We start from the raw sequence: 60,948 nt of genomic DNA on the forward strand, positions 1-60,948 counted from the left end.
ACATCCCTGGGGCACTCTGGAGAGAAGCAGGGCCCTTCAGGCATTGACAAATCTGGCAAAAGCTGTCAGACTCTCTGGAAGACAGAAGAGCCTCACGTGGGCATTGTCAATGCCCGTCAGGAGCTGTTGGAGACTCTGGAAGGAAGCGGGGCATCTCCACTGATGCAGCAATAGTAGCCCCCAACGAAAAATGATAAGGCAGTGTGTTTTTCTGTAGCGAATGAGGCATGGACTCCCAATAAGGTGCAATGAGAGACCTTTATTACAAATTCAGGCTTGCATTTATACTTGCTAGGATGCTTGCTCAAGGATTTGCTAGTTTGCTGGTTAGTTATTACATAAGTGATGTATTTTGTGTTCCCACCAAAGTTAACTGCCATAAACACATTTTTTGTCCATCACAAGCTGTTCCTCTGTCCTTGATTTATCAGTCCTGTATCAATCTCTCTGTTCTTGATTTATCAGTCCCGTATCGATCTCTCAGTTCTTCATTTATCAGTCCTGTATCAATCTCTCTGTTCTTGATGTATCACATAGCATACAGTCCTTGCTTCTTGTATTTTTCCATGAATGCTTGTTCTCACTCTGTCAACTCTTGTAGTTTCTCACAGGTCCAATGCCAGAATACTTCCACATCTCCCCCTTCTTTGTTTAATAATTGTGTAGCCATAGCAGCATGTAATTGTATAGTCATTACATGATTGAAACTTTTTTTTCAATCATACCTTGTACACAGAATAAGACACATGGTATACAAATCAGAATAAGCAGCAAGACTCAACAAATAAACATTCTAAGCACCAGGTTAAAGAAAGGTCATGTTTTGCAATTCCCTGTGGCACCAATAACTGTTACAGAATCAACTGTTACAGAGTCATAACTTAATTTTCCCTGCACAGTGTTTAACAGAGAACAAGCTCCTGTGTCAAGTAAGAATTCTATTTCCCAGTTCTCCAAGTCAGGATCTATATTAGTATATTTTTGAGCTGTCTCTTTAAGACAATTTAAAAACTCAGTGGGAGATTCCTTATCATACTGTTTAGTCTCAAAAAGTTTTAGCGTATTTATTACTTTAGGCACAGCGTGTCTAATCCTGTATAAAATCCACTGTCAATACCAATTCAGGCTGTCCCTAAATTTAAAGATATTAGGATCCCACCTTGGATCTGCCAAGGTACAATTTTGGTCTAATGTTCCCTGTACATTCCCTGTCAATATGTGTTCTTAAACAAATGTTTACTAGTTTCAGTTTCTTTCCCTGATTATCCTTTTCAAGGGCCAAAAAGAATGGATTTGAAGGGGATAAATATAATCCATATGTAACATTTTGTGTTGTGTAATATGCATTATGTAACATGCAATATATCTTATTATATATTGCATGTAATGCATTACTATACTACACATCACAAAGTATACCCACCTAGATCTGTGCAGCATACTAATATCATTTACAGTAGCCATCATTGATTACAATATTCAATCAGATTCTCCCTGCCTCTCTGCTTGCTGTTCCCTAGGGAGTCAAACAATCTTTTTCTCATGTCAAAAAATACAACCGAGGAGGGGATTTCTTCCAAATCCCTCCTGTCGATTGTCCACTACTTATTTCACAATCACAATAAGAGACAATTGTTTAACCATAAGTATTGGACTATAAAATCACCCAAGACATAAGTGACAACAGCAACAAATCTCTAAAGACATAAACAACAATACAATTACTAAAGCACAAACAACAAAATCACTAAAGGTACCTTTACCAAATTACTGTTTTCTCTTTAAGATTACTGTTTCCTTATCTTCCTTCCTTCCTTCCTTCCTTCCTTCCTTCCTTCCTTCCTTCCTTCACTCCTTTTCTTTTTTTTTTTCTTTTTTTTAAATTTCTTTTTTAAAGTTGTCAAAGTTACCAAAATGCAAAGACCCAAATGCAAAGACCCAATGTGCTGGTGTCACTACACGTCTCTCACATAGGCAGTATGCAAAACAAATCAACCAAAGAAAAGTGCCTTATCTCTATCAGTGGGGTTTTACCCACATCCCAAGCTGGTCCAGGGATCTGTGATCCATTCCAGGAAATCCCTGGTACCAGCATAAGGTTCCAGAAGTCTTGGGATCCACAGGAGGTCAGGCAGATTATCCCACACTCGTCATCAGAAAATGATACTGAAAAGTTGGCAAAAAGACTCTTTAACACTGTTTGAAAGTGATAAAAAGCAGGCACTTTTACTACAGCATGCCAGACACTCGGAGAATTGCTCCTCTAATCGGGCATGCATTCCGCTTTCTCAGCTTGCAAGACAAGGGCATCCTGCTTTGCCTCATGTCCTGTCTCTGTAGAGCTGTTGTTTCTCTGTTAGATTCCTGTTACCTTATGCCTAGTCTTGCTACATTACGCCTAGAGGTTTCTGAAAGATTTTTGTTCCAGTCGCTTCTCCAGGTTATTAGATCAACAGGTCCTGACCATTCCTGAGGCACAGGATCTTCTACCATCCCTAGAGGCTGCTGCTCTTCTGGTGTGCTGGTACTATGTTGCTGCTCGTTACTACTTCGCCCAGTATCATTGCAATTCAAAAAATTCAGAATGTAAGAAGTTTCCTATAAATGCTCCTGGGGTGAGAGCCCAGGCTCCCCCTCTTTTGTTTAGTTAACGCAGCTTCAAGGTCTCTATGAGCTCATTCTGTTGGTGAGGTATTCATGTAACGTGGGAATTGCCCCATTCATTTAAAAAGAAGTGAACTTTACTGGAACAATAGGCTGGACTGTTTTCTGTTTTTATACATCGTGGAACTCCAAAAACAGCAAAATATGTTTTAACCAATGTTTGCAGACGTCATGTGCTCTTTCACCAGTGTCTGCAGTAGCAACAAGAAATCTGGAATGAGTATCTACAGAAACATGTACATATTTGCATTTACCACATTCAGAATAACACATTACATCAGTTTGCACGCAGTCCCGCCTCCCACCTCCCATTTCCCTGGGAAGGGTTAATTTGCTCTAAAGGCTTAAGTGGCTCCCCCTTTACATTAACCCTCAAACAACATTCACTCATCCAGTGCCTGCCTTTTCCACATTTTGGACAATCTCTTGGAGGTACACCCTTTGAAGCCTGGTGTGTATACTTCGTTAAATCTTTCTTTGCGTGACCCAGTGCCCCACAATGAAAACATCTTGGTCTCAGTTTTGTTCCCAACACTTGAAACTGTGCTGCTAAAGTGGCAGCTAGAGAGCTAGTATAATGTTCAGTTGACCCTATGTTTTGACACGCTCCCACCATCTCAGTTATAGTACACTTTTCCCTATTCCTTATAACCTGTAGAACACGCCAACAATCAGCATTAGCATTCTCAAAAGTCAATTGTTTCAGTATCAACTCACTAGCTGCATCATTATCAATTTGTCGCTCCAAAGCAGTTTGCAAGCAGTCTAAAAACTGCACATTAAGGTTCTTGTGATCCTTGCAAGGTTTTTGAAAAAGACATGCTAGCATCTCTCCCAGCCTCCGGTAACTTCTGAACTGCTTTCATTGCTAATTTTGCTCTTACATCATATATGTCCCTGGGATATGCAACTTGATTCTCTGGCAAAGCATGAGCACCTTCCCCAACTAAATGACTGCGATCAATCCCTCTTTGCTGATATACATTATCACTAGTCTTCACAGTACAGTTCTCTGGAAAATCAGCCATACAGTATATTGAGTAGTGGATAAAATAATTTTCAACAAAGAACACCAGTCATGCAGAGTAAGTAGGTAGGAAGAGCTTAACACTCCCCAAAAATTTATAACAAATTATGAAGTAACTCCATTTCCTTTAGCTAACGTCTGCAATTCCTTTACAACATCATATGGTATCTGTTGAAAGCCTGGAGTTTGCCGTTCATGATAGATCACAGGGCATGCCGTAACCACTTTCCAGTTTCCTGCTTTCAAAGCCTCTTCTCTGCATTTATCCCACATGGTGGAATTAGTGTGCACTTTTGGTTGCAAAGTAACATCCGGGGGGAATAAATCAGGTTGTCACTCCAAGTCTGCTGGGCCAGGATCAAGGGCGTTGTCGGGCGACTCCCACAAACCATCTTTTGTCAAAAGCATTCGCTGTAGCCTACAAGCAGGGGTTTCATTATCAGCCAGTGCTTTCTCCGTTACTGCATCCATGGTTAGTGTATTTTGCTCGATACAGTTACAGGATTTCCTTCCTTCCCTGGCAAGGGAGGAGCAGAAGTTTCATAGTTAGTTGTGACCTGCGCATCTACCTCCTTCTGAGCCACTTTTAAAGTAGTCATTATTTTCCCCCAAGTGGATAAATGTTCACCAGCAGCATTATCTCCAGACACTGCCTGTTCAAATAGTTCTCTTCCAGCTGTGTGTACATTTCCAACTGAAATGTACCAGTTGTAGGGAAGTCCGGCAACATGATTAGCAATCCCTTCTAATAAAGTCACTAATTGGACTCCTGGTACGTCCTGATTTTGCTTTCTTAATAAACACTGAACGACATCTAGGCTTTGTCTTTGTTCAAGGAATAACTTCCCTCCCATTGTTCCCAATCACTCACCTGTTCTCGGTGATGAGTGTGCACTTTCCTGGTTCCCGGTTCTGTTTCCCGGCTTTGTTTCCCTGGCTCTGTTTCCCAGTCCTGGTTCGACTGGGCTTCTCTACTGGAACGGCTGCTTCCTTTACAGCTACATTGAAAGACCTTGTCCAGGGAGCCATTTGTAGTGAATGAGGCATGGACTCTTGATAAGGTGCAATGAGAGACCTTTATTACAAATTCAGGCTTGCATTTACACTTGCTAGGATGCTTCCTCGAGCATTACTGATTTGCTCAGTTATGCGTTACATAAGTGATGCATTTTGCGTTCCCACCAAAGTTGCTACCATAAAAGCATTTATTGATCTATCACAAGTTATCCCCCTGTCCTTGATGTATCAATCCTGCATCAATCCCTCTGTCCTTAAGGAATCAATCAGCACACAGTCCTTGCTTCTTGTGTTTTTCCAGCAATGCTTGTTCCCACATTGTCAACTCTCATGGTTTCTCATAGGCCCAATGTCAGAATACTGCCACACTTTGCCACCTGAACTCCCAAGAGAAACAGATTCTCAGCTTTCACACAAGCTCATAATGTCAACAAATACAGGTTTTCTCTTCTAAAGATCAGAGTGGAGTAAAAGAAACAGAACCATACCTGCATATGAACCCCCTCTCCTGCACTTCTCAATAGATGCATTCTTTTGGAGATGCCACCCTAGGTTACACTTTATCTATCAAGGTATGAGATTCCACACAAAACCCTTGGACACACAATGGTGCATGAAAACCAGAACAGACCGTGGTGAGAAGTCTTTTTTATGGAACCATGAAATCCACAAAACACTACCATGGCAAGCTGTCTCACACTAAGCAAGTCACAAGTTTGCGATTTTTTTTTTTGCAAAGCACAAAGACACTGATTTTTATTGTACTTTTAAAACTTTTTTATCTAGTACTATTCCCTGCAACAGTCACAGACATGCTAGAAACACAGATTATTTTAACATAGCCATGAAATTCCATATATTTGCCCCAAAGAAATTAAAAAACAGAATAAGAGTCAGACTCTAACTTACTCTTTACTTTTGATATGAGTCCAAGAGACTGACAGAGCCAGTGAACAAATGCTCTTTCAGTACTAGTGAATGAAGAGGGAAATTCCATTTCTTGAAAGAGAATTGAAAAAAGCAAACATAACACATCATGCAGCATTCTTGACGTGCTATCTCTATGCTACCAGTTTTTCAATCCCCAAACCTAAACCTGTCACGACCTCTGGTGAACAACGGAACTAAAGGCAGTGCTGTTCCTTTGCACCTGTGAGCAACGCAGGGCTCACAAGCAAGCCATCCTATCCTTGCTCCATCCAACTTCTGCAGTTCAGGCTTCGCTCCTCATGGAAACCTCGAGCTCCACTGCAGGGAGAGGTGGCAGGGTCTGCATCATCAGACCAGACATCAGCCTGGACAACACGGTGCTGCCCACCATGCTGAAACATGAGGGGCTGAGCCATTTTGAAGAAAACCAACGTGGGCTGACATTTCCCAGTGGGTGCAAGGAGAGAGTCCCAAGGAGATAAGGCCAAATTCTACCCCATTCTGTGTTTTGACACTTTCCAGCCTCTTCAGCCTCTGCATGGGGAACAGGCAAGACAGAGACAAGTTGCTTCTTTTGATAGAGATTGCACTGGCTCAGCTGGACCAATTAAGACCGGCAGAGCAGATGATTTTGAAGTATACAGCTGTCATCGTGCCAGTGTTTACCACCCAGCTGCTGTCACATGTTGTTCCCGCTGCCGACAGGCACAAGGTGAATTGCCTGTTGGACATGCTGGTGAGCAAAAACATCCTGAGGTGACTGAAAATCATAGAGGTGCCAGAAGATGCCCACCATCCTACTGAGGGGCCACACACCTCTGTGCACGCAGAGGGTGGTAAGTGGCAGCAGTAAGGTGGACAAAGGAGCTCCCAGCTGTGTCCCAGTGGAGGGTGGGCCAGGGCCTGTTTTGGCTGATGGCAACATACCTAGCTCCTGCCTGGAGCACAGCTGAGCACTGTGTCCCCAGGGCTGTGCTAGTGTCAGCAAGGCAAGCCGGGCCCTTTCACTCATGCTGCAAACTCGGAGTGCAGCAGCGCTGGTTCGCTGCCACAGTGCAGCTGTGGCTGATGCAAAGGCCCTTTGCCTTGCAGGTGTGGAGAGTGCCTCTGCGAGCACCGAGATCATGGCCTGGCCTTCTGTGATCTGCTGCAGCGGGAGGTTGCCTATGAGCTGTGGCTGGGGAGACAGCGGGTCGCCTCGCACCACAGGTGTGCTGCCTTTCTGCAGCCATACGCACACAAATGCAAGAGCTGCAGCCATGCAGACTTTGTCCCCTTGCACCGCTTCGGCGTCACCAGCACGCAGGATGGACAGAGCTGTCGGGGCCCTGCTGACCAGGGCGACTTAGGCACCAGGGCGGCCTTGGTGCTATCAGGAGAACAGCTGACGAGGAACAGGACTCACACCAGTGAGGGCATGCTGTGCACCATGCTCTGCAGCCCGGGCCCTCCAGGAGGCCAGCGCTATGTGCTGGGGATCGGGTGGCAGTAGATCTGCAAGGGATGAGCCCAGGAGGGGAGGACGACCACTGCATCTCTTCCTCGGTGTGTCAGGACCTTTGCAAGGATGCTTGCAAGCACCCTGAGAATGGGAAAGCATGACCATGGTCAGCTGCAGTCTGGGAGACTGCCAATGGGTGAGATGGTCTACCGAGCAAGGAGGGACAACCTCTGCACCCTGCTGCACGAGCTACCACACCTGCTGCTGCAGCACAGTGTGGGTGGTACTCACACACTTCACATGTTTCCTAATATTTTGGAAGATTCCATAAGCATTTGTTGACCTTCTAGATGCACTGTGCAGGAGAGCAGGATATATTAATACAAACAACTGCACATCTGGACATTGTAAAATTTTAATTTAAATACAGAAGCATGAGGTTTTTGAGCATGGATTGGTCCAATGTATGTTTCCGATTTCAGTTATTTTTCACCTAGGAAAAATACTCAGACTTTGGCAAGCTATAACAGTCTTTCAGAGGCCTGCTGCCAAATTGTGCTCTAATAGTTCACAAACTTGGGCACTATTGCAGGATTTTTATTTCTTTAGAAAAGAATAAAATTACTAGTACAACTTTTTTCATCTTTCCATGTAGTTTTCATGCTTGCTTGCTATAGCTCTTCTTTCAATTCATTTATTCTGCTATACTACTGTTCTGTTTTATTTGACTTCTCCTTAGTTGTTAACTTATTGTACTATAAGGCTGCCATAAATTAAGTCTGCTCACTGTCAGCACTATGTTTGTGGTCATTCTTAGATTAAACTGAGCGCTTTTTCTGAGCCTCTACTTTGTTTTTTTTTGTGTCTGCTGAGAGTATTCACACAGTTGAGAGTACCCTGTGTGTTCACTCTTGCATCCTGCATAGTGACTTCCATACCTAAACAGTCGGATTTGCCTTTGCAAGACCAACTGGCTCCTTGTATGGCTTCTGTCACCTAATATGGCCTGTCTGAAGATGATACAAGACTTCCAGGCTCATGTTCACACAGGAATGTGGGCTGTGCTGCCTGGTACAGGATTTCTGGGCATCATGTGCACCAGGGACAGAGCTGGTGCAGAGTGGGTGCAGAGCCCAAACAGTGCTTCTGCGGCTCAGTGGTAAAAAGGACAGTCCAGCCAGGGCATGTGCATTCCCCAAGTTTGTTGCCTGGTCCAGGTCACTCTTCTGGAGCAGAGGTCACACCCTGTTGCCTGCCTGATGGCCATTGTCAGATGCCTGGTTCTAGCCCAGTCTTGATGAATTACTTGACTTGCTACTGTTACAATGCAGATAACTATACTATTGATCTGTCTTTTTTCCTGCACTGTTATTTGGAGATAAATGCTTTATCCCTGAAGCTGTTGGTCTGCTGTCTGTTTCCATATTCCAAACCTACAATTTGGCAGGGCAGACTTAAGCCCTTACACTCTGCTGACAGAAGTGGGATATGGTACGGTACCTTGCATGGTGACCAGCCCTCACCCTGTAGTTCATTATTTTGTTTTCATTATTTTGACCTTGCCCTGCCAGCAGACCTCAGATTCTACTTTGATTAGAGAAAGTCAGAAGGACAGAAACACGAAGAGAGTTACCCTGCTTATTATCTTATTGTCCTGTTATCTTATCTCTTATTATTATCTTGTTATCTTATCTGTTGTTGTTGCTGTTGTTGTTGTTGTTATTACTATTACTATTACGATTACTATTACTATTATTATCTTGTTATCTTATCTCTTAGCTCATTGCCTTAGCACTACTGAGCAGCCTTTGAATGCAGCTGAACCCCAAGGTAACTGCCTATCAAAAGACCTGGCCCACACTCAGCAGGACACTGGGGCTGCAATAGAGGAGAAGACTCCAGCCCCTGCTATGTTAAAAGCTCTCAGGCTAATGTGGAGGAACTAGAGTAACGTGTGGTCCCCCACTTCACAGTGTCTGTCTGGGAAGAACTTGACCATCACCTGGAAGCTGTGCAAAAGGGAGTTTCCTTATGTAGAGACCCAAAAACCAGGGATGATACTTGATCTGATTCAGATTTAGTGCTGTGTCAAATTCCTCTCTTCCTGAAGCCTTACTAATCCAATCCGTTGTTAAAACATAGTATGTTGCTAATCAAGGTGTGACAGGTGCCTCTAGATGCTCTTTCATGAGCACAGTCAGAACCAGACTAAGCAAGCACTATCACACATCTGTTACTGTGGAAAATTTAACCTGGATTGAAAATAAGTTGCTGTTGGAGACAAGAAAAGGTAATGTCTCAAACACTGTGGCAAAAGCAGTTCTGTAACATCCAGCCACAACAGATGAGACCATTTGTGATAAGGTGAATTGCGATTTACAAGCTAAGGAGTCACACACAGGAGGTGGAGGATGTGTTAAATGGCACAGAGCTCCATCTCCTGATAAGCCCAGCACAGCACTAAGGGAAAAGACCCCAGACTGCTGAGATCCATTTGGGTTCTAATAAATTGCTCAGAAATTGTTGTTCAGTTGCACCCTGACTTCCTTTCCTGTTTGTATTTTCTGCTTTCTCTCATTTTCCCATGAAGTTGCACATAACTTCCTGGATATGCATTCAGGATTGCTGTTAGCATCCGAACTCAGGAAAGACCTCTCAGGGATGAGTAGTGTTTGGAGAACAGATCTAGGGGATTTTCTTAAAGCTACTGAAGCACTGAAAGTTCAGCTGCAAGGAGGTAATTATGCTGGTTCTTAAATGATTATTTCTAAAGAAAAAAAGCAGCTTGGCTCTGAGCTCTCTAATTGTACACTCAGTGCCACAGTGCACCAGCGCTCCCAGTGACCTCTAAGACCACATTTACAAAACAGAGTCAGCCAGTAGTTACTGCTGCTCATCCTTGGACTTCCATCATTCAGCAACAATTTAAGAGACAGTGTGTAAAACTGAAGGTAAATGCTTTTTCCATGAACGGCGATACTGCAACTTGTCTATGCCATGGTCTGCGTTGCATAGTGTATTTTATATCCATAGTGGATTTAAGTGTTTCCATAATTGAACTAAGTTACTAGAAGAGGTTATTTTGAATGAAGAAACACTGAGTTATGTGATGCATAGTAATCTTGTTTTACTGTGGGACGTCATTTGCAGAAATATTTCCAAATAAAAATACATGTGCTGTCATTCCTTTCTTCATCTGAAATGAGCAACTGTTTCTTGGTAATACCGTAGTAGTACACATTCATGAATTGTAACTTTCAATAAATCAGCATAAATTATTTTTGAGTGAGTCTGGCTGAATGTCTACAATAAAATATTCCATTCTTGAAGCTCAGAGGAAAGTAACCTTGTTTTCTCAGGTGAACTACTTTAGTCATCCATACAAATTTTGCTAGGTTTCACTCAGTGGAAATAATGGTGTATCTATGGCCAGACATTACTTAATTTAAATCCATGCAGAATGTCTGTTCATTTCACTGGGCAGTGACGAATTTTTCTGATAGTTCTTTCCACAGAATACCCTGCTCTGGTTTCATGTTATGTCTCTAAACCACTTTGGATGTTTTGGAAAAATGCTCTTTTGAGCCAACAAGCCCATTCTAATTTCCTGACCCTTTGTTTTCACTCCGCTCTTTGTACAACCCTGGTTTCCAAAGAGGGAGTCACCTTGGTAGCCGTGCATCCCTGGGACCAGCTGTTGCTTAAGCTGCATAAGGAAAACCCACGTCCACAGCAGGGAGGGAAGAGGGGATGGTGCGGTTACTGCCTGGCTCCCCAAAACACGGTTGCATGAGACAGCAACAGACTGGACAAATAGCACCAGGTGGCCTCTTGTACCCCAGAATTCATGTTACTACTGGTACTTAAGTATATAAGAACAGAAAATATAAAAATATCACACCAAGAAAATGTACAGATAACAGGAAATAGGTGAAGTCTCAAGTACTAGTGAAATGATAGTTCACAGCTAGATGAGTTCAGACAGGAAAACAAAACATATTTGTGGCTGGGAACCTGAGGCTAGATACGGACAGCCCATTATGTATATGCTGGGAGCAGGTTAAGCTGAAAAAATACATTAGAGGGCACAACCACCAGCTGAGGAGTGGAGGTATACCTCTTACTTGAGGTATGACTGAGGCAGTAATTGAGATTTTAAACATACTACAAGGAAATAGAATCTCAGGCAAAATATTTCTAGATTTAATATAAGTGATTCAGCTGTGGAACTGAAGTCTGTGTTTCACACTGAGTTTCTTACAGCCTTGTCAATGTTGTGAAGACTACTCACACAAAATGTGGGGAGGGAAAAGCAGTGGGGAGGGTCAGGCACTGAGTGCAAGGGGAGGCCCCATGGCAGAGTCAGCCCATGCTTTTCACCTGCTGGTCGCCTCTTGACTGTAGTGGGGAAGGTGGCAGTACTGGGGCAATCACGGTGTGTTTCCCACTTAAAAAGCAGATGGCTCTTCTCTTGCTGTTAATCCTGAGAAGGGTTATTTGTGGGAAAGCTGTGACTGAGGGAAAACTTGTTTTGTATTGTGCCTCTGAGCATTTTGCTTGCTTGCTTCAGGATCCACCCTTATCAAAGGGCGCAATTGTAAGTTACTTGTATTATTATCATAGCTGATTAGAGGATGCTGTTCCGCTTTATAAGGAAACTGGTGGAGCAACCGGTTGCTGCTCTAGTGCCAACGTCCTCTCAGCTGTGCCTGAGCAGCGTGGTGATTCTGAGTGCAATTAATGTCCCTCAGGTGTCCAAAGATTGATTCAAATTCTGACAGGATACAGGATTTTGCCCATTGGCTTCTTTTATAGAACTCTTGAGTTACTCAGACTTCTACAATGCGATTGCGGAAAGTGTTTCACCAGTTGTTTTTACCACTCACTTCCTCATAATGTGTGCTACTTTCCTTATTATTCAGATATTTCTCTTCCACAAAAATGCATTTGTAATAGTTTTTACTTTAAAGCTTTTTCAAGTGCACACTAAATAACAATCCACATCAGTCTAAAAGGACATAACCACGATGGCATTGAGGTTGGTAAGTAATATGTCCTCATTCCTTCTGTGATCTAAGGAAAACATAAACATGGTGCAACAGTGATGTGATCTGTGATGGATGAAAAGAGTATCACACCTGAATTCTTTCTGTTTTATGAAAGAGAAGATCTGATCCCACATGGCAAAGATGTTACTTTATATTACATGTTGGCTTTTTTTTTTTTTTTTTGAACCGAAACAGCTAACGAAATTCTGTATCCAGCTAGTTCTTTTGTTGAGAAGAAAGGAATACTAGAACGGAGAATCTTTATAGAGAATGCATTAAAATCCCGAGGTTTTGAAACACAGAAATACTCAAATGGCAGAAGACTGTCTATTCTGTACGTTTGTATTTTGCTTCTGCTCTGAAACCTGGGGACTTCATACTGTACATAGACAAGACCTTTTAGACAGTTATTTTTTATGATGTGAAGTATCTGTGAAAAGAAGAAAGGTACTGCAAGTGAATGATGCTTATGAAGAATTTGGTTTTACTCTGAGAAGCTGGAGCTGCACAAAGTTTTAGCAAAAAATACTCAGTGGAACTTGACATATTTGGTGTGTACAGAAATTGTGCTTCTTGTTTCTTATCCTGCAAAAGAGTTGTGGTGCCTTTGCCCTATAGCATTTTCAAGTAAGATGTTTTAAACCCCATTAAGAATTTAGAAAGCAAGTAGTGTTTTCCTCAGTACTTCCCACAGTATTTTCCCTAAGTTGCTTGTTTCTATGCATTCAGGCATTTATCAATGTAAAATTGTGGTTTGGGTTTTTTGGTAATACTTGGGAAATAAACAAATAAAACAGTGGTTCTAAATAATAATAATAAATAATCTATAAGTATCTATGTCATTTTCATGTGGGAACTTGTAAACTTTGATCCTCCACTGCTCTATTCCAATTAGCTAAAATGTAGTAATATCATTAACATTTATCCTTCTCGGACCTAGGTAATGTTCTGGGGCTTAAAAAGTTTCTTCTGTTACCTTTTGAATTTTAGTGGAACATAATCTTCTGCATTCCTAACTAAGCCAATTTATTCCTTAACACCCCTTCAATTCAGATACTTACCAGGCCTTGGTTCATGGTCACATTCTATTAAAAGATAACTGGAGGACATTCCATTCACCCCCAACCAGCAATATTCCTTAAGTGGCCATAAAAACTTGGAAATTAAAGCATGTGTCCACTAGGATTAGTAAAATGTATAATAAATGTAAGGGATTTGGAAGAAACTACAAAATAGAAGTACAGAAAGACTGAAATTTTAGTAGTCTTTAGTTCAGGAAGAAGAGACATGACTAAAGTTTCCAGAATAACAAAAGGTACAACGATGTGCATATTACTGTACACTTTAAAACAGTGCAAACAAAACGGACTTTAAAGACAACCTATGTAAACCTGTTTCTGTCACCGTATGTGCTAAGGTTGTGCAATTTGTTGTGATACGGCGGATGTCAATAGCTTTGCATTTTTAATTAACATCTATACATTTCACTAATATATATTCCACTGCAATAGGTGTGATAAAAGTACAGAAATAGGACCTGCCATGTAACGTGGCATGTTAACTTCTGTGTGATCATATGTGGACTGGTACTGCACTAGACACGCTTACTGCTTAATTTGCCCACCTTCCTTTGAACATAGTTGTTAAAAAGACATCACTGACCTGATACAGCAATTTCTGTGTGCGTACCAATATAACAAGATTTTAAAAGAATTGACATGGTTTGCTTGCGTGACATTTTCTTTCTTCCTTTCTCTCTTACAGCATCACTGCATATTCGGTCTTGTGTTCATACACTGTTTTTGGCATTAATATCTACAGGACTAATGTTAATGCAACAGTATCAGTCTGTCTTGTTAACTTATGCAGAGCCAAAATGAACTAGTTAATTGTAATTACAGATCATCTCCCCAGACAATATTTTTTAATACCCATTAGATAACAGGAGTTGTTTTCTCGAAGTTTCAACAGCTGCAAAACCTGCTGTTTCTGGGGGGATGGAGTCACAGAGCCAAGTCTATTGGTTTGTAGACTTTCAATGAAAACATGTCAGTGCTGCCATCTTTTGGACATTCTTTAACTAGTTGTTATAGAAAACTGACCAATGAAGACATTCTTCATCTGGGATGTCTGGAAAACCTCAGAGAATTAACTTTGCAGAAATGTTCTGCTGTGGACTTCGATGCCATTCTCCCTAACAAGGCATCCATGCTGACAAGCACACAGATTTGTGAGTGCACACAGATCTCCCCATGTTAAATGACGTGTATGCTGAAGAATAGTTTGTGACTTGAAATCTGAACACTCATTGCAGCTACCTTTTTCTGTGCTATTTAAATAATATAGTCATGCATTCCTCAGATGGAATTCATTTTGCTTATGGCAAGACACAACTTTAGATTTATTTGTCCTCATTGCATTTAAAGTCTTTATTTGGGGACCTGATTATTCAAAAACATATTTTCTCTCAGGGAGACTGAAAGGCGAAAGTTAAACAGACCAGTCCAACCTCGAATAAAACAAACCACTCTGCTTTATCTGCGTGAAAAGAAAAATATCCTTCCAGAGAAATGCTGGAATCTCAGGTATACGAATGCCTAAACAGGAGTGGTACGGCTCTCCCAGAAAACTTCCTGCCTTCCTGAATTTTTTGTCCTTGCTATAGAAAGTACACTAATATTTCTGATAATGTGGGTGTTTCCTTCCTTCTTCAGCAAACATCATTCCAGGAGAAAAACTTGGCGGAAAAATCAGGCAGATCAAACATTGTATGTGCCAGATAGAGTTCAGGGAATAGCTATCCTAACAAACTGCTCTGGGGAGTGTACTAGCATCCTACCAAAAAACACTGAGAACTTAACTATTTGGGTGTTTCCTGACAGAAGGGCACAGTACCTCCTTACCCACCACTAAACCCTGACACAATAAGAAGGAATTTGTTTCCCGTTGACAAGCTGGGTCATGGTGAAATATGGCAGAAGGGCTCATAGTCACCTTCCTCACGTATAACTGACTACAAGGGTACAGTGACCTGCTCGGCACAGTAGTTACAGATTATTACAGGTTTCATAGTGTTGCAGCCCAGCACAAGTTTATTTCTTGCCTATCATCCTGAAATACCAGTGCAATGAGTCTGACCTGTTCATAGCTATTGCTACTGCTAGCTGTTATTTTAGGATTTATAGAGTCATCAAAAGTTTTTGTCTGTCTTTGCAAACATACTTCCTGAAATAGAAAAATTATCAAAACTTTGTGTAATGTTCTAACAAAACAACAACAACAAAAAGACATTCTGGCAATGTAACTAGAAAGAAGACAACATTTAAATAAAAAATTTATTAACAATGTAAAACGTTTAATATCTTACAATCTGAGATAATTCTGGCATGCCCTGTAAGAGTTAATACTTAGTGATGCAGACACCATGCTTTGAATTCTACTGGAAACAAAATGAGTTTGTGTTGTGTTTTACATTGTTTATTTTAATACACCTTATTTTAATAAATTATTTATTTTTTCCAAAAGCTTATCGAGATCCTATTGGCTTCAAAGGAAATCTGTTGGTTCTATGCATTGTACAGTATGTAGATATGACTTCTCTGTATTTACAGGTTCTAAGTATTTTCATATATGGTTTGTGTATCACAAATTAAGATATTTTTCTATGAAGTTTTTAAATTGAGATATAGTGGAAGACTAAATATGAATAAAAGCACAAAGAGCAACTGGAGATTTTGTGCAAATTCTGTTACAATATTATTTAAATGGTTTAGAACTTTAATACTTTTCCTGTTAAATAGTTTTCTATGCTTAAAGACTGTTAGAATATGATGCAGTATTTTAATATGATACTAATAAGAGTACTGTACTATGCACAAACTTTTAGCTGCAGTTCAAACAATAAAAAACTTTAAAATTATAGGTTAACCATAATTCATGTGTCTTTGCGTGGCTGAAAGTAAGCATGCAAAACATACTTTTAAAAGTTTTAAAAACATTCTTAGTTATGCTAGATTTATTCCACAGCTGTTTTTTCACCACCATAACCTTAAACTATTAAAACTCTTATTTTGAAAAGTGGGATAGAGCAGAAGAGAAAAAGGAATAAGCTAGTGTAGAAAATGTACTTAATAATCAAGAGTAGCAATGTTCATCTTTTCAGTGGTCAAATAACAGTGGTTTAATTAAAGTTATGATTTTCTTTGTGCCTCTGTACTTAGTCTTCTAACTTGAGACAAGACAACACAGTCCAAAGAATCTTCGCTTTCGTCTTCTTACCAATGGATACGGAGTCAAGTTTAGGAGGCTGCTATCATCTGTGATGAAAAACCCCACATTTTAATACAAGCACGTATACATGCACACACAGAGTCTGTATCATTCTTGTGTCCTAAAGGCACCTACATGATCAAGTAACAGATCCAATTTTTCTAGGCGTAAAGCAAATAATAACCTGGATTTTGTATATGAGAGTCTTACAATCTTAATTATCACAATCTATGTGATAATACAATAGAAATTTTGGCAAGAAGAATACTACTTCTACGAAAAAAAACTAAATAAAATTCCATCTTTAGTACTGGGAGACCTTACTGCATGGATGAATAATGTTATGGTCCCAAATGAAACCTAAATATAAGTATCTTGAGATCTTCATGCAAATCAGTGAGAATTTCCATATAAAAATGCAACACTAGAATATCTTGTCACATCTAGAGAAAAAAGACTTGTCTGGGAATGACAGCACAATATCTTCACTCTGTTTCTGGTTAGCTTTCTACCTTTTATATTAACTGCTTCTAAATTAATACAAAAGGTACATATTAGTGCCTATACTTACGTTAACTCATGCACTGTCAGCAAGCTATCCTGAAAAATCTTTAGAATTCACTTCCAATTTGAGCCATCTTCAGGCACGGTTTCAGGCTAGGAGCTATGCCTCATTATGTTCCCATTCTGGCTACATCAGGGACCTAGTTTTGATTGTAGGCTCGAGACACTACTCTAATACAAATACTTAAATACAGTAACATAGATAAGAGATCATTCAGTGTTGTGACTCTAGATTACAAACCTCATCAATTAAATTTCTTAGCATAATAACTTTCCTGCTGTCACTTAAGAGAATTCCATACAAAAAAACCAGCTCTGTGTGCAGTCAGTAACACTATGTAAAGATTTTGTGGGCTTGCAACCTTAACTCTATTCTGGCTGTCACTGAAATTAACACCAAAATACTCATTTACTGAGAACATGATTAGGTCCTGTAAAGATGAGCTCATTCAATGGCATTCATTCATCTCATAATCATTCTCTTAAACAGTACTTGTAATTCATATACATGGCAAAACTGCAGTTCAGATCATAGTAATTACCTATAGTGGATTTTGTTTATTTATTTACACTCTTAACTAGCTTTAACTAATTAAAGGTCTTGGAACATTTAAAAAAATGTAAGTGCTGTATGACTAATGAGTATGACTGTCCGTTCCTGAGGCATCCATTCTCAGAGGTCACCTGTAAACTATGACCACAGCTGGAATCTGCGAGAGCTGCAAGAACACCATTTATGATTACCTGGCCCTGAGGCACGTCTCAGAGCTTTTGAACTCTAACTGACTTGTTTCCCATCCTGCTGCACCAACGATCAGTGATTTTCTGGCCAGTGTTGAAGGGCAGTGCAGACAGCAGACAGTGGAGAATAATTCTGTATGCCTGTATGTGTTCTGAACTCAGGTTTCTATAGACTTTACATCCCTCAAGTTTGTCTTGTCCTTCCTTATTTCCACCATGCTCCTTTCTTCTAGGCTAGGCATAGAGTTTTAGGCATTTTTCCAGTCTCTATAACGGTACATCTGTGTAATTTATCATAAGCGATTTCCTTTCTCCTTTCACATAGTTTTCCACCAAGCCATCCTGCAGTAAACTCTTACTTACATAATCAATTAATCAGTTCTATATTAAGCTCTTACTATATTATGATGAAGGCTAGACTGCTCAGTTACTTGGGACAACATCTGGGACCCGTTAGACTTCATCAGATAACAATATGCAAAGACTACGTACGCAGCATTTAAGAAATACACATTACCAAGAAGAAATCAAAAAGGGTATCACTGTATGTTGTTCATGTGAAAAGAGTCCTTGTGGACATGGAAAATTTAACATTGCTGGGCCACAAAATGAAGGCAAATTGCTAAATATACACATAGGATGGAGATACTGTCCCCCTGTGCATTGGTACATGGTGCCTTATGACTGGTCCCTGGGAAAAGCAGGCTTGTTAGCAGACTCAGGGCAAGAATCTTTTCTGCAGAGTCAGTGTCATGTCACAGCAGTTACAAGCCTTGCAAGGGTAAAGCACACCCCATTACTAAGCAGGATCCCTATCACAGTCTGTGCAACTTACACCTTCATTACCTTTGAAAAAGAATGCCTCCTGACACAAGGATTAGTTGTGCTGCTGCCTTCATGTCACCTTGAAAAGTCTATTATTTTATCTATAGATGTCGTATCTACAAAATTCCAGAATACCTCATATGAAACTCGAGAGGCCAAAGTTCACATACCAAATTGTGGCTCAACTTAATCAGTAGGGATAGATTTTTCTTTTTATAACTTCTATTAAACAACACTAGATTTTTTTATCTAGTAGAAGGCAAAACCTTTCATTATCTTAATTTTCCTTACAGAAAGAAAATACAAAACCTACCTTGATTTTTCAGTGGTAAAGGCATAGTCTCCCTGAGTTTACTTAAAAGGTTTTTCATTTCTCTCATATCTCTGTGGAAACAAAAGTTGAAAGAGGTACAATGGAACAGCAGTTGAAAAATGAATGGGGAATGGCTCACAGTATACCTTTATATGCTGAAATAATGGAGCAATAAATACAAAAACCTATTGGGCAACCATTTGGTTCACATACATGTAATAGAAGAAGCACATCACAATAAAAGGCAGTAATCAGGGAGCACTTTTAAGCCCGTCTGATATTAACTACTTGAATCTGCTCCGAATTTATCATCTAATCTGGCACTTGTGTATTCCATACTAAGTGAGTTGGTGGGCACAATGTGATCCTAGTGGCAAAGTACACAACATGCCTTAAAATTAGCACAAGCAAGTACTAATGTCAACTTAATACTCTTTATCAGCATTTCGTATCTTGTGCCATGAATGCATTTCATTGTTCAAAAGGAAATTAAAATCACCAACATTTAAGCTCCCTGCACATTAAATGAAAATTTCAGAAACAGAGCTGTCGCTCTCACCCCTCTTAGGACTCTGGCACAAAATTTTCTACAAGGCAAAAGACAGAAAATATGATAACAAAATACCACCTCAGAAAGCAAGTTATGTTTGGATATATTTTGAGAAGCAAGAAGTTGCAAAAAGGCTCCTATTTTACAGATAGATGGCAGACTAGCAATTCTGTGTGCAGGGTTGTTATGTCTTAAGCCTTTCAGGATTTAAAAACAACGTGGTCTTGACTCATTCATCTACATATAAAACGGTTCTTAGAAATGAAGCGGCATGACTAATAATAAATTGCTGGTTTATTCTCCAAGTTAATCTCTCAGTAGCATAGAACTTCATTTTATATAAATAAACATGGTAACCATTAAAATCTCAGCAGCAGTAGCTAAATAATCAAAGCCATAAAACCAGGTATTTTTGGCAAAGAAATGCTGGCAATCAGGTTGCTCCCTACTGCATGCTCTCATTTTTGCCTTTCAGCTGCACAGTTAAGAGAGTAAAAGATGTTCAAACCTGTGGATGATGTTCCCCTCCTAAGACTTCCACATTGATAACTATGGTCAGAAACAAATGAACTAGATTCTGTGCTTTTGATTTACGAAACCAGAACCATAGGCTAGCAGATTTCACATACAAAATCAGAGACCACTGAAGATGAGATATAAGCTGCCTCTTTCAGAGTACCCGGTGCACTAGCAGCCTTGTTTTCCATACTTTGTTTTTAACAACTACCCTCTGGTAAGCAGCGTAATTAAGGATGTCACTTCTCTCCGGCTTTCTTTCAAGAGTTGCTCTCAGATGCATTAAATTTAACAGAAATGCTAACAGATTATTTGATTTACTAATACCTTTTATAGTAGCAACACTGGCTGCCTAATTGGAAAAAACTAAATAGACTGTAGACAGAAATTTGTTTTGTTTAGGAATGAAGTGCTACACATACCTGTCAGTGTTCTCAATATCTGTGGAAACCTGCCATAAATGCTGTTGAATATCTGTTGGTGATGATGATATGTCTTCTAAAATAGGTACTTCAGAACTCTCCTCCACTTTAGTATCTAGGATCTTGGGTGGGGCACAAGGTTCTTTTCCTTTAAAATATTTAAACAAAACATATATCCTCATTATTTATTAAGTTGTATACTCAGATTATGTAATTGATGTTTTTGAGCCTGATCTTGCACAATATAAATGAAGGAAGTGGTGAACGCAAACTCTGAGGAAGAACTGTTCAGAAAGAGAGCAGACCACCCCAATCTGCTACTCAGTGCTGATACTAAACAAAACTAAGAGAAGACCCATGCAAGCATGTGTCACCCATAGAATTCTACACAGTATTCTGAAAAGTTTCAGTTAAACTCCAGTGACTCACATGTGACACAAAAATAAGAGACAGAGGACAAAACAGAACAAAACAAGTACAGAAAATACAGCATACATTCTGAAAGCAACTTGAGAATCTTTGACACTAAAGAACACTGTAATTACAGCAATACTAAGGGAAAACAAAAGACAAAAATGTGCAGCTTTTTACTTCAACATTTTAAAAGCAATACATAGCTGCGACCGCTCGCAGTCCAATCTGCATTGTATTCCGAATTTCCATGCTTACACTTGCCTAATTCACGCTCACTATATGAAAAAGAAATGTGGTGTTGGAATTGAACGGGGGCTTCCTGACAGATCTGCCAGAGCTTTTGTCAGGGAGATGAAGTATGTTGTCCATGATAGTGGAGCACGCAGGAGAGTTAAGCACTGGTGGGGTTTTTTGGCAAAGTTGCAAACCTCCTGTGGGCTGTCTGATGCTATTCCTTTTCTGTAGTGGCACGTACAGTCCTGGCACCAAGTACATTTAAATGAAAAAAATCAAATTAGAGTGCACCTCAGGCACATTATTGAGAAGTTAAAAGCTCTTCCCCCTCTGAGTTCTCCTTAAATTAAGTAGACAATCCCAGAAAAAAACAAAACAAAACAAAAAACCCAAACCTTTCTAAAAATAAGAGAAAAAAAGAGTGAATGTTTAAACCAGTGGTATAAGGAGTTGAGTAGGAAATATTTTTTCCATCTCACAACTCTTGCAATTCGAAAAACTTTCACATCAGTAACCTGAGTAGTTCCTATAAGGTTTGACAAAGAACAGGAAGAACAAGAACAGCTAATAAAGTAGCGGTCATTTAGCCGATTCTTCTGGTACACTGGAGACCAAGGTTGCAGATCATGCTATATTGCTCTTCCACATCACAAGTAAGTATCCCTGCTATCAGGCTTGTAACCTTGGTTTTTTTTAGACTAGAATTTTCTGGATCTTAAGAAACTCTTTTTTTTTTGTTTTGTTTTGTTTTGGTTTTTTGTGGTTTTGTTTGTTTGTTTGTTTTGGTTTTTGGTTTTTTCTTTTTTTTCAGATTCTCTACATTGTTGTATTTTGGTAAATTATTCCTTTGCTGAAAAAAAATATTCCTAGCTATTTGCCTGAATATCAAACTAGACATTACGTAAATTACAGAAAATCCTTGCCAAATGTTTTCCTTACTCATTAAAGTTGGTAGGAAGCCCTTTTCCCTGCTTCCCCCCAGCAAAGTCATCTAGCTATGATTCCAAGAGATTGCATGATCTCACATAACAAGTTTATAATCTATAAAAGAATTATGTCCTGTGTCCCTTCTCTGCTGGTTACTTTGGCATCCACTGCTAACTTGTGCTTTGCAAGATCCCTCAGGTAGGCACTTTAACCCATCAAATGGTAGAAGATTACTTCAAAAATAGGAAAAGTAAAACGTTTAAGTTTTCTGATGTTGCAGTGATTTAAGTCAGGTCAGTAAACAACACTACATGTTCCAGAGCAAGTGCAAGATGAGGAGGAGGATGATCACTGCCAGATGCAGTGGAAGGGAAGAAGTGAAGGCACGATGAGGGACCGGAGATGGAGAGGAAGGGATCAAGATCTTTCTGTTCATAACAAGTTATTATTCTGACTCAATTGCTTGTAGAACAGCAGCCTAAGCCTACTTCCCAGATAGGTTTTACTCTGTACCACTTGCAATTTTTTCTAGTTCTTAACTGCAGAGTATGCTGTTACTTTAAGGTAGTAAATATCGTACAATTTAAATTGTTAATTTGTGCACACTTCATCTTTCCCATTACAAGAAGCCCATAACACAAGATACTGTAACCAATATCTCACTTATCCCTTCTTTGTGAAAGAGGGTTGCCCCAGGGAAACCATCTAATTTGCCACTGATATTACAAGGCGTTATTGCTGGAACTAGGTATTAGTTAATTCTCCCATTATTTTGAAATGTTATGTTGGAAATCTGACCTGGCCTTTGGTGACATGCTGTCAAGAACAACCCTGTCTATAGAAGTATCCTTCAGGGATGTGAAAAGTGTTTCAATGGAAACAATAACAATAGTAGATGAAATAAAAGTAAATGGCTCTTTTTCACAACTTGAGAACAAGAAGCACTGAAACTGTAACATTCTTTTTGTTAGCACAAAGGCAAGCTCTTGCAGATTTAACAGAATGAACAGCACAGTTTTCAACTGAAATAGCTTTTAACCAGTAATTCTGTTGTATTGTGAACAATTCATGAAGCTTTTATTGAATTTCAGAGCATCTGCTCAATCACTTGAAAACAGCTAATAATAAAGGCTTTGCTTGAATAATAACGTATATGACTCAGGCTTAACGTGTCTACTACACAGCCCGCAGAGAAACAAAAGCTCTTCAATCTTCTCATCCTTCTTGTGGGGTTAAGGATATCTTTTGTGTTACACATTCTTAAAATAGACATTTGAACCCTGAATTTTACTTTCAATTTTGTTTGTGGACTTTCATTAATTTCAGTTGGAGCTTGATCATGCACGGTGTTTTCAGAGGTATCCACAGTCACTTGTTCCTGCCAGTGGACCAGACAGAGTTTCATTTTCCTGTGAAATTTTACTATAAAGCATGATGTATTCTTTGTCTTCTCTTTGTCTTCTTTTTTTTTTTAACAAGCAGAAAATGCCTTTGGTATGATATTAAATTCACTGAATTAAATAATGCTGCAGATTAAACTTGCATGAGAATAAATAAGAGGGCAGCAAATGATCAGTTCAGTAAGGATACATATATCATCTGTGACCACTGGTCTTCGTGTGTCCTACCTGTTGTGCTCCTTACTGCTTCTGTGGTTATCCGTATGTGCTTCTGTTGTGCTGCTCTGTGTACCTGCTCTTAGTCATCACCTGTTTCCCAGAGAAAATTTCATAATGAAAAAAAGAAATCTGTTACAGGTCCCTCAGAGCTAGTTAGGCTTCACCGCAGATGAACTAGGAAGATCTTTAAGAGGAATAACAAAATTTAACAAAGCTGAGAGAAACCCTCTCTCAAAAAGAAGGCAGCATTTGCATCAGACTTCTAACCTGGCAATTAAGGATAAATGCACAAGCTATAGGTCACAGCTAAAGTAAATTAAATGTAGAACATATAAAGGAGAATAGAAAAGAATCGTGCAGGAAGTAAAAAAGAAATGTGGCAAATATGGCTAACAACCTGATGAACTTCAATTCTGACTTAAACTTGGGACCTGCAGAACTCAGAGATTGTCTCACTGGAAATACTATTATTAAGAAAAACGCAAAAGAAACGAGTCTATGGTAGAGACTGTATTTTCCTCCTTCCATGCTTGCTTTTGTTCTATTCATTTTGGCCTCTTTGGCCTTACACCTATCTACCAGTCTTTAAATAGAATGCTAAAATCACAGCACATCCATTAAACAATCCTTCCTTTCTCCTTCAAAACTCTAAATAACATGTAATGTAAACAAAGCCAAATAAAACAAAAATCCCTTCACTGAATTGAGGATTTATTTTTATAAACTGTAATACAAGCTATCACAGGCTTTTAGTTACTATTTTAAAGAAATATCTGTTGTTATCACAAAACACATACTGGAAAAAGAACAATAATGGTATGAACTTCTTATATGGTAGATGATACACAGTTACTTGTGATTTGCTATCATTCTCATGTACCAACAATGCAGGGATGAGTTCAGTCTGAATTTATGTCACAAAAGCCTAATATTTTCTGCCCATAGCATGCACACATGATTTTCCCATAAGATTCAGTCCTTCTCTTTTTTACCTAAACATGCAGGCACCTACCACTCTTGTTAGTGCTGGTATCATTCTGCCCTCAGCTATGTTTATACATCTGAATGACAACACAGTCACTGGTCCCAGCCAGCACAGGTTCATGAGGGGAAAGTCCTGCTTAACAAGCTTAATTTCGTTCTACAACAAGGCTACCCATCGAGTCGCCCAAGGGAAGCCTGTCGATGCGATCTTTTTGGATTTCAGTAAAGCCTTTGACACTGTATCTCACAGTATCCTCCTGGACAAGATGTCCAGCACACAGCTGGATAAACACACGGTGCAGTGGGTGAGCAATTGGCTAACAGGCCAGGCTCAAAGAGTTCTAGTAAATGGGGTTATGTCAGGCTGGCGACCAGTCACTAGCGGGGCTCCACACAGATCCATCTTAGGGCCAGCACTCTTCAATGTCTTTATAAATGACTTGGACACAAGACTGGAGGGAATGCTAAGTAAGTTTGCCGATTACACAAAATTGGGAGGAGCAATTGACACTCTCAAGAGCAGAGAGGCCCTGCAGAGGGATCTGGACAAACTGGAAAACTGGGCAGTCACCAACCACATGTACTTTAACAAGAGCAAGTGCTGGATTTCGCACCTGGGACACAGCAACCCTGGCTGTACATACAGACTGGGGGATGAGATGCTAGAAAGTAGCTCTGTGGAGAGGGATCTGGGAGTTCTGGTTTATGGCAAGTTGAACATGAGCCAACAGTGTGCCCTGGCAGCCAAGAGGGCAACCGTGTCCTGTGTGCATCCAGCACAGCATTGCCAGCTGGCCAAGGGAGGTGACTGTCCCGCTCTGCTCTGCACTGGTGCAGCCTCACCTGGAGCACTGTGTGCAGTGCTGGCTGACACAGGGTAAAAAAAGATATAAAGCTACTGGAGAGTGTCCAGAAGAGGGGTACAAAGCTGGTGAAGGGTTTGGAGAGGAAGTCGTATGAGGACTGGCTAAAGTCACTCAGTTTGTTCAGCCTGGAGGAGCGGAGACTAAGGGGAGACCTCATCATGGCTACAGCTTCCTCACAAGGGGAGACTGAGGGGCAGGTACTGATCTCTTCTCTCCGGTGATCAGTGACAGAACTTGAGGGAATGTCAGGAAGATGTGCCAGGGGAGGTCTAGGTTGGACATTGGGAAAAGGTTCTTCACCCAGAGCATGGTGGAGCACTGGAACAGGTTGCCCAGGGAGGTGTCATGGCCCCAAGCCTGACAGTGTGCAGGAAGAGACTGGACAATGCCCTCAGACACATGGTGTGAACTGTGGAGTTGTCCTGTGCAGGGACAGGAGTTAGACTCGATGATCCCTGTGGGTCCCTTCCAACTCAGGACATTCCGGGATGTCAGATGGGGCCCACATATCTCTATTTACAGTGGTAGAGCTGTACTTCTTTCTTCAGGGCTTACAAATAGGCTTGTGGTAAAAATAAACAATGTGTAGGGAACAAGCATTAAAGTATTTTGCATTTTATTCTGAGAAATTAATGTATAAAGATATCATTTAGAAAAAAAAGACACAGGAAAGAATAAGACTTTGAGAACATTTCCTACAAGAAACTGTAAGATTCTGGGAATCTAATATATTGCGGACTTATTTTTTCCCATACATTGATTCAAATTCTTTTAAAATGACTAGAGCTATGTGTAAATAACTGACAGCATAAATTACCTCTCCATGTGTGTACGCTTCTTTTTCAACAAGTTTCAAACAATATACAAGGTTGAAGAGATTCTCAACCACAAGAATATATTCTTATAATTACACATAAACTATGAGTTATTTTTTTCGGACTTGGTCTAAGTGGCTATCGCTTTCCAATGTCGCACTTCTTTGACAAGGTAGCTTTAACTACTTTTACAGCATGTTTTGAACTTTGGAAAACACTTCCAGTTTATTTTACCTGTCCCCTCTTGCTTTTGATTTGTTATATGGGCCTACTCCCTTAATTACTAAAATGAGTACTTTGCTCAAATGCTGCATAGCTAGCTAATAGAATAAGTGCAATCTGCTATTTAGAGTTTAAAAAATATTTTCTAATATATGTAATTTCATAACCAAACCAATTATATCTATAGATGATCTTAAGAAATTAATGGATTCTATGTAAACATGTATAGACATTAAATTTCATTAATGTGCACCACCACAGTGACATGCAATAATAATAATAATCATAATCATAATCATAACAACAACAACAACAATAACAATAATCTACAGTTTGTAACAACAAAAGGATTATATTATGATTGTGGATATACGAATCAGAAAAGCTCTTCCTTCTAATATGTTTACACATTAAAAATGCAATCAAGTTCTTTATAAAGTATCAATGAAAACATATGATCCCAATATACTTGTGGCTGAATACAGAAATGTATGCCAGAGTGCACTTAAGAATGTTGTGACAGTTCTGGGTTTTCTCAATGTGAGACTGTGACAACCTCAGTATTAATTTGGAAAATGGGTAATCATATCCAGCAGCTTCCATGGAAAGAAAATATGTTGACTACTTCTTCTAAGAACTTGCTAGCTAAGCCAGGATTTGTTTATTTAATCAATATTGTGACCATGCAATATCAGTAAAGTAGACAAACAACATTTCATGGAATTAGAACTGAATTTTGTAAACACTTCAGAGAGGTACCTAAGCTCCTTCAGAATATCTTACGTTCCATGAAACTCCAATTCAATTTTTAAGAGGTATTGCTAGGTTAAACAACTGTGTTTGACACCTGCCTAAGGCACAAAGCTATATAATGCAAATGACAGAGGGGAACAAAGAAAGCAAAACCAAGATAAAGAGAGAAGCTGTAGGTCCTAGGTAAGTGAATTCATCTGTTGCTTGACAAAGTCTGAGAAAAATGACGCTATCCAAAGAAGTTCTGCCAGAGTGGGACAGTGATGCAGAAGAAAACTAGGTGAACAAATGCAGTGAGAAGCTTCAGAAGATTTGCTGGAAGAGACAGAACAAGAGCTGGTCTCTGCCCTATCTGCCACCTTCCCATAGGTATTTGCTGTGGTCACCCCCAACAGGTACTGGCTATGACAAAAAAGACAGGAAGATCCTTAAAGTCATCATATTAGGAACAGCATGAAGACACAAGAGAGTTTCTCACAGTGCTGCCCTGAAAACTGGACTCTATACCTGCCCAAAGTTTTCATGTGATTCTATCCAAGTTGGTCAAACACAGGTCCTCAAAATAGTTATTGACAAAGGATTTCTAATTGACTGCTCAACCCAGAGACTCTTTGCACTCAGCTCTAAACGAAGCTACTGAAAAATTATAAAGTAACTGTAATCTCAAATTCTAAATTAGCAATCTTTAGCTTAATCTCTCTTTGTTCCTTTTGCTACTACCTCACTACTTGAGGCAGTTCCGAAGATAATCCCATCAGTGCAGAAGTTACTGAGAAAGGTTTGAGGAACAGAAGAATTATGTTTTTAGAACAGATTTGTGCATAATGCAATGTATGAACACTGAACAATTTGAACAGACTAACTACAAAAAGCCTGAATTAAGGCTACTTGGGCATGTTTCATTATGTCCTTTGAAACTTTCTAAATGTTGAACTCTGCAAACATAATGTAGATTATGTAGATTCAACACTGGGGTTTTGTGGTGTATGTATCTTAGAAAAACACCCAAATCATTAGAAACACTTACCTCAGCTTATTTACTGCACAATACAGCGGGAAATATTTACGGATTTTGGTCAGACTGCCGCTCTTATATCTCAAAGAAATAACAGACTGACTTTTCTAGCAGAGATTGTCTGACAGTAGTAAGTTAATCTAAAGCACTGTAAGTAGGCAAGAAATTTCTGTACAGGAAGCTTGATATGAACTATGCAGTATATATAGGAATATTCGTTCAGTAGAACAAAAGATAAGGGGAGACGAGAAGACCAGTACTGCAAAAGTCAGTGAAAACACCCAGAGCTCAGCCTTTCAAACCATAGTGTGATGTTTCACTAAAGAGCACCTGTTTCCCAGTAGGGAGCATTGGCTGAATTTCTCTTGGAAAAAGAGCATCAGCATGAGCCCACTGCCTTAGCTTTTTCAATTCTACAATTTGTTTGATAATGTCTGGTCATGATACCAGTTAGCCACATTAGTATTTATTAGCTGCAGGTTGCTTAGAACAGCCTGGATGTCATTCCACTTGAATCTCTGACGGCTTCCAAGTAAGTACATAAATACGTGAAATCTCATGGGAAATTTAAAAACCTAACAAATCACTCACCCAGCAGGTAAAAGGACTAGAAAATGGAAAATATTACATCCACATGGAAAATGTTACCTTCAAAAACAAGCTTCAAAACAGAGCAAGAACATCAGACAACAGACATTTAAGAATTAAGCTAAATTTCTAAGGGTAGTAATCTTTGTACAAAGGGAAAACTTTTTTTTTAAAATTTTTTATTTTTTAATATGGTCACTTGGTGAGAAACCAGTGAAAAACTAACCAGGTGAAAAAGTAAAAAAGCTATATTCTAGCAACAGCACAATATGCCATATAATGGTGGAATTGCCATCTCTTTCATTCCTAGAGTTAAATTTATGCACTTTGCCTATACTGCAGTACCATTCTCTGTAAGTAAAGAAATTAAAGAAAGATACAGGTTCATTCTACTCCTTGGAAAATAGTATGTTCTGGCAGAAAAAGAACAAATAGGTTGTAAGGTCATCTAGCCTAACACCCCACTGAAAGCAGGGCCAACTTGCATCTGATTGCTCAGAGCTGTTTTAGTGATCAGTATCTCCAAAGATGGAGATTTCACACCCTCTTTAGATGCCTGTTCTCCTATATGATTACCTTCACTGTGAAAAAATACTTAACATGTAACCTGTTGCATGATGCCTTTACAACACTTCTAGGTGGTGTAAGTACCAAGTATTTAATATACAAGAGCAATGTTCTATTGGCTAAATTCCAAAATTGAAATATTTGAATCCCTCTGATTAATTTTTGCCTATTATTAAATTTTCCCAAAGAATGTCACAGAAACTTAGAGCCAAGTTACTGTGGTTATCTATATGCATATAGTATATTTAGCAATAGCAGAATAGCTACCATGGCTCTCTCTACGGTGAGATGAGGAACTAATGTGTATCAAAAGTACTGCCGGACAGGAACTAAGCTGGCCCATACTGTAATGCTGTATTTCATCTTATCCAACTTTAGACATCTAATAGTTTGATGTTGAGTTTAAGTTATTAATTTGGATTACATACAGAACCAAGAGGGAGAGACAAGACATATCTGGGTTATTGAAGGTACCTCAAGCTACTTTCTTTCTGTGATTACAGAAGGTGGTTTGACAACTGTAATCAATGCGAGGAACTGTAGCACAATCTATCTTAAAAAAATGATGATTAATTTTAACAGCTACTTGCATGTTGTTATACAATGGCTCTCTAATTCTTCTTCTTCCTAATTTAAAGATTTTGACTTGAGAAAACGACTGAGAAGTTTAATTGAGCAATTATAAAATTCTTATTTTCATAATAAAAATATGACTGGCTTTGGCTGTATCCTATAGCTAGATGTGAAAAATACATTACGGGATCTTTCAGCAGGGCAGGAAATATATAAGGCTCATTACAAGGCCTTCATTACAGTTCATTACAGAACTTTGTCTTGTCTTTACCTAGTATATTCTGATGAGATATTATCTGCAGAAAGAGCATTTACAAGTAGCACAGATAGAGTCCCAATCAGTGTGCACCGTCATTGAGTAATGAGGTTACTAAGTAACCTAATTCACTCAATTATCGGCATTTCTCCATCTTCCTTTTGTTAAGTGTCTAATCAAATATGAAATCATTGGATAAATGCATTTTCGCTGAAGCAAGGACATTTACTTTGTGGGTAAAAATACTCTATGACATAGATTTCAGTTCTGAATCTAGTATCTAGTTTTACAGAATTTGGCAGCTTTTAAACTATATTTATCTGTCTTTTGCTATAAACTAGCATTGTTGGATAAATAACAGGGATAGTAAAGAATGAGTTTAGTACTAAAACCATGCCATATTGCTCCATCAAGTGCCCTCAAATATCACACTCAAAAAATACACCTAATAAAATGACTGAGATACTCTTCTCACTGATTTGACTGACAGCTAAAACATATGGGACCACTATTTTAAAAGAAGAAAAATTCAGACTTCTAAACTACAAGGGCATTAGTGACACATGCCTGATATGGCACATTTCTGTAACAACAATTATAACAAAATAGAAATACAGCTTTATTTCAGTAGCTGAAAAGCTTCAGTGGAATACTTCCTTCTACAGTTTGGTGCTTTGTCTTTCATGAATATCCATGCATGTCCTAAAAGACTGTTTTTGTTTTGTTTTGTTTTTTAAAATCAGGATCAGTATGTTTGTGCAATTCAATACCTTTCCGATGAAACTGCAGTGATCCTAGCAGACATATGGACTTGAGCATTTCTGTTGTGTACATTTCTAAGCAACACTGTAACTGGATGTATAGTCTACAGATTTCAGGATGAATTTCACCATCTTCTGGGCTGCAGTAAAAGAGAAAAATTTTAGTTAGGAATGGGACTGGAAGAGAGGGTCATCAAATCTACTTCCCTGCTGTTGCAAGCAAACACATAATAATCTGTTTCATTAAGCTGTATGATAAAAACCCTGTTTCTACCAAACTCTATTTACAAACAATTTTCTAGCTCTATAAAGCTCTAGACTTAAAACAGCTAAACTTGGGTGGTCTTTGTAAGATTTCATGTCTTCTCCTCTGTAAATTTTTGGAAAAGTGGTAAGTAAGTGTCTGAGATATCTTCTCCTTTTTAAAAGCTTGGGCTAAGTATTTTCTGGTACATTAAAGGGTTATTTTACCATCCAGTTCCAGTTACTATTGGTCCTAGTGCAGATGCATAATCAACCCTACTTTGAAGACACTGTCATCAGAAACAAGTCAGTTGTATTATTTTGGTTCTATACTTTCTGCCTGAATTTCTTTCCCACCCACCCTGTGTTTAAATTAGTAATCAAGTGATACTGCAGCGCAAGGAGAATGGGATGCTCAAGAATTGTTTTCAGAAAAGTAGTAATAAACTTGAAAACAAAAACTGAAATCAAGAGTAATCCTACCCCTCCAATTAATTGCTTAAGACACTAAGAGAAGAATTTACCCAGATCCAGGAACCAATTCTTGAGCCTGGCTGTAAAATCATAGAATCATAAAATAGTTTGGGCTGGAAGGGACCTTCGAAGGTCATCTTGTCCAAACTCCTTGCCATGAGGAGGGACATCTTCAACTAGATCAGGTTGCTCAGAGCCCCGTCCAGCCTGGCCTGGAATGTCTCCAGGGATGGAGCATCTACCACCTCTCTGGACAACCTTGGCCAGTACAGAGTGTTTCCAAAAGATGGATCCAATTTCAAAGCAGTGTATTTAACTATGGCAACCTGTTACAATTACACAAAAATTTACAAACAGCTCGGAGAGGCATCTAGTGGTAATTATTTGAAACTCTATGCCCTACCCTTCCAAGTGATCAGAGTTTCATTCGTGGGCAGCCCATAGTTGCAGAGATAATAGCGTGATTTCAAACTGGGTCTATCTTTTACAAACACCCTGTTTTTTAATACCCTCATTGTAAAAAAAAAGTCTTCCTCATGTCTAGCCTGCATCTCCTCTCCTTTAGTTTAAAACCATTTAACCATTTCCCCTTGTCCTATCATAACATGGTCTGCTAGAAAGTCTGTCCCCATCTTTCTTACAGGTCCCCTTTTAAGTACTAAAAGACTACAATAAGATGTCCCCAGAGCCTTCTCTTCTCCAGGCTGAACAACCCCAGCTCTCTCAGCCTGTCTTCACAGCAGAGGAGTTCCAGCCCTCTGATCATCTTGGTAGCCTCCTCTAGCCCCTCTCCAACAGGTCCACACATTAAATCTCACTTTTGTAGGCTGAGAATGCTTCACAGGCATAAACATAATGCTTATAAACTTAAGCTTTTTTCTCTAAGTGATTTACTAAGTGATTTACTCACTTACACCTCAGAATAAGGTTTTCAACACTCCTTCTAAATGTACTTTCAATAGGCCAGGAAGTGCAAAGATTGAAGAGTTAAGATTTCAGCCATTTCATGTTCAGACATTCTTGCTATTGGTTTCCTACACAGCGATGTTAAATGGTAAGATAACCCTCGAAACTAGATAACAACTACAGAAATCTGCTTTTCTAAATAACCTGAACCTAATGGCATTTCTAAATAATACTACTAAGAAATGAAAAAAATTTTTCAGCCCACTTTCAGATTTCTAGCCTATGAGTAATAGAAATGATGCTTTTACAATGAAAAGATTGCTCGCATTCTTTACAGTGCTTGAACTTCCTGAGTTAAACTGATGCTTCAACAGACCCTCCCATATATGAAACAAAATTAGTCTTGTGGATTTCCTCATGCAAACCAAAGCAACTTACCTGATAAATTATTCGCAGCAGTGCTAGATTGGGCTGCTATGGTTGAATAATTTTCAATACAAATCCACGCCAAAGGCTTTGAGTCCTACAGCATGCAATGTCTACTTGAACTAGTAAAATAAGTTCTTTCTGATCTAAGACAAGAGGTTATTATTTACACCTAGATCCAGGGTACAGCTGAAATGGTAAGCCCTTTTGTCAAGACCAAAACTTCAAAACTTCATTTTAAGGAAAATCTTCTCAGTTTGTGCTGATACAATCTTATTGAAGTACAGTTCAAATGATTACTGCATACTAAAACCTGTTAATTCTTGCATTTGAGATTCACTCTTACTTCTCGCAAAGGAGACCATAAGTTGTTTTGAAAGTGTGTACGTTCTGCTACGGATTTCAGTGATGTCAAGGAAGAATATACTTAGTTGTATCCTGGGGTAAGAAAATAGGGCCAGTATAAGATAGGCCCTGATGCATGTGGCTCAGTGGGCAGGAGGAAGATGCTACTTCAAAGGAATATTTGATGCCAAGATTTGCCACAATCTGCCTTCAACAAGGAAGAAACTGTGTGGTTTTCCAAGGTTCTAAAGGGTTCCTGTCCCCACAAGGGACACCAGAAATCAAATGGAATCATGAAGGTTCCATAGAAGTGTTGAGAACCTTCCTAAAAGGAAAGAGCAACCTTAGCACTTCCATAGCATATGAAGAAAAGACTATGGGTGTTTGTACATGCCAAGAAAAAGTGGCAGGAACGACAGCAGTGTTAAGCTGTACAACCAAGAATGCTTAACCAACCAAAAAATGCAGCCAAAAAAAAACCAAAACAAAAAAGCAAGCAAGCAAGCAAATAAACAAACAAACAAAAAACCCAACAAGGTTGGAAACGACTGAAGATTGAAAAGAAATCATGACTTAGTCAGAAGGGACAAAGGAAGATCAGTCCCACCTGCCAATCCATTTCAAAGTAGACCTTCTAAAAAAGGCAGGAAATGAATGACTGTGACTGGAGTGCAAATTGCAACTGCTGTGGTATGTGTTACTTCAGGAGCAATACCACACATGATAATAAACCTGACCAGGAGCTTTATTTCTTTTGGCTAGACTATAGTATGTGCATGTCTCTTAAGCCACATCTACCTTTCTACTTCTAAAGTTAAATTTGTGTTTTTTGAAAAATTATACCATGCACAATATGGTATTTCCTGCATCTTAGCATAAATACTGAATAAAGCTATAGTGCCAGAACAAAAAAGGTTTCAGCCCCAATATCCTGAAGATGTCTTCTCAGATGTTTCCTATATTCCATCCTATTCTCAGTGATGTCAACTAGGAAAACATTTGATAGCCTTAAGATACTGAATATTTTTCCTGAGAAATTAGCGGCCTGACTTTTTTGTTTGCTTATTCAGAGTCAAAACCTTATATAACTCATATAAAACCACATATTTCCTAGAAATGGATCCATGTTGAAATCTCACGTTCTTTTCAAAGGACATGAACATAAATACTTTAAGTGACTGCATAAACAGTAGTATAACAAAGAATGCTAGAACTGAAATGTTGGAAATTATGCTTAGAAGACACAGAGCATTACAACACACACATGTATATAAAATTATTTTGGGATAAACCAAATTTGATTTTTTAAAAGCTGTACTTAATTGCAGACTCATAAGACACCTAGAAGTCCTACTTTATAGATTACAATATTTTATATTTTTTACCTTGCATTAACTATATAGTACTTTTTTATCTTGCATTAATCCATAGTACCTAGTCCTGGTTTAACAAGACTTAACATTTTCTGCAGTTTGCTGTTTCTTTCATTTTTAACCAATCTATTTGTTATATGAATTGCAGATGTTATATCTGTGATCAATTTGCTCATTAGAAATGGACTGTTCTCTCTACATAAACAATAACCACAAATTTAACAGCATTTCTCTTCAAATCAGAAGATGGCAAGAACAGTTTTCAATACAATTGTATTAGTATTAACCAAAGAAGATAAAATACATATTGCCCAGATATACATTTAATTTGTTTTATATAGATCAGGAGCAGTTCTTCAGAGATAGACTGTTATTTCAAATTGCAACAGTATTTTCAACACCAGAATCTACTCCTTCATTTTGCATGTACTGTTCCTAATGATTTCAACGTTTTCTGTAAAAGAGTTACTACAAAACTGGATTAATCTTACAGCAGAATAGCATTCTGATGTTTGATATAAAAGGCAGTCCCAGGAGAAGATGTAACCTTACAGAATTTATCTAGCCAAGTAAAGCACAAACAAGCAACTAGGCAAATACAGCAAAAGTACAGCACACCTTGTTTTCTTCCTCTGGAATTGTATTTAAACTTTCTGAACTTTGGGTCTATATATACCTGTCTTTATTTCTCTGATAGCTAAATTTAAAAACCATCCGATACATATTTAGATAATACATGGCCTCTTGGAGGCTTTCACTATCCTGATTTGTCCTACCTTTTAGCTTACAGATGAGACTGTTTTATACCCTCTAGTGTCACACATTCTTACCTGTGCATTCAACACTATTCCCAAGTTCAGCACCATCAAATTAATGCAGTAGATGCAGACCCAGCTTTTTTTTTTTCCTTCCCATCACGTGCATCACCTGCTGTTCCAGCTTGCTTCCCCATGAGTGCATTTACAGTAATTTCCTTTGAGCTATCCTTACCAACAGAGAGATTAAAGTCTCTGCTTGAGTTTCCTATATGCCTAAACTTTTCTTTCTGAACAGGGTTTCATCTGTCCTGAAGACAAACAGTTATACAACCAGTGACAGACAAATGAGTCACTGATTTGCCTATTCCACCTGCAGGGCACTGCCCCAGAAACAGTCATGTGCAAAGTGGAATCTGCACAAAATAAAGCCACCACAGATGGTAATGATGACCTTCTTCTGATCAGTGATAAGGGCCCTTTCTGGTACGGAGCTACATATCTACCCCACTCTGTTGTGCAAGTAGAGCTGAATCTGTCTAGCTTTTCTGAAAGCTTGGATACTTTAACCATGAGTCTATCACTATGAGGAGCATGCAAACTTATATCATGAGAACATAATTTCCTTGTAGCAGATTTAGGTAAAAATGGACTATGGCTGTCCTAGTTTCCTCTGCATGGCTTCAAATGGTAGAAATTATTAAGATTTTTTAGAAGTCGTGGCCACTACAGGAACTTTATTTACAAGGTTGAACGTATTTCTTCCTTTCTAGCTGCCTCTGGCAAAAAGACTGAGGATCTACATACAAGTGTAAGAAAACAGTATTTTCCTTATACGGCTATTTCATTTCTAAGAAGCAAAAATGGTGAAAGCCCTTCTTTATAACTTTTTTGGTCTTACAGAATTTTTAATTGTACAGAGTAAAAAACCAGCAATTATATACAAGATGATTGGCTAAGAAGACAATTTGAATTTATCAGTAGCTTCCTATTCACAAATGAGCTGGAAGAGTAATTGGAAAGCACAGTAACAGGCATTTTAATTTACTTTTTTTTGCTGCTGTAAAACTAGTATATTTTTATTGTATATTTATGAATAGCATGAGAATAAGAACTAGGAAGATCTATGATATATGCATGTTTTGACCCATTCTTGTTTTTTTCAAGGATATAAAGCATCTGTAAATAAATGGACTGTAGGCAGAATTCTTCTCTCATTTACAAATCCATACTAACAGCAGTGACATTCAAGAAAAATATTTTTAATTATCCAAAGTTCATACAATGAGAATCGTTTCCAGGCCACTACCCTCACTGATTGTCTCAAACTGTTTAATTAGATTTGAATTGCAATAATGATCACGAGAATTCCATTAGCTTGAAATGAAATGATTTTCTCCTAGCATGTATATAGACCTCATTTTCACCTCTGAAAGCCACATGCTCTGACGCCAATGCACATAAAGATTTATTTTATAATCCTTGAAGCACCTTCTGTGTAATGGGCTTAAAATTTCCATTTGAAGTGTCATCAATTTCACCTCTCTCAGTAATTTTCTATAGGTTCAGTGTCAAGCTGCGAGAAATGTTCAATAGGGAACTAGTACAGACATAAGTTTCAGAATGTTTATTATGGTATGTTTATTATTAAATAGCTATAAATCAAATTTGTTTTAATTTACAAAGAAAACTTAATGCAAACTTGTATTATTGCACCCCAAAGGCAGCTACCCCTGTCTCAGTTAGTCCAGTCCATTTCTTTATGGAGATCACTTTGATGTTAAAGAGAAATTTCATATAACACAATCTCATATAACTGCTATGCTAAATCATGTTTCCAACTGAGCTGTTTAACAGCTTATGGGCAGCTGGACATATGAGAGCTAAGCACAGCACTGAGCACCTGCCTATGAGCCAAAGACCAGTTTCTCATTGCTGGCTTTTGAGCAGCTGCCACAAGGCTGTGAACAGGAATTGTGCTCACTTCCTGCATCCATTGTGAAGTAAAGAAGTACTGATAACGTTCAGACTACAGACTGAAACACAGGAGGTTCCATCTGAATAGGAGGAAAAACTTCTTTACCTTGAGGGTGCCAGAGCACTGGAACAGGCTGCCCAGAGAGGTTGTGGAGTCGTCTTCTGTGGAGACATTCAAGACCCACCTGGACACATTCCTGTGCGATCTGCTCTGGGTGAACCTGCTTTAGCAGGTGAGTTGGAGTAGATGATCTCCAGAGGTCCCTTCCAACCCCAACTATTCTGTGATTCTTTGATTTACAGGATTTGGATACACAGGTTGTGGCTTCTTGGGGATACTTACCTGTCAGGGGAGCACTGCTGCCTTTCACAAGACTAATGAAATGAATGGCCCATGTGGCAGGGACCAAAGCTAGAATTTATGGAATTCTACTGCTCTGAGAAAGCCTCTTGCCAGTGAAGTGGTAAGACACACGTGTTCCCATACATGATGGTAGGGGGATGGTGAGATGGGTGCACATGTGCTTATGCAAATATTTCACATGTAGGGTGAAGTCTATAGGTACATACAAGCTGGCATATTGCTTAATAACTATCAGGCTTCACTCCTGCTTGATCTTCACTAGAAAACAGTAGTCTTTGCTTTTCAAATAAAGCTAAGAGAATGCGTTCCTTCATACAGAGATTTTTTGGGTTTGTTTTTAATTACAAAAACTCCATATGAATGAAAGCCAGATGGTTAGCTTATTACTACTAACAACCACATTTCCCATCCTGAGGACTGTAAGATTACTTACTTGACCTGGAAACAATTGCTGATGTCTAGGGAGAACTGGCAGATCATTTGTTTCTGGTTTTCCTTTTTCCTCTCTCTGTTAAATTATAGCTATATATTAAATACTTTGAAATATTCTGTCCTTTCCTTACTAGGAATTTCTGTTGTTATCACATGAATATTATACCACCAGGGTGGCATAAAGGATGGAAGTCCTTATGCAAAGATATGAACACTACTCAGTCGGTGAGAAACTCATACTGCTGTGTAAGCCATATTTCTGCAGTTTGAGAACACTGATATCTACATGAATTAAAAGTACTTAGGAAAGAGAAAACGCTGGTTTATTTCTTTATAAAACAGTAGCTTAAATTACACAGCTTATCAAGCTGCTACTAAAATTACAAGTATGAATTTTTATAAATACAACATAAATTGATAAAATTACATTTTCATAGAATTGACGGTTTTCCTTCCACCAAGTCCTGCTTTTTCAAAATCAGGTCATGTTTTTCAACGGAGTATGTTTATGAAGCACTGACAAGAGGTGGAATTTATTTTCCTTCCCATTTTCCTAAGGTGATATTTAAAATAAAACCTATAGGGGGAGCTCTTACACCAACCATATAGTACCTGGTATACTGAAGAAAGGCGAACGCTGCTCTTTGGATACTAATTTTAAAATACAGGAATAAACATGACTAAAATGCCCCTCCTTAACACGAAAAGGTGAAGAGTGAAAATTCCACTTAAAATTTTGATATTTTTTTACAAAATAGACGATTTTATTTTACTGCCAAAATGTTGATTACAACAGAAAAACACCTTCACGCTTTCTTGAGTTCCGACAGGTGTCCAGCATTCAGTTCCATTGAAATTACTGAAATTTAAGACAACTAAAACTGAACGAAGATTATGGTCTAATTCTGAATGTAACTTAGAAATCTTAGTCACATATTTTCAACAGAGCAGCATTTTACTTTTACAATCATCAACATTTAAAAATACATATCTTTGGTTAACAGAATACCTAGGTTACTTGAAGGGGTTGATACATCTTGTTGCAAAAAAAAAGTTCTAAATATAGCATATATAATAGTTCTAAACTATAATGAGTTAAAACAACTATCTAGACATATAATGAAGGCTGCTTGTCTTCAAAAGCTAAAGGAAAATAAAACTTTGGCAAATTCTAAGTGAAAATGAATTAACCAAATTCAGCCTTATGTCTATGTTATGTATAAATATATGTACTTCCCGTGAAAACAAATGTAAACTGGCTTGATACAGTGTGGAAAATCACTGCCCACAAATATTACCCTCTACGTTGTCTTTGACTTCAGTATCTGAAACACTGCAGCTTAGAAATATATAGCAGCTAAAAGATTATCACACAAACTGCTGTCAATTTCACTATCGTGTGTTATTTGTTCTGTACTATTGTGCTGTAATACTGTGATACAACTGCTACAGAACATGCCTGTCCAGCTAGAGGAAAACCAGGGCTACTTCTTTCTTGTAAATGGTTACAATGTTGTTATTAAATCAGATTGCTGTTTTGAAGCAGTTACACCAGAGCTCTCCAATAACAGAAGACAAATTTTATTTAGTTAGACCAATGTAAATCTCCTATTACTCTGATAAGGCTGATGGAGTAAATCTGGGTATATGGTAACACAAGCAGAATAAAAACAGAATGCAGTGATTTATATTGTAGAGACATTTCTAACTCCCAAGTTGATAGCAGTTTAGGTATTTCCATGCCAGAACAACTTACCTACAACAGCAGGAAATACACTTTTCTTATCCTTTCAAGAAAATCTCACTGACTTCCATAGAACTTATCTGATAATCTAAGGGCCATCCATCTGTGGTCTGTAAATCACAATAGTTTTGAATACGTTGTTGTTTCCTTATTCTGGTATGCTCCCCTCTTTCAAAAATGACCCCAAAGGAAAAAATACAGCATCACTTAGATTACTGGAGCCTTGAATTTTTTTTATGTTGAAGTTCTACCATTCTTTTGGAAACTTACTATATAATTACTACAGATGCAGTAACTTTTAAAATGGACTAATTAATTATTAATTAATTAATACTATGATTCTTCCACACTCCTGACTTCATGTCATCAGGACAAGTATCACACACCATGTGATTTGTTCTCTCAGACGTGCGTTTTACCAGCTGAATCAACTGAAGTAAACTACCAGAGGCCTATCCAAACTATCGCACTAGGAACGAAATCACTTTGTAAAAACTTCTTGGACTTGAGTCAAACGGCATTAATGCAAGACATTTTATTCAAACTCGCTCCACTTTAGGTAAGACTAGGTGTATTGGGTGTAGGTGGCAGGGTTTTGGTAGCAGTGGCAGCTGCAAGGTGCCCGCTGTGGGAAGGAGGCAAGGGGCTGCGCTGTGCCTGACATGGCCGGCTCCAGACAGTTCCTCACAGCAGAGCCAAGGCAGGACACAACTGAGCCCATCAGCCAAGTGTATGGCACCTCTTTGAAAACTTACTGCAAAAAAAAAGAGCAGAAAAAACACAGAGAGAGGGGAAGAGGGAACAAAGAGTGAGAAACAAGAGAGGGAACGTCAAGGTCAGAGAAAGGAGGAGGAGGTTGTCCAGGGCAGAGCAGATCTTCCCTGCAGCCTGCAGAGAGGAACACACCAGAGCAGATGGAGATTCCTGAAGGAACTGCCAACTGTGGAGAACTTACATTGGTGCAGATTTTCCTGACAGGATTGCAGCCCACGGATGAGCCCAAGCTGGAGCAGAGGAAAAGCGTGAGGAGGAAGCCGAGGCAAAGCAGAACTGTTGCGGACTGTGACCCTCAACATTCCCCATTCTTCCTGCACAGCTCTGGGGCGAGGGGTAGGTGGAGGAGTCTGGGATGAAATTGAGCACGGGAAAGGTGCAGGTGTGGAGAGGAGAACCTGTTGTTTTACTATATGTCTTTTTGTTCCCCATTATGGAAACTAGTAATTAATTCTATTTCTTTATCCACCCCCTCCCCAGATTTCTCACTCCTGTTCTTCCTGTTTTCTCCCCATGTCCTGCTGTGGCATGAGCGAGCAAGCAGTTGCGTGACAGTTCGGCTGTTGGTCAAGGCTAAACCCGACAGGGTATTTCTAAGCACTTGGAATTCCAAGTGAAATTGCACAAGTCTTTAATTATGCTTTTGAGTTACTACAAGATTTAAAAAAAATCAATGCAGGGCTTGACCACCAAAACCATTGTGAAAACTGAATCTAAGCCCACTTTCCATAATTTCTTCCTTGAGCTGGCTGTCTCTTTACCTTTGGGAAATCCAAAACAAGTCTGATGAGCCAAAGGCAAACTGAACACAATCCTTCTCTCTGCACGTTACCAGGCTCCTTCTTGAGAAAAGGTGGTGTCTGGTTAGACGAAAGAAGTCTTTGGGTGAGCTCTCAAATCAGCCTTGCTTAGCTGTAGCCTCAGCTGGACAAAAGATTGCACAACCTCACTACCTCAAATTACATGACAGACACTACTAAATAATAGGTAAACCCAAGCCATGACACAGATCTTACAGAGAAGATCTGTGTTCATCAAGAAGTTGGCAGATTAGTTGAATATGCAACAATTTTTAATTTTCCCCAAGGAATTATTTTTTGGCATCTTGCCTTGTCAGCATACACAAGTTGTTCTCAAATGAATTTCTCGATTAACCAGTAGAGAGAACACAGATAGGTCTGTGCCAGCCAACAGGCTCAAAACCAGTATAGCTCCATATTGCCTTTTATAATTTGAATGCAGTTGAAATTCATGCTTGTCTATAGATTTGCCCTTTGATTTTACTTAGGCTCCTAAATTCTTTAAAATGTCCTGGAATCACTTACTACTCATTAAAAAACAGTTTATAAACTCTTTCAAAAGCCCACGAAACTTAAATAGTAAGAATTCATACCTACATTCCTGTGTAGTTCCTTTAGTTGGAAAGAGAATGTCTGAAAACTATCAAAACAAGTGTCTCATGTGGCATGATCTATGAAATTTGTTCTGATATGTGCAGACAAATAAGGTCAGACTTCCCAGAAAGGCTTGAAAATGGCTGCAATGCTTTGAGTATTTGGTGTTGTAGGATCTAGGTCATAACAAACTACTAACATACGGGATTTCAAAGAATGCTGCTGCAGGCAAGTGATGCCATCTGCTGTTGACCATCCACAGGACACTAAAACAGATGACTACTTTGATTTATGACACTTCTCTTTTGCATTTTTTTCTGTCTCTACTACCCACTTTGAATATAAATTTCATTTTTTTTTTTTTGCACAAGGGGCATTCTATAAAGTACTTGTGTGATACCTGTTAGTTGTTTGTAACTTAGATTTCTGGTTTTCCATATTTCAAAATGAGAAAAACAGAGCAGATGTGGAGAGATGGTAAAAGGAGAACGGGTAAGGAACAATGTATTTGCATTTCCTCAGAAATATGACAAAACACTTTGGTCTAAGGACTATTGAAACTAAAGGGAAAATGTTCTGTAAGCTTTACTGGGATTTGGGTAAGAGCTGGATTGCTTTAAAATTTACTGAAAAGATCCATACATTCTCATACATTTTTTTCTTTTAGTAAAACAATGTGACTGCTACAATTCTAAACTGGAAGGAAAACAGTTCATCAAGTAGATCACTACTAGGTTGCCCAGAATAGGGTAGTATTCTGTATTTATCAAATGCTTCTAGGAGTACTTCGAACAGGCCATTCTTAGGCCCTGGTTTACTTATCTTTTTGAAAACAAATATCTCTACATAAAATCCTCCAAGTGAAAAAGAAATAGTAGTGTAGTGTCAGCAGAAGTATCTTGCACAGCCCCACCAGATATTTCACAGATCAAACCTATATCAGTAGTTAAAAATGACAGCTGAGAGACTGCAAGAAGACCTGAATGTGTCAAAAAAAAAAAAAGAAGAAAGAAATAGATTAGCTTCCTGGAGTGTTTGAATTCATATATGGAGAAAGACATTTTTAAAACCATCTGGTGATAAAATGTGTTCAGGAAGCAGTGGTTTAGCATAAAGAACTTAGCATTTTTTTCACTTCAGAGTTTTGTATCCTGCTCTACTCTCCACTTGACTCTGTGAACTGGTCTTATTTCTGACTGGGAGGCAAGGATGCCTTTCCACAAAGTGGTCCTTGGGCACCAGGTATCCTGTATTAGCAGCTGCACAGACATCCTACTCATTTTCACAGCTTGAATTATGTGAAATCAATAGCAAGACTGTACACACACTACTTTGGGTATGTACGCCCAGACTCTGGAATGTCCACAGCCTTGGGGCCCTGGTGTTCTTCAGCAGGCACGAAGGGGCTGCTTCATCAGCACACAGCCTCACGCTGCTCAGCCTATGGCCAGGCCTATGGTTGCACTTGTCACACTATCCCAAAGTACCAAGCTCTGGTTTGTTAGCATTGGGGTGTTTTGGAAATGGATGTAAATGTATACGGGTGGATAACTCTGCTCCAAAAAAACAGCTCCAGAACTTATGGAAGTAATTGGAGGCTGCCGTATAAACAATGCACTTTTAAATATTTTCCCATTTAACCATGTGCCATGCTCACAAGCTTACCAATGGCACATCTGCAATGATCTGTCTTGCCATGATAGACAGATATGAAGTGTCAGCTTTCCCTTGCTCATCCAATAAATGCACACTTGTTTTCTTCTGCAATGGGAAGGCAGTTTCTTCAACAACTTTGAGCATATAATTTAATATAATATGACAGTATTTGAATTCTTATGCCAAATGTGCTGGCAGGGAATGTTCATACAGAAAGTATTCATATGAAATACAAGAACAGCAAGGTAAGAAACGAAACATAAGGAGAAACTGAAGAGCTACAGTGAATAACTGCTCATATACCAATAACTGAATATATTATTTCTCTTATAGTTAAAAATGATGTAGAAAATCTAAATGTAAATCCACCAAAGAGGAAACAGTATCTAATAACAGCTGGCACTTCAGTATATGTTAATTTTAAAGCATGACTTTAAACATCATTTAATTGATAATACTGGAAGGATTCCTGATTAAGTAATCCTTAATTTAATGCCCTGTTCATATAAGACCTTAATGCCCACATAATGGTTTCAAATATTTAATTGTTATGAAACAGAACTATTAAGCAAATAGAAAAATCAGAATAGATATCACACACATTCTCACAGGTTGTGAGAAGGATGTGCACTTAATTGCATGGTTCTGCACCAGCTGATTTCAGTGAGGGGCACAGAATCAAAGTTGTTTCTTGTAACTAGAAAAAAGAGTTTCAGAATGTTTAGAACTACTGAGAACTAGTAAAAATATTTCTGCTAACAGGAAAATTTCAGTCCAAAACTTAAAAAGGAGTTAAGAATTTGGCAGCTAAAACCCAGTATACGTGGAATTCTAAGAGCCCATGTTGAAATATTTTCTAGAGCACAACTTCATTATCTCATGTTCTCACTTCTCTTAAGATACATGAACATATTGCTAAAATAGTCTGGATTTATAAGACTTAGCGAGAATCAGAAGTAGTTTTCTGAAAGCAATAGAACCAAAGCTATACAGAACCAAGGTAAGCTGAGTGTCTAACATGAAAAATTGCAGCCATGTGGGATTTCTTAATCAAATGGTATTTAAGAAAATGATCAGGAAAGAAACACTTAAAATACATTGCTAAATTTTCAGCTTTGGCCTCAGCTGTGTTTCAGTAGAAATCTAGAGAAGAAAACTACTAAAATATGCTACTGAGATAGATCTCAAAGTAGTGGGCCTAAACAGGGCATAAAGGCATTCTTTTTGACTGTCTTGGTTGTAAGTCAGTGCAACTGCAACTTTTAAACACATCTGTGAAACTAGGCATGAAGCTTCAGTATATTTTTTTTTATTTTCAACAAATGTGGTTTTTGCAAAATGTTGCCAAGAAAGAAATTTGCTCTCCGAAGTACTGAAATGAAAAAATGATTTTGGATTAGTCCAGCATTAATTTTGAACCCATGTAGGCTTCTGTGGTACCCCATATATTTGTTGGCATAGGGTCATTAGCACAACATGAAAGATTCATAATTAGCTGCACTTGTAAGTCTTAAATACCTTTTAAAATTTAGTTCTAAATCCATTCTTAAAGCACTATTTACAGATACAAGATTTCCAGATAAAAGTTCAAGAAGAGCTTACTGACTGATTCCACCTGCGACATGCTAAGATACATACAGGAGTTGCAATACGGTGTTATGTGTTAGGGCCTAGAATTCCAGCAACTTGACATTTAAAATCAATTTTCAATAATAAAAATAGGCAAAGCATATGACAATAACATAATCTGTACATGCTTTATTTAGGAAACACCATAGCAATAATAAAATAGAATATTTTAATACTATGGCTTCCCTTGAAAGACTGAATTATGATGTAAAAGCATTAAATAATATATACAGTATTTTTCAGAGATAATAAGTACAGGTATTCCTATATAAGAAGTGACTCACCTAAAACATCATTCAGAAGTTGAATATAAGATTATCAAGACTTCTCCCAAAACATAAAAAAATAAATATTGAAAACATATATTATTCTTGTTAACAATGTTTGTTACAGTAATGCCACAGATCTAAAGATAAAAGGATTCCGGTGGGCTTGTTATAAGCACGTTCAGGTCTCTGCCCTGAAGAGTTCCCAAACAGCTGACAACAGCAAATTTGATTTTAATTTAATTACTGTTTGGAGATGGGCTACGTGGAAAAAAAGGGCAAGAAACAGAAACACTGAAGAAAAGGGTAATGAGGGGGAAGAGGGTATGGGAAAATTTGGAGTGAAGATAACAGCAACTGCAAAAAAAGAGTCAACACTGAAGTTTTGTTGGTATTTCAAACTCCCCACAGTTTCTGCTTCTACAGATGTACCTAACAGCTGGATGGACCCTCTGGCTGAATACTGCCTAAGAAAATTGCTTTCATAGACAAAGTCTAAAAAGCCTTTTATATCTCATAGTGAGAGCAGGAATTCTGAAGGAAGGACAAAGTGGGGCAAGGGAAGGGCAAGAAGTTAGAAAATGCTTGCAGAAGCACTGAATTGTCTGAACGAGGTCAGCTCTGATGCTGCAACATTTCTAAAGGGACCCTGCCAATGCTATTCAGTCCTCAAATCTCTCTGGCTATGTATGTTGTTTTCCTTCACTTTAGTTTCTGATGTAAAAGGTTCATATAGCTCAAAACAGAAGTGTAAAACCGAGTAGTTATTCACCAATTGCTACAGATAAATAGGCTTACCTACAGCTAGAATACCCCATTATTCCCAAATTATATTTAGAAAAACAAATCCTCTGGAATCTAACCATAGTGGAATGCTGCTTGTGCACAGCAGAGAAGAGCATTCCAGTGAAGGACTTAAAATACAGCAATGCCTTATTTTTTGGTATCCTCTTCCAGGCTGGAGTTGTAGGTCCAGAATGGAATGCTGAATGCAGAAGGCATGTCAAAATGGAAGCCTAACCACCCTAAAGCTGCAGCCTACTCCAGCTCTAGACCAAGGTACTGTGTAGATGAATTTAAGTTCACAAGGCTGAAGATGCAGAACACTGAAGAGTACTCAGTCAGTATTTATGTGAGTTCTGAACCTCTGTTCCCCGGCATCTTTACAGGTTTTATCTGCTTAAAGCACAGAAAAAGTCTTGGGAGCAAGGACTGGGATGCAAATTCTCCTTATCACCAAGGCATCTCCTTGATGTGTTTACCTGCAGTGGCACTGCTTGAAACCCAAGTACAGAGCAGACCTCTGAACCATTTTGCTCCCTTGTGCACAATACACAACGGCACGCACAATGGCAACGTGCCCCCGCCTTCCCCGCAGTTACCTCACAGCTTCAGGTCACATCACAGAGGAAAAGCTGTGTTGCTCTATGCCTGCCAGGGAGAATATGGCTATTTGTGGGGATCCTTGAGCACAGAGAGAGTCCCTGGCTCCTGTGCTGGGACACAGCATCTCTTCTGTTAGAGGACCCTTCACATACGAGACAGGCTTACCTGTCTTACCCAGCATGTGCAGTCCTTGTTCCTCATCAGTGCTGCACTGGGAGGTGCTGCCAATGTGCTAGTTGAGTTTGAGATGGAAGAAAGGGGCAAATAACTGACTAAGATGATGTCCGTCCTACTTTTAGCTGTTGCTTTACCCTGACTGTAGTCAGGGCATTTTTCTGGGAGGTAGGTGCAAGTGGTCTAGAAATTAATTTGATCCACCTTCAGCTTGTGTTTAAAAGAAAGAGGCAAGTGCCACCATGTTTTGTGAGGAATTCAAAACTGTCAGTGTGTGTTAGGCTCTGAGGGTGTTCTGACAGCACATATGGCATCAACCTCACCAGAATATGGACAAGCAAGAACGCCTCACTTTGGCCTGCTGATGAGATTTAATCATTAAGCAAGGCGATAATCTCTTCCACTTTGTCAAAACTAAGTTACATCGTGTCACTGTAGATGTAGAACCTTCAGGTTTTTCAGAATTGCTGTTTTGGACACAGAGAAGTAAATGCTAAATTCAGTTACAGGTATGTTTGCCCTTTACTAAATCTGGCCTCCAGTTATGAAAGATACATCTATAAAGGGAGATATTAATACCTTGTGTCTTCAAATCCCAAATGCCTATTAGAGCACAGTTCCAGAGACAAAGGTACAAAGGAAAAGTGAGTCTGTAGAGGTTAGCTATTTTGAGATCTCTAGCTTTAGTAAGTAACCTTGTTTTCTCCTCCACGATCTGCTTTCTGAATTCGCCTATTAGAACCTGAGGTGCCTGACTTAAATGATTTTTCAACTTGCAACTTAAATTGAGTAAACAGGCTATACTCTCAACAACAGAACCCACCTTAATTCGGTTCCCTAGAAAATGGTGTTAGCTTTTCAATGTCACTTTGATCATTTTATATGCACATGGCTTGCATAATTAAGAGAAATTTTTTGCAAAGGAAGCTAGTAAGAACAATATATGTGCGTCTTATCCCCTTCAGAAAGGAGTAAGATAGGGTATATTTACTATACTATCATGTGCTAGTTTGTCCATAAAGATCATGTTCACAAAATACCAATTTCTGAGCTTGCTTTCCAAAACATTCCCATGTAGACCAACTCCCTTTAGTCAAAATGGGATTTGAGTCACTGGAACAGGTGCAGTCTCTGACACACTGTAGCAAGTCTGGAGCCACTTCACGACTGACAAATCACTGAATATGTTCCAAATGAAGTGGAACAAACACAGTCAGAATTTGCCCTTAGAATCTGATATGCTTAAAATCTCAAGAAAATTGAAACCATTTAAGAAAGTTGCATTTACTGTTTACAGAAGCTGAATGTAAAGGCTGAGTGAAAACGAGACTTTGTATGGCAAGAATGGTCAGGAAGGAACTTGCTCCCAAACCTGAAAGCTCTTCTTCAAAGGAATACAAAGGTACCCCTGACTTTTATCATTTTGGACAGCCCCACTTCAGTCATCACGACAACTTGCTGAGTAAGGTGCTGCTGAATGATTATAAGAATTATGGAATCTGCCTTGCCAGATTGGAACAACTTGATGAGATTATTTTAGTATATGCCTGTTGAGTACAAATGGGAAATTTTATATTTCCAACAGTTTTCAGAATTGAAGAATATCAACATTTTGTACTTACTTAATAGCATTTTTAAGACCAGATTTTATGGTCTTACTGTTTCAAATATCTTCAATATTCTGGCAAAAAAATCCCCTTATGCATTCAGGGGGCACTATACTGTTGGTATTATTATGTGTAACTATTGATTCTTGCAGTGAATATTAACTGCTTTCTTTGCTTTCTTAGATGTCATCACATTATTTTTAATATTTAACTATACTCTCATCAGGCCACATTCTGGTTATCACGGTGCAAGCTCTGTGAAGCTTGACTGATTCTTAACTTTCATCTGGCTGTTGAAACAATGCTAACTGAAGTAGGATACAGGGGCAATGCCTGTAATTCAGAACTCCTGGGATCGACATGAATCCCACTCTCCCCATCTCTGACACATACAGTTAGAGGAGTACAATGGCAGTGATTGCCAAGACATCTAGGGAGGGCAGAGATCCCCCATACATGCTGCTTGGCTAGTATGTAGCCTGGGCAGAGGCTAGTGTGTTGCTCTATCTGCTGGCATCGTGATTATAAAAATTCTTCCCTGTTGAGCTAAGTGTTGCTGTGTGTTGTTTCTCTCAGCTATACCACCTGCCAGCGCTGCTTTATTGAATATCTGAGTTAAACACTTAAAATGGTTTCTATTATGTCTGTTTTAATGCAGCTGTCATCAAGTTTTAAGCCTGGTGTCTCCTTTTAATTTGTAAGATATTTTGGAGTAGTCTAATTTGCTTGTGTGCTTTAGAAAGCAGATCATAATTTTAAAGTGTCATAATTTGGGGAAAACCCAGACATTTCAATGCAAATTTGGCTACAATTGTGTGCCAATAGAATGTTTTAAAAAAACCTTAGGAACTAATCGAATATTAATTTGGTCTGAGAAACTACTCTCTGTTGCTTATGGAGAATGCCAGAAATCTAATATAGATTGCAAAGGAAAACAAGAGCAGAAATTACCTAAAACTACATACTTAAAGCAACACTAGAGTAACATTTTTGTCCACTGCAATAACGACAGGAATGCAACCAGGACGTGATTTTTAGTTCTGCTTCTCTAGCTTTTCTTGAACTCAGGGGAAGCTACATTAACAACTTTTATAAAAGTAAAAGATGCACCTCAATGCCAGGAAACTTTATCCTGGAATCTTCCCAGTGAAAAGATTTACAGTGACTTTTGCCACAGGCTGGAAGGGACACCTAGAACTAATCTAGTCCAACCCTCCTGCTCAAAGCAGCAGGTTACTGAAGACCATTGTCCAGCTGAGTTCTGAGTGTCTCCAAGGATGGAGACTCCACAAACTCTTAGGGCACCTATTCCAATATTCTACCAACCTCGCAGTAAAAAAGGGGTTTTAAAATGTTTAAATCAAATTTTCTGTATTTCAGTTTGTGCCTGGTGCCTGCTGCCCTGGATATCACCGAGAAGAGTCTTCTCTACGCTATCCCATCGGATACTTGTTACACACATTGACAGGATCCCCTTCCAAGCCTTCTCCGAGCTAAACAATCCCAGGTCTGTCAGCCTCTCCTTGTGTATCAGATGTTGCATGCTTCCCATCATCTTCGTGGCCATTGACCAGACCCGCCCCAGTATTTGCCATTCTCTTTTCTACGAGGGAGCTCGGAACTGGAGCCAGCATTCCAGATACAGCTTCAACAGTGCTGAGTAGACGGAAGGATCAACTCCCTCAACCTGTTGACAACACTTCCTAATGTAGCGTAGTAGGCTGTTTGCCCCCTTTTCCACAAGGGCACAGTGCTGGCTCATGTTTGACTTGGTGTTCACCAGAAAGCCCCAGGTCCTTTCCTGCAAAGCTGCTATCCAGGTGTTTGTCCCCCAGCCTGTCCTGGTGTATGGGTTTACTCCTCCTTAGAGTCAGGACTTTGCAACACCAGTCTGAACAACAGAGGACAACCATGTTCAAAGCTATGTTCACAGAGATGTACACTGCCATGCAACCCTGAGTTCCTCTCACAGTTTCATTTCATGAAAAAAAAAGACACTGTCAACATATATATCAGATTGTCACAGAGATACTGCCAGTTCTGGTTTCAGTGTGCCAAGTGCACACAGAAGTACTTGCATTATGTAAGCGTATCAAGTGCTTGAGAATATGAAAGGGACATTTACAAAAGTGTGTACCCAGTTGTGCAGACCTGTATCTTAAAATACAGTTCTGAGGTATCTTTCCATTTAAATCCCACACTTAGTGAACTTCACCTATAAGGCTGACTCTTTATTTGATGACTTCTAAAATGACACCAGTCTTTACCATCCCATAAATTATGTATTCGAAAATACAAATTTTCACTTTTTCCCCCCATCTTCCAATTATTACAAGTATTTTCCTTCGGAAAAAAAAATCATGCTGACTCATTTTCTTGCTGCTTTAGTTTCTCCAGTTTTGATCATGACATCTGACTCTGCAAGGGTGCATCATGTAATTACTTCAAAATATTTAATTTCTGATAAATTAATAGAGCAGAAAATGTAGTGAAAGGACCAAACCTTACTCACTTTCTTTAGAATACAGTTCATTAAAAATCACTAAGAATTTTTAGTAAGAGTGTCATGAACAGAAACTGACCTGAGGTCCTGAGAAAACCAACACTGAAAGAAGAGTTTACTTTTACTTGCATTCCTAAAAGATCATCAACTAGAACTAGGATATTTCAATTTAAATTACTTTTATTTCTAATCTTTATTCTCTGAAGGCCATGATAGCGTTGGTAAACTGCATCTGTCCTTTGATAAAAATCCACCTATTTCTACAAGAAAAATACACAATAGAGTAAGTTAAGAGCATGTAATAGTTATGAGGATCTATTAAGTTGGAGATTGAATCTGAAGTTTAATTTCTCAATAATCACTTGGTGAGGGGTTTTTGTGGGTTTTTTTTTGGCTGGCTGGTTGGTTGCTTTGTTTGTTTTTTTTAGTAAATTGGTTTGTAACATTTTTAAACACACCACAGTGTAAAGGTGTCATTATTAATCCTTAGTGTTTTCTGAGTAAAAGACCTTGATATTTAGACAAATCCTGAAATCTTCTGTGAGAACTCGTATTTGTCAGACACAAATTGTTCAGATGCAGCCTTTGGCTCAGATAATCTCTAAAGTACAGATTGCTGGGTGGTGGCAAGTATTCTATTGAAAGCATCGTTTTACACACAGCCTGTTTTTTATACGCTTTTTTACGAAATCTCTGCTACTGGCAGCTGTCAGATTTGAGCTCCATGAGGTGATAAAGTCTAATGCAGTGCAAACGTCATAATGCAGTGGAAACTTCAAACTTCATGATTCTATGATTCTATTCAACACAAAGAAGGATTTAAAACCACGTAGAATGTAAACGTAATTCATAAGGGTTATGTTTCCTTGCTACTTCCTTATCTTTGTCATAATCTCCTTTGTTTTTCTTTCTCTCTTTTAAGTGTGGCTTTCACTTCCTTGATCTCCCTAGCTGAAGATCCTTTTGATGGCATTATCCTTGTATACTTTTCCTACAGCTACAACTGCAGTCTTCTCCTCTTGTCCATATTATACCACTGTCCTACTCTGATGTCCAGAACTGATATGCCCATAATCAAAGCTTTTTCCTCCTCATGACGTCTATCCTGTTTAATTCCTTAGGCATTATCTCCACCTCATTTCTCTCCATTCCCACAATTCCCAAATTTTCTTTCAGAGCTATTTTTCTCACCACTAGTTCCTGTTCCTGTTTACTTCCTTCTGAGTCTCTGTACCTTTTTTTATTTGCCCTAGTCTTGCAGAACACGTGAGTTAAGTAGGGAAACAGGTGTTCCTTCTATCTGCCTGAATCAGGAATGTGTTTAAGAGTCTCAAATCCTGATGTATTCAAACAGGAACCATAAAATGAAGCTGTCTGCTAATATTCCAAAGAAGACATCAGTACAAACAAGATTAATTAACTTAAATGTTGTCCTAGACAGTGATGCCAGTTTCTTTAAAGAAACTCAGTGCCCTGCAACAGCGCATGTCACTTTGAGACTAACTGAACGTTACTGATGACCTTAACTAACAGAATGCTGATATATATAATGAAATTTCATAGTCTAGTAACAAAATTAGCTAATTGCTATCATTCTTTCTAGGTGGGAAAGCAATCGTGTTTCTTTAACAAGCTCTGGAAGACAGAATTTGTTATGTTACCCAGAAGTTCACACAGTCCAGTGCTGTGCACTTTGAACTAAAGTAATGAGCTAAATGAGCCTTTGTCCCACCTGCTGACTACCAGTGATTTCTAAGCAATGCACTACAATCCTGATCACTCGATACTGAGGATAATTTAATACATTCCCGTCCCCATGTATTTTTCTCCCTGATGATTTTTCTTCTTACCAAATTTTGTTCCCATTCCAGATCTTATGCCATCTGTACAACACAGTTCTTCCTCTTGAAATAATGACTGAACCTCTAAGACTATTTATTACTCCTCTCCTATTTCTCTTCTACACTGAATCTTCGTCACCCATCTTTACTCTCAGATACACCAAACCAGTTAAGTTGGCTTGTACGGCTTTCTTCAGCTGTAGGGCAATGGGGATGTGAAGCACATCTTGCAAAGTATCTGTCAAACCAAACAAGTAACCTCCAGAGGGTTTCTAACACCTACCAGTTGTTACGGATATCACATTATTATCAGAGTTATTTAAAACAGTTTTAGATTAGTTAAATGTCAATCTCGCAGCAACTGCACAACCTTCAGGACATCTTTGTGTATATGACAGACTCCCAGTTGTGAAGTGATTACTTAAAAAACTCTATACTTCTAAATTAGCAAATATTGATGGTTTTCTTTATGGGGGAAAAATAAGATTAAAAAAATCTGAGTTAGGTTCTGCTGTTCAGAAGTATTATTTTAGTTTATGTTGGTCTCTCTTTCGAGTCTAAAGGTGCACAAGATCAGTTTTACTACTGTTTGCTTCCGCATTTTCAGTGCTACCATGTTGAGGTAGTGTACACTGGTTAAAAAGAACTGTATCTTTTGGTTGTGGTTTTGTGGTTTGTTTGTTTGTTGTTGTTGCTGGGGGTTTTTTTTGTGCGTTTTTTTTGTTGTTGGTTTTGGTTTTTTTCTTAAATCCTCATAGACTTTCGGAACGTAAAGCACCTGTCTGAGGAACAATCAGAAGCTACGATAACAACTCAAGAGTCTTTGCATAAAATTACATCTATAAATACTGACAGTTCTACTAAAATAACCAACTAGTGTTTTCTTCTGTTTAGCTTATTAGTATGGTCTTCCCTTATATACTAAACCTATGACAGATTTCTCATAAACATCAAAGTGGTGAAAGAACTACAAGGGGCACTAGGTAGAACTGCAAAAAAAGAAAGCTGTTTTTCAGTGGTACACAATGGTTTATCGTGGACAAGGCAGGTGGACAAAGTTCTGATGAAGTGTAGTCAGATACAACTTAGAAGGTGTATGTGTTAATACAAATACCCCAGTCACCTTAATATGAAGAATCCGCAAATAATTAGACATTGTGTAAGCAGCATGAATTCCCGTTTTGTAAGACACACGTATTTACCCTAGTTTATCTTGTAACGAGGCATAGTCTCAAGTATGTGATGATCCATTCTGTCACTATGGAAGGAATGTATGTAATGTAATATCAAAGAATAAATGAAAATATTATATGCTTGCATAGCTTCAGTCTTCATTTCAGTGTTAGGTTAACAGTTTGTCTCTATGACCTTAAGGTCATTTCCAACCAAAATAATTTTATGATTCCAATCAACACAAAGAAGGATTTAAAACCATATAAAATGTAAACACAAGTTTTCACAATAATATTTGTATTCCTCCCCTTACATAATTTTCACCTAATTATTTTTTTCATTTAATTTTGTTAATTCTCTAGTTGAGCTAAGCCAGTTGTCTGTAAGTGTTCAATTAGGTATAACCAATGAAGGACTGGGCAGAAAGCTATTGCTATTTCATGCCTGAAACACAAGGTTTCTCCCTAGATCCTTTATAAGTTGTCTAGTGATACAGAGTAAAATCCTGTTCACCTTACATAGAAGCATCCAGTGAAACCAGTAGGATACCACCTTGCTAAGGCAACCAGGATTTGACCCAAAGTTGCACTATCATAAGGATATGAGCATTCTGTAAAATTTGCAGTCATACATCTCTATGCTGAAAACAGAAACACAAGTCAATGCTTTCGCTGAAAGTTCCCTAATGTAGTATTTAGCAAAGACGTGCACATAAGTACAGCTTCAATTAAACATAAGTAGATGCCTACCCAGAAATTGCTGCTAGTTTTTGATGAGCCTGATAGGCCATCTCACATCCTCGGGTTCGAGTTTTGTGCATTTCCGCATGCAGAGATGGACAGGTGACTGAGACATCCCCAATGGAAATAACCAGCTCCCGATACAGAGCCACTTGGGTATTGAACTCCTGGACAAGCTGAAAAACAAAGATGACTTACTTACATGAGACATTTAACTACACTAATGAAAACAATCAAGATTGTAAAAAACGTGCCCAATATAGGGCTTGTTCATGCTGCTCCCACTTTCATGGCATATAGGATCAAGTGCCCAAGATTTAGTAAGTGTTTAGGGCCTCCATGGCAGCTGCCTCTTCTGTTCATTTGCAGGAAGGTAGTGTTTCTGTTTCTAATATCTGAAAGTGTTTATTAGTCGTAAATATAAAGCAGACAAAAAAGCAGCTGTTTTACTAGTAGCATGAGGTCATTTTTTGCTATGATAAAAGACAAATGTATCTCCAGAAATTATCACCCTTGCCCCTCCTGCTTGCTGATTAACAGTACATTTAGGGACTTGAAGGTAGCATTTGCTTTTACACTGGCAATTTTGCTAATTTATTTTGTAATTATTTCTGTTCTGTCATTGGCCTCTAACCCAGACTTCAGACTTAAAATTCATCTGAAGTTATTGGCTGAGAAGATGAAAGAGATAGGCACTTTCCAGTTAGGATTCTATAAAGCACTTTTTCCATTGTGGAGGGGGGAAAACAGACAAAAGTAAATAAACACTACAACTGTTACAGAAACCTAATATCCAGCACATACACATGGATGCTAGTGGATTAATAGGTAACTTCTACAGTGATTGATGGAAAAATAATTTTTGTTTAGCTCTGCTGATCACATAGGTGGGATTATATTTTAAGAAAATGAAGCATTTGCTGTCTTCTTAAAGAAAGCATGTCAGACCATTTGCTCCACATGGTGATGGGGGTGGAAGGCATGGAGCAATAAGAACAGAGTATTTATTTACCCATGTTTTGCTAATTTGACCTCAATTTCCAAACTACATAAAAACAGACAAAAGCAACTGCTCGTAATTCTGCAGCCATCACTACCACGAGGAGTTCAACATATCCCAACATCCAAGTCTTCTAAAAACCTGGATTCCATTATATCTACCAAATTTTAAAGTCAAGCTCTCCAATTCTCATGATCAGAAAATACATAAGTTGCTTCTCCCTGCAGTATTACATTCTGTCTCTTCATGCATCCCACTGTAACTACTCTGTATAACTGAGATGCAGTATCAGGACCTGTTTTCCAGGCCATACTTTCTTAAATTTCATTATAAGAGTAGCTAATAGGTTTCTCTGCTTCTGGAGCAGCAAAACAATCCCAGTGCATTTCAGTACATCTGCACCATCCTACTCTCAAGCCCTAAACAAAATCAAAAGCACACACCAAACAAAGCCCCAGGCACAGTATTTGCTAAACCTAGCTTCAACTCTCTCATTCTGTAGCTTAAGACCACGCATGAAAGCAAATTAGAGGGAAAAAACAAACAAACAAACACTACTACGTTGTGTCATCGAGTAATTATTCTGCATTAAGAAAAAGAGAAAAGCGTTTTATCCTGCAAGTGGTAACTGGCTGTGCCACACACATTTACCAGTTCTCACCTGACATCCCTTGTCTGAACAGAGGACACATTCAGCCACCTCAGCATTGCCAATGAAAACAAAATCACACTGATGTTGCAGCATCAACACAGTGAAACAGAAAAAAGCCACATTGGTTTTATCTCCTGACTCTTACTGCATCTTGACAACCCATCTGTAAATCATATTTTATTTCTGATCAGTGAATTCTATAGAGCTGGCACTTCTGTTTAACTAACTGCATTATGCTGTTGGGAATGAGAAAAAAGGCAGGACCCAGCAGGATCCACTTGTTGGGTGTATTTATAGAGCTACTGTGGCAGCTTTTGTTCCTGGGTGCACTGGGAGTTGCTCCCAATTTTGAAGTATCAGAGTGGATATCTGCCAGCACATTTTGCAGTATAAGAGGGAAAAAAAATGCAAGGATATGGCAGAACAGAAGTAGCAGGTACATTCCTAATGCTACTGGACAGCTTTAGATCCAGATTTTTCAAGCAAAGTAGCACAGCAACTTCATTTGTTTTCTATTTCAGTCATTGGTTAGAGAAGCAATTTTGGTGCCCAATGTCAAGCTGACTGTAGCTCAAGGAGCCAGCTATGGGCTATATGGAGCCGGTTTGGAGGAAAGTGTCAGGATCCAAGCATTTTTAATATGAATGGAGAAACATGTCATATCATAATGTGACAGTCCAAAAATATTAACATGGATGTGGGTGCTTGATCTGAGGTTTTACACTTGCAACCAGCTACTCTGGGGAGTCTGGAAACAGGTATCATGTCTATCAGGGATGGAATTTCAGAGTCTCAAATTCTGAGTCCTGTTTTAGTAGGATTTTAGGGGAAGAGTGTGGTTGCAGCACCAGCTAGCAAGCCGAGAGTGCAGTGATGCAGTGGAGGCAACTATTTACCTATTTAGGCTTCAGCTAGTGCGAGTCTAGGGACAGATTTGGCCGGCTCTAGCAAAACGCAACTCCAGCTGCTTGGCAGCACGGCAAAGGCGGCGTGTGCCCGGGCCAGGGCTCTGGTCCCTGCCCTGTCCCGCAGCACCCGGCCGGCTCCCCACAGCTCTCACTTTCCCTGCCCTCCCGCCTTCGAAGCGCTCTACGAGTTAGGCTACGGGGCAGCACCCCCGACGGGGACCGCAGTTTTAAAAATAGTGCGACTGCACGTGATGGGAATAGGCAAGCTGGCGGGAGGGGCAGCGCCGCCGCCAGCGACGAGAACACTCGGAAGGGATAACAATTGAGGCAAGCCCACTTGTGGTACCCACCATCTTGCAGTCATCCAGGGCTCTCTGGGTCTGGTAGGCGCTCTCGGAGCTGCTGCCCCGGCGTTCACTGTCGCGGCCGTGCGGCGGGGTCTTGCTGCCCTGGAAGATGGAGGCGGCGGAGCGGGGGCGCTTCCTGCGCCCGCTCGGTGCAGCGCTCATGCACACGCATCCGCCGCGCGGAGACGCCCGCCGCGCGGGGCCCCGCGGGCGCGGGCAGCGCCTTCCCCGCCGCCGCCGCCCCGAGCAGGGGTGCGGGCCCGCGCCGCTCGTCGCCTCGGCCCGGCCGGGACCGCGCGGCTCACGGCAGGGAGCGCGGCTGCTGGGGGCGATCGCCGGGAGCCTGCGGGAGAGCCCGGGAAGCGCCTTGCAGCATCGCCTCCGCTACCGCGCGGAGAGACGGAGTGGCTGGCGCCTTCACTCGTTCAGCAGCATGTCAGTCCCTGCGGACCCGCCCCGCCGGTGGCATGCTCTGCCGTCCTCCTGCCCGCAGCCGGCGGGGAGAGCGAGCGCGGCCGTGCCCGGCGGAGAAGGGCTCCCATCCAGCGGCCGCCGACACCTGCCCGATGCTCCCGGCAGGAGAGCCCGCCCCGCCGCTCCACTACGCGCTCTCCCGCGGCGCGTCTCACCCGAGCACCCGCCGGGAGCCGGCAGCCGGTCGGAGGGGCCGGTGGGCTGGCGAGGCCCGGCGGGCTGACGCCGTCAATAGCGCACCGCCCCCACAGGGCGGGGGAGCGAGCGGCAGCCGCCCCCCGGCCCCGCCGCTCCCCGGCCCCGCCAGCGCCGGCGCCTCGCCCGGCTGCCGCGGGAGGCGGGTCAGCGCCGGGGCGAAGCGCCCTGCCGGTGCGCGCCCCGGGGGGAGCTGTGCGGCGCCTTACGCTCTGGGTGGCCGGAACCGCGTCGGTAGCCGGGCCCGGGCCGCCGGGGCGGTTCTCCCGTCGGCGTTAGCACATCGCGTGTCCAGCTTTTGCCGGAGTTGGTACTAGTCTTCAGGACGTGTACTTAGAAAGCATTTTTCAGTTTAATAACGATTTGGTTCGCTGCTCAAATTTGTTTTCTTTCATTAAAAAAAAAAATCTTGCTTTGGGGCTCAAAAAAATGTTCGGAGGGTGCGGTGCAACTACACTGTAGATTGTATTTGTTCATTGTAGAAAAGATAAAATAATAAATGTTAATTCCATGCTGCAAAAGAACAGTGCAGTTGCAGTTCAACAGGGTGATGCCCAGTCCCCAAAAGCCTCAGGACCAGCCCATCCAGTGCTGGCGGCTGTGGGGCTGTGACTACGCTGTGTCTGCCGCCACTTCCCATAGGCTCCCCTGGAGACTGCACTGCCCTGGGACATCATACACTCTGAGCCACCTTCAGCTTCAGGGCTGGTCCTGTTCCTCTCTATAGCCAGATAGCTGTGGCTGCTTGGCTCTCTTCTGGTATAATTTTATTTCTTCAGGACATTAAATAAAAGTTTTTTTATGTTTCAGTAATGTTCTTGATACCAAGGGAACGCCAAAGACCTCACACACAGAAACCCAGTCAAGGAGATTGAATATACCAGTGATGGCACTCCGGCAGCCCAACAGGCTTTTTTCAGGCTGTGCTGAGCCCTACTGTTGCACAGACAGCTTGGTTCTACCTGAGTCTGGATGTGGCCTATTAGTCTGCTGTTTTGCCAGAAATGGAATGTACTGGATGTATATTAGTGCTGGTGGGTTTGCAGGACTTGCAAGCAGTCATTGCTTTAGCTAAAACTAAAATGACCTTGCAATTATAATGTTAGCATTGTAAACATACTACTAGATCTTCAGCATCCAAAGCAGCAAGAAAGCAAGAACTTGCAGTTTGCATATGCTATTTTTAAGGATTTTTTTTTTTTTTTAGTAAACTTATTTCAATTACTCATAGGCGATAAATGCTTGGATGTGGTGCTGCAGGAACACAAGCTTTGAGCCAGGACATCATATTGCCTCCATATACAGACAAGTCATTATATAATGACAAGGAAAATATTTTAATACTGTCAAAAAGCAAAATGAACACATCCTCACATCTATATAGAACAAAACATATATTTGTAAAGGAAAATTACTATGACACATTAATGCTAGTGTTTTAATCATTGCTCATGTATCATTTTAATCACATGTCCTAGTCTTATTTCAGTCTATTTCCAGTCTTATTAAGAGTTACAGTAATAGCAATAATGAAATAATCCTAATACTAAAACCAACAAAAAAAAAATCCTACAAAACAGTGCAGCATGTTTGCTTGTAAGTTACCTGGCTGAAGTTATGGTCCCTTGAAGTCAATGCTAGAAGTCACAATGACTTTTAAAGCAGTTAAGAGATTAGTTCCTGGTGATGTATCTGCCCTCTATAAAGCCGAGTCACAGCCAAGATTGGCCCTTCAGCCAACATCTGGAACAGTCTAAAGTCCTGGTGACCTACAGTGTGTTCAGTCCTGATTAAATGTGGCTTCAGTGTGCCCACGTTTAGAAGTGGATCTGGTGATTCTTTCTGTAATTTATAAGACTACATGTTTTCATAATTTTTCCATCTGACCTCTGAAATCATCATGGAACATGATGAACTTGATGGCACCCCAGAATTATGTTGGAGAAGCAGGAGTGACAGGGACCAAGTCAGTCTGGGATGCATAAGAAATAATTACTTTTGTAGACATGCCAGTTCTTGGGCTGGGGCAAAGGGCTCCAGGATAAGCCACCAAATGCTGTTGCAGGGCAGGCAGCAGGAGCAATAAGATCCAGTTTGAAAGTCCATACCACCAGGAAACAAAATGCAGTCTTGAGGAAACGGAGGTATATGTGCTGCAATGCTTTCGTGAATAGAGTAAGGCATGATTCTTTCTTCTTGTCTGAACTAGAGCTCCTGTCACAAATGGCCTTATTCTAGCTTCATCTCCTGATGTTTAATGGATGGCAAC

General features: G+C 39.6%; 1 protein-coding gene across 2 annotated transcripts; it reads right to left on the reverse strand.

The window, feature by feature from the left end:
* Positions 1–16,351: 16,351 nt before the first annotated feature.
* RGS7BP (regulator of G protein signaling 7 binding protein) lies at positions 16,352–58,172 on the reverse strand (the record flags this gene model as incomplete). Of its 2 annotated transcripts, XM_080363005.1 has the most annotated exons (6): positions 16,352–16,443; positions 18,840–18,910; positions 20,328–20,475; positions 30,931–31,061; positions 55,113–55,279; positions 58,014–58,172. In XM_080363005.1, the coding sequence occupies 6 exons, from the start codon at positions 58,170–58,172 to the stop codon at positions 16,352–16,354; spliced, it is 768 nt and encodes a 255-aa protein (XP_080219131.1). The 2 variants fall into 2 exon arrangements, with proteins under 2 accessions (XP_080219131.1, XP_080219132.1); XM_080363006.1 differs by lacking the exons at positions 16,352–16,443; positions 55,113–55,279; positions 58,014–58,172 and having other exon boundaries at positions 18,878–18,910; positions 20,330–20,475; positions 30,931–30,994.
* Positions 58,173–60,948: the final 2,776 nt, after the last annotated feature.

The sequence above is a fragment of the Nesoenas mayeri genome (assembly GCF_963082525.1).
Source record: "Nesoenas mayeri genome assembly, chromosome: Z".
Taxonomy (NCBI): Eukaryota; Metazoa; Chordata; class Aves; order Columbiformes; family Columbidae; genus Nesoenas; species Nesoenas mayeri.